General features: G+C 47.0%; 4 protein-coding genes across 4 annotated transcripts; all 4 read left to right on the top strand.

The window, feature by feature from the left end:
* Positions 1-27,598: 27,598 nt before the first annotated feature.
* HOXA13 (homeobox A13) lies at positions 27,599-29,135 on the top strand. Its single transcript, XM_053991408.1, has 2 exons — positions 27,599-28,271; positions 28,891-29,135. Exons 1-2 carry the CDS (start codon positions 27,599-27,601, stop codon positions 29,133-29,135), a joined length of 918 nt encoding a protein of 305 aa, XP_053847383.1.
* A 14,864-nt stretch (positions 29,136-43,999) lies between these two features.
* On the top strand, positions 44,000-46,398 carry HOXA11 (homeobox A11). The gene is made up of 2 exons (XM_053983798.1): positions 44,000-44,663; positions 46,166-46,398. Exons 1-2 carry the CDS (start codon positions 44,000-44,002, stop codon positions 46,396-46,398), a joined length of 897 nt encoding a protein of 298 aa, XP_053839773.1.
* Positions 46,399-55,973: 9,575 nt separating this feature from the next.
* HOXA10 (homeobox A10) lies at positions 55,974-58,498 on the top strand. Its single transcript, XM_053980568.1, has 2 exons — positions 55,974-56,793; positions 58,224-58,498. The coding sequence occupies exons 1-2, from the start codon at positions 55,974-55,976 to the stop codon at positions 58,496-58,498; spliced, it is 1,095 nt and encodes a 364-aa protein (XP_053836543.1).
* A 6,633-nt stretch (positions 58,499-65,131) lies between these two features.
* Positions 65,132-68,073, top strand: HOXA9 (homeobox A9). Its single transcript, XM_053979103.1, has 2 exons — positions 65,132-65,678; positions 66,800-68,073. Exons 1-2 carry the CDS (start codon positions 65,132-65,134, stop codon positions 67,036-67,038), a joined length of 786 nt encoding a protein of 261 aa, XP_053835078.1. The 3' UTR covers positions 67,039-68,073.
* The last annotated feature ends 2,480 nt before the right edge of the window (positions 68,074-70,553 follow it).

The raw sequence follows: 70,553 nt of genomic DNA, 5'->3' as shown, positions 1-70,553 counted from the left end.
CATCACAATTCTGCTGGGAGTAGGGGGCGTACCGATATTGTGTGGACACAAAAATCTGGCCATGTTCATGTCATTGCCTGTTATGTTGCCTGAGAACTGGCGTGAGAAAAAGATAACGTTAGAAGCGAAGCCCAAGTGTCCCGGCTTAGCTGTTTCCAAAAGAGGAAGCAAGCGCGTACTGGGAAGTCCCGGCAGAGAGAGGCAGAGGTTTGTTTGTCGTGCAGGACAGCAGTGCGCAGGGCACGGAGTAAGTACCGTGGAGGCTGCAGCAGGTAGCCATGGCACACACACGGGGCCAGCTGCTTGCTCACTCCAGGTCTCCCCTGCGCTGCCTGGCCCGCGCTCTGTGGCTCTGTTTCTCTGCCGGCTTATCGCACGCTCCTTTAGGAGCTGATCCCGAAGCCCCAGGCAAGTCTCATGGACAAAGACGACAAGAAGGGAACACGACACAGCCCTGGAGGAGTGGGAGTTCGGGGAAGGACGGCGTCCCTGCCTTCCCCGGTCGGCTCAGGCCTGAGCACGGCCTTCCGTTCCCGCCCGCGCTGCCGGCCGCATCCGTCCTCCCCGCAACGCCAGTCGCGGCATCTCCCCTCCCTCCCATCCTCCCAGACGGCGGTCCCTGGCTGTGATCACCGCGGCCCTACACTAACTGCTGTCTTCTTGCGCCCCCCACTGCTGATGGGCCGCAGAGATGAAAGGAGACGAGCTAGACCGCTCGCCCCATCGCCTCCGTTTTTTTTTTTTTTCTTCCTTTTTCTCCTTGTGCCAGGAATGATTAAATAAGAAGGAGCAAGAAGACCAAGCATCTCTTCCGACGGCTCCCGCCCGGGGTGCCGAGATACAGAAGGTTACCCTCGCCTTCCTCCCGCGGGCAGGGAGGAACCCACCGGAGCAGCGGCCTCCCAGGCGGCCGGGTGGCACCAGCACCGCCCCGCTCTTACCCTGCCGAGGGCACGGCTCCGCAGCCCACGGCTAATTCGCTGGTTCTTTCAGAAATTACGTCATCCTCCCCGAGCGTCCCTCGAGGTCAAGAACATTTTGCCCAGACTAACTTAAAACTCTCGGAAAACACGCCCAGGGAGAGAAACCGCTGCTGCAGGTATAACAGGCGAGGAACTCAAACAGGTCCTCCTAGGGAGGTGCCCGGGGAAATCGCAGCACATGGCAGCAGCTTGACCGGAGCAGCTTGGTACTCTGATGCTCTCGGAGGGTCCCCGGAAAACCAACCTTTGTCACAAGCGGTCAAGGGTTTAGATGTCTGGAGCCAGAATACAACGAAATAAATATGCCTCTTTGCTTTAATAGCGTTTGTTGACTTCTTCTTGGATATGATATGCTCTCCCCGTTTTAGATCCTTGGTGCGTGCCATATGGCACATCTTACCTCGTATGTACATACATAGATATACACCAACACGTATTTATAGCATGTCTGCTTCTGTTCTTCCTTCTCTTGTTCCTCCTTTGAAATCCAGTTTCGAAAAAACTGCTCAAATCCAGAAAGACTACATCTATGCGCCGGTATATACATGTATTTTACTATGGATACACGGTAACCTGTAGGGGTTTGTCATTCTCAGTCCACAAAACTCGTTTTGAATGCTTTTGGTCTTGCTGCCAACCGGCATTAAAAAAAGTAATTATCAAAGCATGTGGAAGAAATCCCATGGGCTGCTCCTTTCTCATTTAACGCATTTCTTGCAATATTTCTAGCCCCTTAGGAACACAAATGACTGCTGGATTAACATCCTTCCTTGGGCAACACTGTGACGGGATTATTCCGTAGGGAAAACTTTGAAACACCTTTATATTTGAGGGTTATTCTCAAATATAAAGGGGGTTATTCTCCCCCTGTGGCTCTTCCCTCTAAAAGAGGACCACGGGATTCAGCCCACATCCATGTTTAGGGAAAGTGAACGGCAAGCCCGGAGCCCTCAGGAAGTGGGACACTCCCCCGGGTGCTGGGGGTGAGGGCGGAAGGGCGATGGGACCCGCCGTCGACAAAACCCACCCCCAGGGGTGGGGGTTACATTTCAGGCACTGCAGTTCTTCAGCAAAAGCCCAGCCTGCCCTATGGAATCGGTGTTTTTCTCGAGAAAAGGGCAAAAAGGCAAAAAAGGCCAAAAAAAAGCAAAAAGGGCGAGAAGAAGAGGGAGACAGAGGGGGAGACGGAGTGGGAGAGGGAGACGGAGTGGGAGAGGGAGAGGGAGAGGGAGAGGGAGAGGGAGAGGGAGAGGGAGAGGGAGAGGAGAGGAGAGGAGAGGAGAGGAGAGGAAAACAAAGAAAAGAAAAGAAAAGAAAAAGAAAAGAAAAGAAAAGAAAAGGAAAAGAAAAGAAAAGAAAAGAAAAGAAAAGAAAAGAAAAGAAAAGAAAAGAAAAGAAAAGAAAAGAAAAGAAAAGAAAAGAAAAGAAAAGAAAAGAAAAGAAAAGAAAAGAAAAGAAAAGAAAAGAAAAGAAAAGAAAAGAAAAGAAAAGAAAAGAAAAGAAAAGAAAAGAAAGCCCTCACAACTCGGAGAGAAGAAGCAGAACAAAATGTTGCAAGGGAAACGTTTCCTGGCATCCAGGCTGGGTGCAGGAAAGTCACTGGAAAACGGATTAAAATCGAGAGTGTGTACTCCAAATCACCCCCCAGCGCGGGAAAGGAACATGCCTGGGGGCTACAGAGGGGAGAATGGACAGGTGGGAACTCGCAGTTTGCCCCTTTACGGGCGGTCTCATCCCATCGCGCATGGATTTGGACGAAGAGATCAAACTGCAGCTCCGTTGTGACCGAACAGCAGCGAGCTCCAGACAGAGTGGATTGAGCTCGCTGCTCGCGGTGCTGCGCAGGAAAACCTCTCTTCGAGCAGCGGGAAGGAGTCGCACGGCTTTGCGGGAGACGGGTTAATGTTAATTGCGTGGAGATTATTATTTACCCAGCAGAGACAACCAGATTGTTCGGATCTTGCCCCCGGCCCCGAAACTGGTGGGGTGTAGGCAGGAGGGTGCAATTAAGCCCCTGCCGTGCTTTTTCCCCCCGGGCTCCTCACGAAACGCCCTGGGAAAGCGACTCTGGCGGGCGAGGCGGGCTGAAGGCAGTGCTGCTGGCCCCGGCCAGGAAGGAGCGGATGAGGCCCAGAGCCCACAGCATCTCGTGGCCCTTTCCTCCCCGGCCTCGGGCACAGCGCTACGGGGGTGATCCATCCTCTTTGAACCCATCGCCTCATCCTCTATGCAAGGAGGGAAGCAAACCAACTTTGCAATGGCCTTTGGAATGGTAGGGAGAAATCTCTCTCCTCAGCCCTTGTCCCGCTGTCAGCCAGCTGTTTCTGGAGCTATTTCCTGCACCAGTCCCCCATCCTGGCATCCACGGGAGGATGTTCCTAGCTGCCCAGGGCCATATCTGCCCAGATAGCTAGTAGTCCCATTGTAGAAAAAAATATGCTGTTACAAAGAAGCCTATGAAGGTCCCATTCCCCTGAAGCTGTGGGAGAAGCTCTTGGTAGGTAGACAGGATTCAAAACCTTCCATCTCCCTTCGAAGAGATTCATGGCCTGTTTGGTTGGTCAGCAGCATCATCTTGGCCCAGGAACACCAAGGGCATTCATCCAAGGCCCAGGCTGTGCAGCTGGTCCCCGTAACCACTTGCCCAGAGTCTGGCCTATGTGGTCTCCATGGGATTTGGGTGTAGCAGCAGAAATTACTTCTCTCTCCCATAAGTCCTTCCCCAAATGCCAGAGACACCAAGCCAGAACTGTTTTTCTTTACATTACCCAAGCCATAGCTGATTTCCAGAACACTGGTGGGGCTGGAAAAATTTCTGCCCTTGGGTTGGTGTTCCCAAGCAGAGCACAGAGTGGAGGTACCAAATCATGTGTCTGAAGTGGCTGCCACACGCAGCACAGAGCAGAACCACCATCCTCCCATTTAATTTTTTTTTTTAAGACAACATCACCGTGTGTGCTTGTATAAATCCTCAGTGATTTCACAGCTCCCCGTGGTAATATCACCAGGCTGACTCTTATGATTTCCTCCACGCCTGCACAGTTTTAGATTTATTGGTCTCTTACATACTCATTCACAGAAATAAAAAGGGTGGGAGTGGAGAGGACTTGATTTCTGGCTGCTCTCTGAGGTTTCCATGCCAGATTCATGCAAGATCGAGGGCTTTGGAAATGTAGGTTTGTAAAACAACCCCTTAAATTACTGCATGCAGGTTAGAGGGTTAGGCGCACACACACACACACACTCACACACACTCACATGCACACATGCACATACAAAGTAATGTCTTATGAAGGGTTAAAATCTATTAAAGTAAATGCTGGGGGGAAAAAAGGGGAAAAAAAAAAAGACCCAAAGACCTTCAAAACCAAAAAAACTGAACACTCTTTAAAGAATCTTTGCATGGTAGATGCATTAATTCCATCTAATAACCACTCCAGAGCTTCATAGGTCAAAACTCTTCCAGGTCTAAGAAATTTGAATTTTGTGTAGATTAGGATGAAATCGAATGGGTATATCAGCATGAAAACTGGACAGTGGAAGAGCAGCTGCTGAAAGGACCAGAGTCTGATTTTCCAAAGGTTGGGTCCTAATGCAGCCATCAGGAACTGAAGGGATACCAAGGCATATCATGATGATGACAGAGAATCAGGAAGAAGTGCCCTCAATTTGATTGTTCTTTGAGTAGGGGCGAATCCTCAGCTCATCTCTTTCTACAGGAATGTTACTTACTCTCTCTACTCCTTATTTGTGTCTATGTCAAGTATTTTCCTGCTGATAGTACAACACTTAGAGATCACCTGTCTCTACCTCCCCCACAAGAAATGTCTCTGAAACAGATCTCCATGGGGTAAATGCCCCAAAAGGTATCAAGTGGGTCTTCCTCAGACCTCTCATAGATAAAGGGAGGTCTGCATGTGTCCCAATGAAAGCAATCTGGAACACAAGCCAGTTCCTCATTTCTGAGACTGAAGCATATGTATGAGATAGGGATGTTCCAAATGAAAATGTGGTATCTTCCAAGCCCTGTGGGGAGATGAGAGGCACCAATGTTACATGAATGGCAGATGCACTGTCCATAGGCTGTATTTTCCATGGCATCAAGTCTACACACCAGTAAAAGATTGTTACTAAAGCCCGGTAATCTCCTGTCAACACTGCAGAACCAGAGTTTCCCATGTGTAAGTACCAGATTTCAGATCCACTTTGAGCACATTAATTAAAGGATTAAGCCATCCTTCTTTCTTTGAATTCTGTCTAGAAGCTTTTGCACACCCTTAGTAGAGTAGATGTTAATGAAATCAATTCTCATTATTTGTATACCTCACAGTAAACACTGTGGGCATTTGTATTGGGCTAACAGAGGGCTTGCATATGTAATGACTCCAGAGCAAGCATTGGTTGTCAGGCGTCTGCCTAAGACAAAATAGAGAAGGTCAATCTGACCTATGAACCAGGCAGGTTCACAGAGTAATTTGTACTTTGAAATATGTGAAACTTGGTTGGCAGGGCTTCAGCATACAGACTGTTCTGGATGACTGGAGGGTAAAGACTTGTTCACACATGGAAATGCTTAAGAATGTCCACACAGGACTTGTTGTTTCACCTCAGATCCACACCCCATCTCAGCCCAAGGTGAATTTCCTGGTTAGACAAACCTGAGGTACCAGTGGAGATACGGAAGAACACAGAAACTTGTTCAGAGCAAGAATGTTCATGTTTGGAGATACTCTAGGAGAGCCATTGCATTTTACACTAAGATCCTGTCTTAATTTGCATCAGCTTTCAAGAGGAGATGCTCATTAGCACAGTGTGATCCTTTCAATAACTTCCTAGTTCAGTGTAAGTGTCTTCTGCTGGTTTGCACTAAATTAATCTAAATCCAAATCCAAATCTAAATCTAAATCTAAATCTAAACATAATCAAATGAAACTAAACTGAGCTTAGAGGGCTACCATAAGTCTACATGTAGATTCTCATCTCAAACCTCAACCCAGACCACTTCTGCACAAAGGTTGGATATAAAGAGATAAAACTAATTTATTTTGCAATCAAGGAGGCCTCACCAGAGCAGGAAAGAGCAAGTAACCCCCACTGTTCCTGACAGGAAGTTTCAGCAACGATGATGTGCTCAGCTGTAAGTTGCCATCTCTCAGCTGGGACAGCACAACTGATGGACACAGCACCTCTTGGTCCATTGCAATGAAATGGAAAATAAGATTATAGAAACCGCTGTTGGGACACACTAATTAGTGTCTCTAATTCCTGAGCTCTGACAGGCTTGCTGACAAGGCAGAAGAAGCTACCTTCAGCTGCTTCACTCACAGCTACTGTTATTAATTAACCTAATATGATTTCAGTTTAAATTGACCCACCAGGCTGAGGAATGGGCATCCCCTTTTTTTACAGCTGGAATGAAAACAGTGGTAACTTACTACAGCATGTACATCAGCTAAATCCGAGACGAATTATCAATCACATCCCTCAGTGAAATGCTGCATTTTGCGGATGCTCCTGCTTATGTACTCATGCCCACTTATGTATCTCATTTCTGTATGACTAGGTTTTTATTCATCTAGAGGATACTAAATATACTGGGTTTATAATGGCCCAACAGTGGGCATGTCGCATATTGTATAGTTGAACCAACCATTACTTGTCATTTTACCTATGAAGTTGGATGGGCAATACGTTAGTTGAAGCGACAGGGGGTTTTGCTTTAGTCAAGTCAGGGATCCCTTGATCCAAAATCCTCTTCCATATTGTTCGTGCTCTGGTAGCCCTTGTTCTCCCACTGTTTCTGATTTGCAAAGTCCCTCAGTGCAACTTTCCATGTATCCTGTTCTGGTTAGTTCAGAGAGTAGAGGCTGTGGCTGTGGCCACTCTCCTGTTGTATCCTGTTGTGCAGGGTGCTACAAAGCTGCACTAAAACATGCTAAATCACATTCCAGCAGTGCCTGATTTTGTGGAGAGTATTTTGGATGCAACTTCATTACATATTTTAACCATTTGAAAAACTGATATTTTTTATCTCGGTGAAAAATGTCATCAAAAAAGTTTTGATGACATTGGAGTGTGGACAATAAATTTAGGAGGTGAGTGGGAGCCAGGAAGTCTGGACTTTTCTTCCTGCCTGGCTGCTAGCTCTGTGACCTTGAGCAAGTCCTAATCTTTCTGATTCCACTTCCTAGCCTGTAAAATTGGGCTAATGTTAGTTACTTCATGGTGATGACTGCAGTAGTGATCAGTTATCAGATTTTTAACGGAAAAAACCCAACTTTGAATGTTATTGTCAGTAGTATTTTAAAGAACTATGTCTTTGTTATTCATATTGATATGTGAGGATTATAAGAACCACCCATCCCTTTATCCTGTTCATCAGGATTACATTACAGTATTCCTCCAAGAGTCTTCCCCTGGAAGAGGGACAAATCCAATTTGTAATCCAAATCATCTGCTTAGGGGCATCCCAGGCTTTATAGAGCTGCTGTTCAACATCTGAAGTGAAAACAACGCAATCGTCATTACAGCAAATTTTAACTGGAAGAACAAATTATTATTTAATGGCAAGCTTCATATTTTTCTCTTGCACTTCTATTTTGTAACAATTTCTTTTTCTCCCCTGTTTTGCTTTGGTTGAAGCTTCTTCTTTCTTCCTCTCAGGAAATCAAAATCGAAATCCCAAAACATCGCAGCTTAAACATCTATTTGAGACTTTCTTATGGAAAAGTTTTGCTGTCAGCTCTGTTCCAAGTCATCTGTGCCCTCAAGCAGATGCTGCTCAGGTAAACTACTCTCTTGTGTTTCCAAGTATTTCAGTGTTAACCTAGCTCTTCTTTTCCTACATGCAACTGGAAAACTCTCAGGGCAGAGGGCATCTTGGTGTTCTCTGCTTTATCCACACTCCACATAGTTCTGTTTACAGTACCTAAGGAGCAATAGCAATAATAAAGATGAAAAGATATGATTAAGTGATCATTAGCCCTAATAATCCTCAACATTGGAGGAGTGACTGGAAGACTCCAACTATCAGCCTGCACAAAAAAAAAAGTCTGATTTGCCTGATCCATATGGAGGATCAGGTCCATTCTGGAACAGGATCAGTGCAGGCGTTCCTGACCACCCTACTTCTGGTATTTTGTACAGCTGGGTGGGAATCTGAATCAAAGGGCTCAGCCATAGTTCTGATTCTAGAGGCAGTAAATATTTTCTGTCTGCAACACCACTGCTTGGCTCTGTAACACAAAGTGAATCTAAAATATAACCCAAACTCTCTATAAAGTAATGTAAACCTTCTAGATCTATAACCAATGCTTTGCACTTTCTAATGTTCTGTGGTATATTTTATTGCAAGAAAATGTCTTTCAAAGAAAGCCATTTACCTACACCCACATCCTGGGTAGGACAGTGCTGTCTGACAAGTGTCTGTATGGAGGAAGCCACAGCAAAGCCATCATAACCAACATTTTGTGGAAAACTGTCTTTCTTACTAATTCTGTAGTCTCTGGTTACTCCCATTCAGTTTTCCTGATTCCAGGCCTTCCCTGTCATTGCTGCCATGGTGCCCCTCTGCACGAGCCAAGAGGCTGTAACAGAGCTTGTATATCTCATGTAACAAGAAACTTCATGGCAAGGAATGACACAGTCAAAGTCTTTGTCTAGCTTTCCCACAGAACTCCTGATACTGGTTTCACAGTACCACAAGCATGGAAGGTCTGACCCTGCAATGCCCAGCCAAAAAACATCCCATTTTACATAAATGCAATCTGATCACTGCGGAGGGACTGGCTTGGAAGGCAACAAATAACTTATTTGCAAAACGCATTGCAATGTTGGGATGTGATGCACTGATATGTCTCTACCAGCGGGGAAAAGGAACCCTTCCAGGGACAGGAGATGGGTACAGAAAGGTGTTCGAGCCTTTGGCCGTGACCCAGCTGATGTTACAGGCTGTGGGCAAACATGCAATTCATCCATCATCTCTATGGCTTTGGCTGATCAGGGTTGCTGGGTTTGTGTTTTTAACAAGGCACACACATAAGCTGAATATAAAATTGAGACAGGAGAAGAGACAAGCAGCTGCTGGAGCCGATGACCACTGATCCTTTCCATGTGAGGGGGTAACCTTTGGTAACCTTGGCCCCATGTCATGTGACAGGGCCAGGAAATAAACCCTGGGCTCTTACCAGCACTCCTGTGCATTACACCTTTATTGCAGTGATGACAGGTTGATGGCTACACTGAAAGGTTCTTTTCCTTTGGGGAGTCCTGTCCAATGTTCAGCTTTATCCGTCCATAAATGCTAAGTAGTGTAGGGTCGTTGGGAAAGGTTCCTGCTCTCCCTTAAACCCCCGCATCTGAAGACTGTGACTGGGAAAGAGGCCCCTCACCTGCCTGTCAAAAGCCACTAATTCACTGTCATCATGGCTGGTTTTCTCTTCCCTGGAAGTGTAGAGGACTTACCTCTGTGGAAGTCTTTCAGAAGGATCTTCCTTCTCTCTCTCCCTTTCATACCTTATCCCAACCCAATGTAGTAAAATACCAGTTAATTTTTGTGGGATTTCCTTGGATGACAGGATATGGCACAGATGCTTTCATTTTAAAGTACTCCTCTGGCAGAGGAGAATACTGTAAGAGTTTCTCTCCACAACAGTTTTGATAATTACATTAATAAGGGCTCTCAAAATGCTGCAGGGCAGGGTTACAGACAGAGCTGATGCCAAGGCATTGCAAACGAAGGAAATCAGGAGTTAACTGAAGAAAAAAATAAACTAGGAAGAATGCTAATCACAACTTGTGAGCTCACTTTTTTTTTTGAATGTTATTATCCCTTCTTTTACTCCACCCCACACAGCCCCTAGCTCTCTTTTAATTACCATTCGTGGGAAAGGTAAGCTGACCGGTTTGATAATTCTCAGCACCACAACAAGTGGTACAAACGAGTTTAAACTGGAGATCCTAAAAGCTTTCTCTTTGCATAAGACAAATTTATAGCTTGGAAACTAAATATTTGTTCAAAGAACTGTTGAAGGTGTTTGAGCACACAGGAGAGATGAAATGGCAGATTAAATATTTCATTTACATGCGATATGCATAACATTAAGTCCTATCTTAATTCTTCACCTGTTTTCTGAAATCCTTTGACAAACACAAGACATTTCACCCCACTCTTTTTATTTTGAGTGACTTTCATGATGGTTTAACTATTTGGTGTGCTGTGTGGAAGTATCCTAGGAGGGTTCAGACTCCAGTCCCTAATAGAAGTGCCACAGGCTGAGGAAGGTTGATTCCTTCTTTAGCAGACATTTCCAACATACTACTACTGAATAAGGATGCAACTTCACCCAGGAAACCAGATCTGACTCCAGCGGGCATACAGATGCTCTTTGGATAAGCTCTATAGGAATGTTTATAAATAGAACAAACAAGCAAACAAACAAGCCAATGGCCCTCCTTACCATAGAAACTCAACAAAATTTCTTTGGTAGGAAATGAGTTCAGCAATTTTGGGGCTTCTAGGTGTTCAGTGCAGCGTTTACTTTTGCACAGCAAGCCATATGACACAGGCTTTATCAGAGCCATTTCCATCTCCGGGTTTTTTTTGGTTTTGGGGTTTTTCTTTTGGCAGCTTGCTGAGCTACCATGCAACTGTGATCTACAGCTCACTCAACCAAAGCTGCACAACAGGGTGGCAGAAATCCCTCTTGTACACACACTTGTGCACACAGACACACACATGCACACTGTTTGCCCTTTCTCCTTCCCATCAGTACTGTAGAAGGGGAGAGAACACTTCTGTGGGGATGGTGGTCTGATGATCTCCCACAGTCTGCTTTCAGGAGAAATACATATATTTATCCATAGGTTCAGATGATGACTTTGGCATACAAACTACTTGTAAACATGCAAATTTATATTTCATCCATAGTTTATTAGAACAAAAGATATTCCTTACTTGTACTTCTAATAGAAAAAATTAAAACAGTACCAAATGTAAGCATTAGTGACTTTCAAATGGGGTTTTTATCCTTTATCCTCTAGATGACTAAACTTAACATTTTGACGTAGCACACAAGCTGTGATCATAAAATGAATTTTACTGGGAAGACATGTTTTCTTCTTGTGTATCAGACTTACTTTAATTCCATTCTGGGTATGTTCCAAGCACTGTGTTAGAGATTAAAGGCAACTGTGCACCCCAATTAGCAGCCAGCTCTAAGTAAAAATATTTCTGAGGGGCGAGATGAAAGTGGAATAATTTCTGTTCATTAGCAGTAAGAGAGCTGGGACGGGTTTTTTTCACTAAACGGTTATACCTTGATTTTGAACATCTCAAGATTTAAAACGAGTGACCACGTAAAAATGAAACCCAGTGCAAAAATACCCCTCCAGGAATCCCTTTCGATAAAGCAGTGGAGCTGTGCAGTAAAAAGCATACTGACTAGTAAAACGTCGCGACTGTTCACGACTCCAAGCTCTCCGACAGAAAACCTAGCTCTGGGGCACTAATCTCTCCTTTTTTTCATGCAAAACTTTTCAGCTGTAGTCGCGGTGCAGGCCGTAAAAACTATTGCTTCCCTTGAACCAAGGCAGCAGAAAATTCACGCTGTTCTAGGGGGACAGTCGGCCGCGAGGCTGAAAAAAGTCGCGTTCATAAGGATTTTACCACCTCTTTCAGAGTACGGTTCCTCTGCGCGAGTGCAAATCCTGCCTTGTGTGCTCTGTAAGAGAGAGAAGCTTTTTCCCTTTGGAGTAATATGGAGTTTACCAACTAAAAATTGAGCAAATAAATCTCGAAACTGTATTTCAGGGGTGTGTTTTACACCTAAAAGACTTGTTTTAATTTTCACATTTTCACAGAAGCCTATAAATCTTACTTTTCACCTGCTTAACCTTCTGAGGAAACACACACACACACACACACAAATTAAAAAAGGAAAGAAAGAAAATAAAAGAAAAGAAAAGAGCAGCGACAGCCACAGTTAAACAGCCGGGTGAACACAGCCCGCCCTGGCCTGACGCGGTGGCGATGGGCCGGGAGAGCCCCGCGGTGCTGCCCGTGCTCCGAGCGGGCAGGAGCGGGCAGGACGCTGCCAGGAGCGGTGCCCACGGGCACTCCGGCCACCCGTAGCCTCGCTTGCCACACGGTTCTCCTAGAACTAGAGCTCTCCCCGGTGCCTCGGCCTTGCCCATCGTATTCCCCTTCCGCCACCTCGGGATAAATGGCCGGCGCCTCCTATTAACTTTCTAACGAGCAGGATCGGGGAAGGAGAGTCACCCACTCCGGTTAAATCACCCCAGGATCCCGAGAGGGACCCCGACAACTGATTTATTCGCTGCCATTGTTTTACTGGACAACATTCGCTTCTCGAGAAACCGAGCGTCTCGGCTTCATACTGTTTGGAAGTATCTTTGAAAATACCCCATCTGCCCCTCGTTTCGCCAATCGTAACACCTCTTTGATTTGAAGGAGAGAAAGCTTAGATCCTGCTTTTTATTGAAACCAGCGGAGGACCTTGGGAGGAGGGAGGAGAAAATGGGAGGGGGAGCAGGGCTGGGGGTAGCCGTCGGTCTGCATTAATCACACATCCACTTTGTCAGGAGACAGTGCCGATGCGTGCGGCACACATGTTTCGGCGGCCGCGGTCCCCGCATCACCTGCGGCCGGCAGCAGGGCCCTGCGCGGCGAGCGGCAGAGCTGCCGGCACCTGAGCGGTTCCGCGTCCCGCCCGTCGCCAGAGTCGAGTAACACAAGGAATTACAGACTAGGATGAGCCTGTAGATGCAGGTTTACCTCCTGCTCCCCGGGGCGGTTCCTTGCTCGGGCAGCCAAGGGAAAGTACAGGGATGCAGACTGGTTTCTAGGCGGAAAGCCTCGCTTGTAGAGTTGAAACTTCAACATTTCCCTGGAAGCACTTCTTCATAAGACATCTTTTCAAAGACGCACAGAGCCCCTGTCACCTACAAACACATCTGTGGGTGTATAGACGTGTTGGCTTGTACACGTAAAATTGATAATATGCACATCTCTTCCTCGTGTAAGTGAACTTCCTGCTACCAGATTTCCCTTGTTCAGTTTGCCCTTCTCCTTGATATGCCAGGCTCTGCCTTTAAATATCATCCACGACAGAGTTTTTTGGGGCGAACTCCACGGGAGACGAATTTATTAATCTGAAGTAGTCCCTGCCCTCTGCACTGGAAATAACACAACGTAATAATTGCAGGACTGTGGCTTCATCACAAATCCGAGCTCAGAGCACAGCCCACATCCTGGTCCCTATTCCGGTGCCCCGTGAATCGGGCGTTTGTGTTGGCCTATGTGAGTGCTAGTTATTCCGGGCTGGACAAAAGTCTCCATCAGCTCCTGAAGGCGTAGCGCTGGTGGGAGCAATGAAAACGCTTCCTTGTGGGCTCCCTCGCTACTAGCATGAAGGGTAAATTGTCTGCCGTGGCTAGTCGCCTTTGCCGGGAAAGGGACAGAGAGACGGGAAAGATGGGCAGGAGACACGGGAACAAGGATCGTGGTGGGACCCCGCGCAGCGGATATCTTGCTGCTCCTTATGGGTGCACAAACGCAAATGGTGCGCGCTGCAGTGCCCGCTCTCAGGACCTAGGCGAGGGATACCATCGTGGTCGGCCGGCGGGGTTCCCCTCGCCAACCCAGGCCGGTGCTCAGCGGGATGAGTGCATCTCCCTGCCAGCCAGGCTTTGCCCGGCCCCGCTTCCCCACCTCAAGGGTGCACCTAAAGTGGGAGAGGGAAAACAGGAGGTCCCACCACTCGATACAGCTAGCATGGAAACTAGCCGGTACATATATATATATATGTATTTCTTCCAGGGGTGTTGGGATGAGGCAGAAATGTTTGGATCTTAAATTTTCCGAGCTTTCTCTTTTTTCAATACTCTGTCCGTGACGGTGTAATCTGTCTTACCCTGATATAGAGAAAATAACATTAAATTGTCTCTCTTTTCATAGCTTTTCAAATATCTGTCCTTCTTGCAGATTAAACGAGCGGCTGCTGGAAACGGAAAAAAAAAAATCCCAACACTGTGAAAGGAATAAAACTCTTAAGTCCATAAAGATGAAACGTAACAAGTATGTTGAATACATAACGCTGCTATATAACAGTTTCAATTAGTTGAGTTAGTCCTCTGTAACGTCTTGTAAAGGTGTAAGGACACATTTACAGTAAAAGCAACATAATGTTCTCAACTGTACGAGTTAATTATTTCCAGATCCTTTTTTTTTTTTTTTAGAAGTGAGTTTCACAAGTAAAGGCTCTGTCCGGGTATAAAACAAGTGATGTATTTTTCCAGCACTAAACATCTTGAGTTCATAATGAGAAGCGGAGGAGAGAACGGACAGTTAAATAATTAGACTCAGGGATTTCAGAGACGGGAAAAAAAAAAAAAGAAAAAAAAAAAAAAGAAAAAACCAAAATAACAGCCTTTTGTCTTCCGGGGAGCCGCGATTATGGCGACAGCGTTTCCTTCCCTCCTTTTTATCTCTATTCAATAGCAACAATACATAAGGCAATAACGCTACCTAGCACGGCCAGTCACGAAAGGCAGCTGTCTACAATTCACGAAATCCCGAGAAGATTTGCGAAAATGCTCATCTCGAACTCAAAGCGTTCAAACTTCTGGAAATAGCCAGGGTGAAGTCTCAGGAGTGTCGCAAGGTCCATGCACGACCCTAGATCTCTGTGCCCGCAGCCTTGGCCGTCTCCACCCCTCGACGCTCCCCGTTCCTCCCGCGGGGAGCCGTGGGGAGAGTAGCACCCTCCACCGTCACAGGGCTGGGACAGACCCCGGGAGGAAAATGTCGGTACCCTGTTCGGTTCCCTCCTGCCGCTCCTGCAGTGTGACTGTCTGTTCACCCTCATGTTTTTTATGCTATAAATGTCGGGACTACTTTGTTCATGAGGAATTGAACTTGCTCCGGCTCCCGAGTGGAGCCGAAATCTCACTTATTCCCCCTTGAGACTCTGCTCCCTAGTTGGACTCGTGTGTTTCTAAACAACCCCGTCAAAACCAACTGCACGAACCCACCTCCCTCCTGCTAGTTTTCCCTTAAAATTTACCTCATATTTAACCATATTTTAATTTTCCTAGGTGTGGGTGTAAAGTCTCAGCCGGTCAAAGCGGGCATGAAAGAGAATAACAAAGGCAGACGGGATTTCCCAAGCTTAGGCCTTTCCTGTGACCGAGTTCAGGACCTAAAACTCCATGTGAAAGGCTTGGCTTTAGGTCCCTGTGCTCCACAGCTTCCAAGACTAAGATGAGGTTGACCAGGGATCCCTTGGTAAAAATCAAGGTGAAATTTAGTTGTCACGAATTTTTATTAGCAATTTAAAGGCCCACAAATTCCTCTCTTTTGTACGTGTTCACTCAAATGTATCTGATTTAAAACCAGGTGCTAGTAGCAAACAAAATAAAGCATCCCGGATTTCTCTTGAAGGTACATAATTTGTTAGAATATTTTGTTCTCAATTAACGAAACTCAGTTTGGGTTCTCACACTGCACCAAGACCAAAGAAAAAAAATCTGCAGATTACTTTAATGTTTTTAAAGCAATCTATTACAGCATCACAGTTTGCAGAAAGGGAACATACGCACAAACATATGTATATATAAAACTTGTCTACGTTTCTGTATAGCACATTATGCTCACACATATTCCAGGAGAGGTGAAGAGGTGCTTAACAGCAAGGAACATTTTCTCAGTCCTATGGGAAGTCTGGAGGTGCCCAATAGAACTAGAATCCCAGGAGACTTGATTTTGGTGTCTGGTTTTCAATTTTTTTTTTTTTTTTTTAATAAGGTAGCAGGAGAGACGAAATTCTGATATCTGTAGGTAAAGTATATTTGCTCTTCTAAGGATGAGAAAACTAGAAACGTCTCTGTGACCTACGACTGGGATCACAGAACATACTGTTCTAAAGCAGAAATGTCAAAATAAAGTAATTTACCACCTGGATGTCCTTGACTTGGGATGATTAAAGTTCAATCCGAGGTGTGTGCACAGTTTTACCGTGTTATTTAAACGCATCAAAGGTCATAAAAGGATTCCAATAACATGAGTCGCAGACCAGAGAGCTTCCTCTGTGGAGAAATCCGTATTTTTTTCTAGCCAAAACTCCAGCACACTCTTGAAAGAAAAAAAAAGAAACAAAGAGAAGGAAAAAAACTCGGGATGGTAGCGGGGGAAAGGGATTTAATTTCTCAAGGGGTTGGCAGACTTGATAGAGGCTGGAGGGTCGGGCTCTGGGGGATACACCCGGGAAAGAACAGAGCTTTCGCCTATCATTAGCTGTGCAGACATCTAGTGGGAAAGCCTCGCCATTGCAGCCCGACCCCTCCTCCCCGCGGGAAGGAGCTTAACCCGGCTCCTCGGACTCACCGCTGCCCTCCTGTCCTCTCCGCTCTGTCCTCGGGCCGCCGCGGAGCGCTGCTGCCGCGTTCCCGCCGTGCCGTCCGCCGGGCCGCCGCACCGGAGCGCCGAGTGGCGATGGCGGCGCCCCGCGGCGCGGCCCCCCTCGCCCCTATTGGAGGCTCCCAGTGCCAGTCCAGCCCCGCCCGAGTTCTGCTCCGGTGAGACCGGCCCCCGACCGATTTCAGTCCCACAGGGGCGACCCCACAACCTGCCGTGCTGCTCCGCCCGGTGCCTCGCTCCCTTTGGCACGGGAAACTCAAGCAATGATACCCACACCCCGCAGCCTCTGGGGCTCTGTTTACACTTGCAAATCCCTGATGGTTATCGTCAGCAGGGGACTGGAGCCTGCCCCGGCCGCCGGCGGGGCCACCCGAACAAGCCGGGACACGCGGGGCACTGGGACTCGCGGCTCCGGCGGGACGGCGGGCACCCGAGCTTACCCGAAACACTTTCTGCTCCTTTCTGGGTCACACATCTCAGCAGGAAAAGGCAGAAAAGACAGGAGGAGAGATGGGTAAAGCACACGTAGAGCTCGGCTCCAACCTTCCCCAATGCCACGGCAGAAATTCATGTTTTCATTTAGTTCTCGGGAAGAGGACGGAGTATCCGGGGAAGGTGGAGGAGGCGAGGGAGAGGCGTTGACCTTGAGTTTTAAAACATGTACCGGTACTACAGCGACCGATCATCCTGTGACCGGGCGTCCCAGGCTGTCCCTGCCTAACAAACAGGTGGCTTCTCTTTGGGCACGACCAGGCGCATCCAAGCTACAGCGAGATTTAGTGCCAGGATTGCTTCTATTTTGCGGAACGTTGGGTGGGTATTTTCTTAAATGGGGTATTCTCCTTCCCTTCCACATTCTCTCCTTTTCTAAGGAGTTCAGATCACTCCAACATCATAGTTGCTACCTAATCACCTAATCATAGTTGCAGCTGAGATGCGGGACGCCTCATCCTCTGCCCAAATGATGAGGATGCTCGGAGATCTCCGACTTGCGAATGCTTAAACTATTGTTCTTTCAGGCCACACGTTTTTCTTTCACCAGATAAAGTTTTTCTTGTTTTGTTCCTTTAGTGACCATAGATGCCACACTTATAATTCCACACTAGGTATCAGAAATTTCTTCTGATCCTAAAAAAGCCACCATCTGCCATAACCTTATTTTCTATTCTTTCCTTGACCCTTTCTGCTCCTCAAGTTGCCAGTCACCTGTCGTTCCCAAAGACTTCTCTGACTTGCAGGAATGCTCCTCACCTCGGAAGCAAAACTATCTCTTTGGATACCCAGCAAAGCAAAGAGACATCTTGCAATGTGCACACAGGTTTGAATTATTAGGCTGTAAATTTCGTACCGTGATAAAAGCTTCAGCTGTGTTGTTCAATATTAAAGCTTTTGGCAATAGCATCACTTGGGTTTTTTACTTCCTTCAACCCCCGCCTCAGACCTACATTCCCCTCTCACAGATTTCTGAGAAAATCTTTCATGTTTTGTTTTAATATCGCATATATACGTTTCAGGTTTCTTAGCTGATATACAAATAAGAACGGACATATGGCAAGAACATTTGATGTCTGAAAACGGGCAGAAGATACTTGCTAACCGATTTCCGCTGTGGAGTTATATGGGATTCTCTTTTTATATACAGGCAACTTTTATGTCAGCTAGGATATTCTTGCTCACAGTTTTTAAGGTTTCGATCCTGTGGTTATTGTTTAAAAAATAGTACAATCGATAACACACACAACTCCCCAATAAATGCAATTTAATCTTAATTCTCCGATTGGAATACTTGTATACATAATTTCGTTTTTCTATCTGAGGGGGATTTGTTTTTCCATTTGGCACGGTCGTGCCATTTACAGAAAATGAGACTTTGATTGAAAGCTAATTATGAATTTACAATTACTCGATTAGCTAGGCATTGCCCAAACTTCGTAGGAACCTCAGCATAAACTTCTGACCTCTCTTTTAGCGACTCCCAGAGTAGATACAGACCTGGAACCCCACTCTCTCCAGAGTCACGCTAAAATTCATAGGTAAAAAAGCTCCCTCTCCTTTATTTGCCAAATATTTACATCACACAAAGTGGTGATGACGTGTCTGTTCATGCCTTCATCAGCTCACAGTGACATTTTTCCCGTGGTAAAACTTCTGATGGATTTGGGATCTGGAGTGGAGTTTTCCCCCAGCAGCAGGTAGGCTGCCGGGCCGGGGCAGTGAGATGTGCCCTCGTCCCTCCGGTGCCTATACCAACGGTCTGATCTGCTCAACCTGTCCGGCTTCTCATGTCCGGGCACACAGGTTTCAGATAGGATCCACGTCCACACGGCATGATGGACTTTTCGAGGGAGAGTCCTGGGCTGAGAATTTGTTGACCTGGCAACAGCAAGAAGCAGCATTCAGCGGATATAGATACTTCAGTGAGCAAAGGCGCACCAGCCTTTATGTTTCCTTTGCAACACGACCTATGATATGTAGCTTGATGTTACATCCAGCTGTTTGAGGGGACGGAGGGGTCGGGTTCTCCTTCTCTATTTTTTTTTTTTTTTCTTTTTTCTTTTTCTTTTTAGGAGGGCGATGTGGTAGCGGGCCGCACTGGGACATTACAGAAGATTTTACATAGTCCCCACACGCATCAAGAGAAATTGCAAAGAAATACGGTCTTGTGAAAGTGGATGACAATTGGTAATTGCTGGCAGGCAGCGAGTATCTTCCCCACAATAGGAAGGAAGCGGCTCCGAGCGAGGATATTGGCTCACTGGCAACAGGGCAGCTACATCTGCAGGAAAATGGCCCCGGGTTGCGTGCGAGGGGACAGGGGAAATTCTTCCTTTAGGTATCTGCTCTAGAAGACCAGAGGGCATGCTTGGCTAGAGACGAACCTTTATTGTTCAGCCGCTCGTTATTTTGCATGTCAGAGGAGATGCTATGAAACTACTCCCTTTTCTCTGTGCCATTATTGGACTAAATATACTTTGGCTCCCGGGACTTTGCGAATTGTCTTTGGAGTGTGAAAATCTTGGCGTGTGCCCTCAGCTCCCCTCCAGTCCCTTGGCACCAGCCTGGCTCCCTCTCCCCGGGTATCTCTGCAGAGGCTCCCAGGACTGCAATAGGGTTGCTTTCGCTGGCTTGAAACCATCCCTGCTCTTCCCCCGTCCCTCTGTCCATGGCGAGGGTGGAAGAGTTTATTCCCCCACATCCACGCGTGGGAGTGGATGTGGGGGCACAGGGTGTCAATGCCAGATGGTGCCGGTGGTCCGGCTAGTGGTCATCCTCAAGGGCTCCAAGCCAGCGTGCTCAGGCAGAAGAAGTTTGAACCCCAGATGAGAAGATCTAAGTCCAGGCGTGGGCAGATGTGAACTGCTGGAGTCCTCTGTGTGCGGGTTAATTAGGGTCTGACTCCACTCCCGCCTTTCCTGGTGAGCCACGACTCTCAGTTTTTAGCTGGTTCCAGAGTAAATAACATCATGGAAGTACAGTCAGCTGTCGTGTATGTAAGAATGGGATTTAGCCTTCAACAGAGTCACATATGTAACTGCTTATCTAAAGAAGACATAAAATACAATAAGCTTTGGAAAAATTCATGATTCAGCAAAAAGGGAGTAATATGCTTACACAGAGATGCAAGTTATCGACTACTCTGCGTTTGGCTGGTGTTATGTTTAAAGGAAAACACTGTAGAATTCCTATTTAGAAAATGTGTTCACGGTATGGATAGAAAGACATTAGTTCCATCTAACATGAAGAGCAGCAAATGTCTCTCGTCATGAAAGACAGCACGTATTATATATACCTGAGAAATGTACTCTAGGCACTAGAACGCATTTTCTAGACCCCGGGTTTACTAGGATTTTACCAAATACACTTTTAGCAAAAATGCGTGTGCTTGGTGAAATGTAAAGCTAATCAGAGAAGACGGGATCACATCACGGTATCGAGTAGCGCTCTGCTGGTAGGTGGTTGGTTGGTACTGGGAGTACCCAAGGCATGGACGAAGGTCATTTAATGCTGAGGACTCAGCCGAGTCCAGCTGCCTTTTCCTGCTCGAAAGTGACCACAGATCCATGCAGATGGTGCGTTGCTTTTTGTGAAACGTGTCCCCAGGGCTATCCTCTGCGGGGTCCCACCCACACAAGAAGGCGGCTCTAGCTAAGCCAGAGGTGGGATACGCTTAGGGGCTGGAGAGGACGCCCCGCTCCCCTCCTTGCTCTAGCAGAGGGATGAGCATAGGGCGCGACAAGGCGAGAGTCACGAGTGCGGTCACACAGACGCATCAGCCAGGGCAAGGGGACACAGCAGTGGTTTCAGGTGTGCGCGCCTGCTGCCCGTGGGTGCGCGATTCCCCACGGCGCTGACGGCCGCGCACCCCCCTCCTCACCCACTGCCGGCAGAAGCCGCTCCATGCGCCCACAGAGCAGAGAAATACCAATTGCCAAAACCCATCCCCGTCCGTGCTCGAGGGGGTGGAAGGAGCCATGAAGAGGTGCCGAGGCGGGACCGCGGAGCTGCCCAGGGGCAGGAGGCGGCAGCGCGGCCGGGTGGCCGGGCGCAGGTGCGAGTGTGCCTCTGGGCGGCCGCCGAGCTCGGCCCAGCGCCGGCGGCTGTGGAGAGCCGGCACGGGCCTTCCCTGTGGGCCACGGGCTGAGGGCAGGGCGAGCCCCGAGGCGGTCCTGCATCCACCCGGCCTGCTGGAGGAGCCGGAGGGAAATGGGATGGCAGCCACGGGACTTCTCCAGCGCCCGCTCCCGCCCCTTTCCACCACATTTGACAAGAGTTGCAGGGGCTTGCCAGATCCAGTGTGTTTTGGTTGTTGGTGTTGGGTTTTTTTTTTTTCCCCTCTCCGCGGGCAAGATTTCCACTCGTGGCTCAGGTACCTTCCAGCTAGATCCATCCTCCCCTCCCGCCAGTGGGGTGAGTCCCCGTACCTCTTAAGATATTTCTTAAGACAGCCGCGGATACAGCCCCGAGTATGTACAGTCTCAACGGAGCAAAGAGCTGAAAAAGAGAGGAAAAAGAGTTGTTAGACAGAGCTAGACATTAGAGATAAACTGCCTCCATCAAGTCAATGTTTTAATCACTCAAACCACTTCTGAAAAGGGAACCAAAAAACCCTCTTGAAGAATGTACTCAAACAGCTGTCTTCCAGTAAAGGCAAACATGTCCAATGTTTCCTGTATGATTTTTTTTTTTCTCTCTCTCCCTCTTTTTTTTTTTTTTTTTTTCTAGATACCGCGCACGGACGTCTTTAACACTGAGAGCCTCATTGTTTCCCTCCCTAGGTGAAGATACGACTTTAGGCTCAGCGTAAAAAAAAAAAAAAAAAAAAAAAAAAAAGACTGTGCAACTTCTTGCAGAGAGCAGCAGCGTCCACTTCTGCCCCTAAGCCCCCCTGGTCGGATGTAATGTGTAAATGTCACGCTATTACAAGAAAGTTATGGTGAGAAGGGGTTTTTGGAAACGCTTTCTCTCCCACTGTAAAGGAAAGAGAGACTTCGGCTTCTCTCCGACAGCTTTTCAAAGGGAAATAAAACAGCACAAAGTGGGCCTGAAGCTCAGGAAGAACTTTTTTTCCTTCCTCTAATGAAAAAGGTGGAGGGATAAGTTTAATTGTAATCAGGCTGCAACAATACACCATGTGATCATGTGGTAGCAATTATTACAAGCTCACAGCAGAAATAGAGAGGATATTGTAGCTTACTGTACCTCTTTTCTTTTCTTTTCTTTTCTTTTCACAAAAATGTGACCTACTGGTAGATAAGGTGAGAAATTGGTTTACTCCCAAAAATGCTAAATCTCGAAAATTGGAGGATAAACCAAAGAATATCAAGGGAGAGTAACTTGAATATAATTTTGTCATCTGTTGCTATTACACGTTCAGAACATTTCAACTAGATGATGGAATTGACCAGATAAACTACTGCACGGCCAGCCAGGCCTCCTCCTTATCAGAATTTGCTAAGGGAAAAAGAAAAACTTTTTCGGCACCCTTGGTGCGAAAGAACAGACCTGATGGCAAATAAATCCGTCTCAGTTGGCATGGCAAAATTCATTGAAATTACAAGGGGGTGCTTTATCACTATATTCAAACAGCCTGTGGCTGATAGAGAGCCGGCAAAGGCTTCTCCTCATCACTGCATTTACACGGCAGTTTATGTAAAATATTTTCTGTGGGCTACTAACATCTAATGCCAGACTTCAACTGCTTTCACCCGCCACATATAAGCAGAAAGCTATCGCACACCCCCTCTCTCCCCGAAAATACTACGGAAAAAATGTAAAGCAAAGTAAAACAAAACAGAAAAGAGACCTCGCCTGTGAGACAGATCTCAGCATCACTCCCATTTTAATTTCTAATCACATTAAATACCTCCAGCGTGTTTTCTGAAGCTGAAATACGAAAAAAAAAAATCCGAAACAAAACACCAAACCCAAAAAAAACCTGCTGAGTGAAACGATCTTCTGAGACCTGGCTGCATAAAGATTAGACCGTGTCCCACACATCGTGTGAAAGCGGTGACATTGTTTTCCAGCACACCTTTTTCATAGGTGGTGCCGTTTGAATGTTTGGGTCGACTGAAATAGATAGGTTCGTATCTAGTGTGCGCCTGAGAATTGTTAGGGCGCCTTCACAAATTTTCCCGAGCTCTTCCCCTTTTGCATTTGCTGTTACAAATTCTTCTTATTTTGTAATTATCACAGCACCCCCCTTAGCACGCAGTGGGAGGGAGAGAGTTAAGATGTCCTGCGAAACCCGCTCGTAAAGCTGCTTACTTCCATTAGAAACACATGAATATCCTGAAAGACACAGTATATTTAAAACGGATTCAGGAATGTTTATCTCAATCCCTGATGCTTTAGAAATTGTGGAAGAAAACAGCCGTGACAGTACTGCTCCAAATTACCCTTCTGGCAGGTAAATTTCATTTGCTCATGAAAATCAAATTCGATTAAGGCTCTTGGTCCTGCTACCATTTTACTCCCGCTTCTTCCAAGAATCCTGAACTCTGCAGGATGATTATTATTAGTGAACTAAGATCACCGTCTAGCTCCTCCATTATCAGCTGAGATATTTTAGCGGGTTTAGGGGGATTTAACTCCGTGACAAACATACATTTTCAGCAATCAGACGCGATTTTTTTCCTTCATGCTTATTAATTAGCTCTAAGCAGTGCATGAAAAAATAAGAGTGAATTTCTTTGGGCAACAGTTTGGGGTTGGGTTGGATTTTTTTTTTTTTTTTTTTCTTTTTTTTTTTTTTCTGTATTCGTAGATCGTGATTAACCTACAAGAAATCAGTGTTCTCCTCAGCCAGGCATTCCCGCTGCAGGGCTGCGGAGGGTGCATGTGTGTTATCACACAAAGACGGGTCTGGGAGGGGAAAAAAAGGCTTTTTAGATATTGAGCCGTCAAACTCCGCATTTTCAAAATTCGTCTTTCAACTGAAAGGACTTCTGGTTTCTCTAAGAGAAAGCTTAGGGCCTCTTTAAGTGCATGAATGGCCATATTCCTATCACATAAGAAGGTTTAAAAATAGTTTATGTTTTCACGTTTAAGGCCATATTGCTGCAGTCCTCACTGGCAAGACTATTCTTAGCTTCATGGCGTCAGGAACGCACACAGTGACCTGTTTTAAAGCACTTGTAAGGGCCAAATTCCACTCTCGCTTACACCTGCGAAGTGGGTGAAATGCTTTTGACCACTCTCGATGCAACGAGGTTAAAAAATGCCACTTAAGCATTTTATAATACCTGAGATGAGCATGCAGTGTACCGCGATGGGTGACCACCATCAGTTAGAAATTGCCTGCCTATGAAAAGATTCAGGACCTTTTAAAATCCTCCTCAACTTGATCATGGTTGTTCATAGTCCAGCTCCCCCAGGAATTAATACTCGTTTTAGAGGGAACGATTCAACAGATGCATTTCTCTCCAAGTTGTTTCACACTCAATATAAATGCAAAGCAGTTCGGAGGTTTGCATTAGTTCTCCTGGAAATCTCTATGGTTCTACCATGCGCTTGCATGTGCTGTATTCTAACATTATTTCACAAGAAAAAGACCCCAAAAAATTGGAATAAGCTTTGATTAGTCTGTCGGTTGCATGTATGGAAGCATTTAATTATCAATTAACTTTTCCAAAGACGCTCAAATCAAGCAGTAGCTTCAAGTAAACTCCTTAGTTTTGGTCAACTTATCCAGCTCATCCCAAGACTTACATTGTGAAAAGCAAAAGCTCTTCCACAAGTGGTAGGGAATGGTATACGTTCAAGGCTAGGGGGAAAGGCTCGGGAGTGTTTTTATCCTTGGTGTTCATTACAAGGTCCGCGATTTTCGAAGAACATCTGTTCTGCCCGATGCCTTCAGTCCTCACGGTTCCTTTCTAACATTTAATGGCAAATACCCATTAAGCTAGGAAGAAATGATAGCCGAGGAATTAAAATTTGGAATTGCGGGCATCAAAAATATCTGATGAGGCTTTTCTGCTCTCTCGGTGTCAATAATTTATTAAAAGTCATCTAAATGAAGAAAGCAAAACAAAGCATGGAGTCCCGTGTCTGACAACACTATTTTTCTTATGGTGCATACGCAGATGTCATTTTTACCTATTTTGAGGAAACGGTCCCGTTCCCGAAATCCTCCTCACATCATGGCAAACCGGGAAAGAGGACTGTTGTATTACTGCTCTTATCATCAGTGAAAAGCATGGCCTTCTTCCATAATTATTAAATAGATCTCTAGAGTGAGTAAGAGATGCAGAGAAGGGAGAAAAGTTAGCTCTCTAATCTAATCTCCCTTCTTCTTCTAGCACACAGGGCTGGAACAGCCCCAGGAGGGTAAACAAAACAAAATAACAACCACCAAAAGTCAGCAGACCGGATGCTCCCCCTTGTCCCCCGCTCTGACACCCCACACACACTCCTCGTACAGTTTGCACCGGGGCTGAAAGCTACGGTTCCACATGACTTCTCCCTCCTTGTAGAAAGGAGCTTGAAAAGTAGAGGCAGATAAGCGAGAAACTCTCTGCGGCTGAGGGGAGTTTGGAGATTGGGGGGGGGGGGGGGGGCTGGAGAGGGGGGTAGAGGGGAGCTGGAGAGATTAGTGTTCTCATGGCTACCCGCTTTTTAACAAATCAGACAGATCTTCGGGCTCTGAATGACAGTTCTCACATTGGCTAGACTGCAACTTTCAACTTGACCTTGGCCTCTAGCCGTGTCTAACTCGTATGTAAAACAGCGCTGCCCCATAGAGCTGCCTCCCCTTCCCACTTCTCCTCCCTCGTCCTGCAAAGCGATTTTCAGGAGCAGCCTCGAGAAAACCGGGGGAAACAAACCGAACCAACTCATGGCAGTCAAGCAACGTTTGGCCGGGGGAATCCTCAGGTTTCAAAACTGGAGCCTGGAAGAAAAGGGAAAATATGCGTGGAATAAATATTTGCTTTTGGCCATGAGGAAAAATGAGGAAAAGAGTGTGCAAAATTAAAGTGAGAATATTTTACTGGCTACAATGAAGGAAAAAAGCGGCTAAATGCTGCCAAATTAGCAGGGGGATGGCAGAGACTTCAGGTATCCCAACTCAGGGCACGGAAAAAGCACCTTGAAAAAATATCCTTGGGCGCCAAAGAGCTATTTCTCATGGCTGGCAGCTCTGCGCTAGGCAAGGAAAAGCCTGCTCGGTAACAATGTACGTCCCGGGATTGCTCTGCGCTTGTAGCCATGAGGGCAAAACAATGCTACAACGTCAATGGAAAGCACAATAGGATAATAAATACGCCGAGCTGTCAGACTCAAAACAAAGCAACACGCAATTGGGGGAAAAAAATTAGTTTTCAGGATGGGAGTATTTGTGACTGTTTTGTGCACACGCGTGAGGGCTGAAAGCTGTTAACGATGAGGCGAACGCTGCTTTAGGTCAAGTTTATTGATAGCTCAGTGATGGAGGGTTCTGGGTTCAAGGCTGTGCGCTAAAAGCCTAGGGGAGAACAGCATCCGCGCCGGTGGGAAGTGGAAGGATATTAAAAATTGAAATTCTTTCACCCTATGAAAAATTCATCCCGAAAAAATAACGGAGTTGTTGGGGTTTTTTCCTAGCATTCACTTGCAAAGTGGTACGGCCTTCAAAAAAAACCCTATTTTTCAGTCGATAATCCGTTTTGTTTTCCCAGCACACACATACACACAAAAAACGCCGTGAGTCCGTGCACACACCATGCAAGCCGACGTGATATTTTACAGCCGAAAAAGATTCAAGTCGAATCGTAGGCCCAGGGTTTTATTATTACGGCAACAAATAATACAGCTGTATCGCGATGAATATCCAGTTAACTCTCCCGCTCCCCAAGACCTTCCTAAAAGATAATAATAAATAAAATGGGGATTTCCCGGTCAGTTCCTCTTATCTGACTTCTGAGACTTTGTGGCGAGAGGAGCGAGATGGGTCTTGGGCTTTCGACGGGCGGGAAGGAAGGAGGAAAACACCCAGAAAAGACCCCGAGAGGCTCCGTTTCGACAGCTTTATGTGTCCCAGCGTTGCGCGCGAGGAACGATTCTCCTCCCTCAGCTCGCGGTGGGCTCTCCGCGTCACCCGGACGGGGCCCGCCAGCGCTCCCCGGGGAGAGGCGGCGGCTCAGACCGGCGGAGGAAGGGGGTAGAAGGGGTGCGGCTCATCTTCCCCCCGAGACGAGGGGAGGCCTCCGGGCTTTCCGCGGCGCTCGGAGCGGGGAGGGCTCAAGGAAAGCTGCGCAGGGAGAAATCAGGCGGGGTGCCAAGGGGAGCCCCGCACCTCGGGGGGTGCGCCGCGGCAACAACGGGGCCAAAAAGCTGACGCCTCGGTGGCGAGGGAGGGCCAGAGGGAGGAAGGGAGGGAAGGAGAAGGGACGGGCGGCCCCCCCCCCCCCCCCGGCGCTCTCGTCCCGCGCGGCGGCGGGACCGCGCCCGCACCCGTGCCCGCGCCCCGGGCCGGGACCCGGCCCCGCGCGCTGATTGCGTTATTTAATTATCTCCACTTTATTCCCTCAGATGTTTATCAGCTGCTTTGCATATCACGTGGGGGCGGGCGGGCCAATGAGGGCCGGCCTGGCGCGACGCTGGCGCGTCAGCCCTGGTCAAGTCCCGGAGATTGAGTATCTCTTTTTTCAGTCTTTGGGGCTTTTAAAAAAGAGCCACTAGTCTCAATGCGGAGCGGGCTATGACAGCCTCCGTGCTCCTCCACCCCCGCTGGATCGAGCCCGTCATGTTCCTCTACGACAACAGCCTGGATGAGATCAATAAGAACATGGACGGGTTTCATGCCGGCAGCAACTTCGCGGCGGCGGCGGCGGCCAACCCCTGCCGCAACCTGATGGCTCACCCTGCGCCCCTGGCCGCCCCCAGCGCCGCCGCCTACACCTCCAGCGAGGCCCCCGCCGCCGGCATGGCCGAGCCCACTGTCAAGCAGTGCAGCCCCTGCTCCGCCGCCGTGCAGAGCTCCTCCGGCGCCGCGCTGCCCTACGGCTACTTCGGCAGCGGCTACTACCCCTGTCGCATGACCCACCACAACGCCATCAAGTCCTGCGCCCAGCCCGCCTCCACCTTCGCCGACAAGTACATGGACACCTCGGTCTCCGGCGAGGAGTTCACGTCGCGGGCCAAGGAGTTCGCCTTCTACCAGGGCTACGCCGCCGGGCCCTACCAGCCGGTGCCCGGTTATCTGGATATGCCCGTGGTGCCCGCCATCGGCGGCCCCGGCGAGCCGCGCCACGACCCTCTTCTCCCCATGGACAGCTACCAGCCTTGGGCCATCACGAACGGGTGGAACGGGCAAGTGTACTGCCCCAAGGAGCAGAGCCAGCCGCCTCACCTCTGGAAATCCACTCTCCCGGGTAATACACCTGCATGGCTCCCCCTGTCTCTTCTTTTCATCCTGCCCCGCTCGGCTCTCCCGGCTATCCCGCCGGCAGGGCTCCGTGATAACCCTCCCGGGCCGACCTTTCGCCGTCCCGCCCGCCGTCCCCGGTCCCATCCCGCCCCGGTCCACACATGCCCCAGTGCCGCTGGAACGGCACCGGTGCCGCCCCCTGCCCCCCGCCGGCGCACGGCACATCCCGCCTCGCCTGGCCGGCCCCGGCGCCGGCCCCGGGAGAGGAAACAGCTGAAAAGGGCCGCGGGAAGGTCTGTGGTATTATTTTCCATAGACCATGAAGTAAGCGAGCTGTGTAAATCTCTGTAGCCTCTCTCGGTCCTTCCCAGAGTCCCTGGCCGGGCTACATGGGGTTTGTTACTGTTTGTCTGTCTGACAGAAAAAGTGCCTTTCGCTGCCTGAAAGCTGTCTGCGGCGGCCAGGACAGAGGAGTCCCCAGTGCTGAGCCGGGCTTTAGTAGCTAAATCGGAGCGGGGCAGGCGGAGGAGTGCGCTCTAACCCTAACCCTTGTACCTCCTGAAGATGTCCTAACCGGTTCGAGCGATTTTCTAACGCTTCCCTGCATGGTTTTTCTGTTCCAGACGTCGTTTCTCATCCCTCGGATGCGAACTCATACAGACGTGGAAGAAAGAAACGAGTGCCTTACACAAAGGTCCAGTTAAAAGAACTCGAAAGGGAATATGCTACAAATAAATTCATAACCAAGGACAAGAGGAGGAGGATATCGGCGACTACAAATCTATCAGAGAGACAGGTCACAATCTGGTTCCAAAACAGAAGGGTCAAAGAGAAAAAAGTGATCAACAAATTGAAGACTACCAGTTAATGGATTAAAAATGGAGAAGCAGCAATTCAAGAGTTTCAGAACTTTTTTTTTGTGTGTGTGTTCAGATTAAAGTAATTATTAATAATAATTAAAAAGAGAAAAGACAATGAACCTCTTATTTCAGAACAAGAGATCTGTATCTTTGGAATTATAGCCTTTCTTTCTTTTTTTTTTTTCTTTTTTTTTTTTTTTTAATATTGCTGTAGCAAAATGGTGAAAACTGACAGCTCTCCTGAAATCCCAAACAGCCAGCAAGTATCACTGACAGACTTTACAGCCCACAAGGCCAGCTCCGAGCAATACACTTTCAATTAGACACAATTTTCTGAGAAACTTGTAAATACTTCTAAGACCCTACTATTTGAAAGAAGACCCTTCGTGGCCACGATGCGAGAGCTGGTTAACGTGAGGAGGTCGATGTGGACACATGATCTGGTTTTCTTCCATTGCAATCCAAACTGTATGTTGAATGACTGCTCAGGTAAACCATAGTGAAACAATTACAATTACTGTATGTTTTAAAGCAATGCATTTATTGTCAAAAAGTAATAATAAACCTCGAAGGTACTGAATAAGGATTTCAGAGACATCAGTAATGAAGGAAGTTCTGTGGAGGATCTATCTTGATAGTAAAGCTAAACATCGCAAATTAGTGAGGATAGAAAGGAAAATATTTGCTTGGAGATGTCTTTCGGTTTTATTCTTTATTTTCCACAGATGAATTCTTGTCATCTAAACTGGGAGTTTTTATTTGTTTGGGTTTTTTTTTTTTTTTTCTCCTGCAGACCACACAATAGATACATCTTAAAGGACTCTGCCTATTTTAAACCTGAAATAATCTTCAAGAATTAATATTCTAAGTCCCCGGAAATTTTTAATATTTGAATATTGGCATTTCTTTACAGTAGAAAAAAAATGGCCTGGGAAAAAATACACAAGAACTTTGAACTGAAATACATTTTTTTTCCCAGAAGTATTTTGATTTATGTAATCTATATTTGATCTATAAGTAATTAGTCGTTTCTCCTTGTTTATTGTCTGTTATGAGGCCGCAGTAGAATGTTTAGGGATTCTTTTTACAGCACCTTTTAATCCAATCAGTTATTTCAACCAGCACATTATTTTGTTTTTATTCACTATAAGAAGCTATCTTGTAAATAAAAAAAAATCAGCGCACTGTGAAAATGTACTTATGCACCCTTTTTTTTATATATTTCTACTGAAAAAAATGAAAACCCATGACGTGTAGAAGTATAGTAGTAGTAATACTGTTAATAAAATAGTCACTGTAATAAAACCTGAAAGAAATGCTCTTTATTTTTTTTCCATTCCTTCACGCATTTAATAGCAAAATATAACGTATCTGTCTTATAATTGTAGTACTGTTGTCTTTCAGTATGTATCTTGTGTATATATGGTGGATTTTGTTTTATTTTTCTTGGCGGTGTTTATCTGCGGGCAGGCACGCCTGATAACCAGCGTTCCTAAACTATAAATGTTTCGGTAATGTTAAACAGTGGTTTTGCAGCCGCGCTGGGAGACCGGGGTTGGAAGACCGGGATGATACCAGCGCAACGCTGCGGCCCTCGCCGGGAAATGGAGGCCGGCGGCCGACCCCTGGGATGGGGGCGCGCTGCCCAGCCTACCGATGCCTCGACGGGGAGGTGGGGGGGCTGCGTGGCGATGACAGGACGGGGAAGGCCCGAAACCTTGACCTTGAGGGGAAAAAAAGCCGATTTGTGACCTTGACTTTTGACAGCTCCTGGCGCCGGCAGCATCTGCGGGCCGACAGCGCCACCTCGTGGCCAGCGCAGGGTGGCGTCCGCACCTGGCCGCGCCCGCGCAGCATCCTGGCCACGGCCCGCGCCGGGACCGCCGCACTGCCCGGAACGCGCGCATTTGTATAAAACGCCTCTGGACGTGCAAGGCAGAGCGCGGAGCAGGTTGTACTTCGCGTGCTCTCTCTGTCTCTGGCGGTGACAGGGCAGCAGCGGCGGCGCTGAGCGGGGCTGACACGGCGCTCAGCCGGTGCCCGGCTGAGGGATGCCTGGTGCCGTGCGAGGAGCCGCAGCCCGGCCGGGATCGTGAGTGAAGGGCGACTTCGGTCGGGCACAAAGAGAAGTTGGCTTTAGCCGCCTGTCTCCTGCGGTGGTCTGTAGCTCTAATTAGAGCTATTGGGGAACCTTTACGGTACATTTAGAGGGTATCATATACCGCGCTCGCTGTCCGCTTCTAGCCTTACATTTCTGAAATTCAAAAGGACCTACCTCTGCAGGGATCAGCGCAGAGCGATTTCCGTCCCTCAGATCTGACTGTAACCCATTCGTGCAATAACTGACGTGAAAACAACCTGCAGGAGCGGGATTTATTTTCCAGGAGGCTTTCGTGTCGGGGGCTTTGCCCTACATTCGAGATTTTAGCCTTCCCGCCGTGTGCGGCCGCGCAGTGGCTGTGAACCGCTGTGGTTTCTTGGGCTGCGAAGCCCTGTGGTTTCTCAGGCCGCGGGAAACCCGCGGCCGCGGAGCGTGGGAATTTTGGATGCATCCCTTCTGAGGCCGGTCAGGGAATTTCTGAGTGAGAAATCCCATCCTGCTGCGAAAATAGCCTAGGAGTGTCACATTATTGGCAGGCGGTTCCCAGACCATGCAGTTCGGTTGTGCTTTGGGGTGACAGGGTGTCGGCCCCCTGTGACAAGCACCCGGCCTTCCAGTGGCCTGCGACACCGTGCGAGGGACCACAGGTAAAGATCCACGGGCGCAACCACACCCGTCCACGGCGGGCAGGGCCTTGGGCTGCCCACGGGCATGGGGAACCACTGGGGAGCCAGTAGTCTCCAGGACCTCCGCGGTAGTCCAACAGGCTGATATTTTCAGCGGAGCTGGAGCAGGCAGAAAACTCCGCGCTGGAGCTGTTCTAGCTGCGGGAAGCCCTGTTACCCTGCTCGAAGGTCTGGGGCTGTGGACTGGCGCCGGGGACCTGTCTCCCACCGCCTGTACCTGCTGCCCACGGGCTGTGTGCCTCGGCTGCAGGCAGCGGACAGCCGCCTTTCCGCCGTCTACTTGCCGCATTTTCTGCTGAAGGAGAGAAATTGCCTGAAGAAGGCCACTAGTGAATTACACTTGTTCTTCCTCTGAATGAATAATTTTGTTTGTTTCGTTATATTTCCTAACCTGTGTCATTTCGCAGCCTGTGTAATTATTGCATGAGACTCCGCAAATAATATTTACTTCAGGTCAGAGTTGGGAGTGATACAGAGGATTGAATCCTGCTTACCTTAGTCAGAATCTTCTATTTTCAGACCTTGCCCCGGAGAGATACAATTCAGGGACGCCTTGAAAGAAGCCCACAATGAGAACATGGCCGACATAAGTATAATTGCAGTTTTTGGTTTTTTTGTTTGTTTGTGGGGTTTTTTAAATTTTGTTTGGGGTTTTTTGTTTGTTTTGTTTTGTTTTTTTAAAGTAACTTTTAATTGGAGCTAGCGTTTGAAGATTATGTTTTCACACTGAACTACCTACCGTTCAAATTTGCTAAGCATTTCAAGACTGACTGTGGATTAGCGAATTTAAATTCCCACTACTGTTCAAATAGCTCAGCCGCGTATATATTTCACAGAGTAAAAAGGGGAGCGTTTGACTCGCGATCGCTGGCAGGAGTAAGGTAACATTTTGGATCCGACCCCTGTTACCATGTAAGTCAGCATCGAGGCTCGAGGCTCTCGTAGACTCTAGCAGGACGAGCAGGTCGTGTTTCCCGGGCCCGCAGCGCAGAGTCCCAGTCAGGGAAGCAGGACCCCAGGCCAGCGACGGAGCCTCCCCAATCCCACTGGGGTGTCTCCCCCAAAGCCTGGGGCGTGCGGCGGCCGCGGCAGAGGCTTCGCGCCCGGTCCCGCGGGGAGGCCGCTTCGAGCCGAGCCGCTGCCTTTTCGTCGGGCCGGGCTCGAGGCGCCTCTGGAGAGATATCCCACGGTGCGAGTGGCTGGATCAGGTGAGCAAAGACAGAGAGCTCCGTGCCTTGCTCTCCAGGGCACCGAGAAGAGGGAACTGAGGGGAGCGGAGGTGGCCGGGGAGCACTCCGCGGCCGTGCGGCGACTCAGTCACCAAGCCGGTGATGTCTGCGGTTTTCTGAGTCACGAAAGATTCACTCTCCACGGGCCTTGCGTGCACTCCTGCTCCCGCTTCGGTCGTCCCCCGTGTCTGCCTACCCACTGCTGCACCCACGCAGCTCCCTGCGCCTCCATCCCTCCATCTCCCTCCGTCCCTTTGCCGGGTAGATGCGGCCTCGGAGCGTGGGTGGGAGCGGGCATGTAGGTGTGTGTGTGTTCATGTTATTTATTACCTTCATTTACCGTCCAAAAGCTGTTGGCACATACATTTTCAAGTACAAATTGCTGTTGTACTACATATTCCCCTCTCAGCAATCTGCCGCCAGAGTCCTAAAACATATCCCTAATACGTTTTACAAGTTAATATTATCACCAACGAAAATAATTAAGCAACATGATACATTAATTCACGACGTTCATCCTTGCACACGATTCGAAGATGATTGTTATTTATATTCCCCGCGTTACAGAGAATGTTTTAAAATGGTGGTAGGGAACTTACTGTGCCTGGATTGCTGTGTAGAGTTACGTGTGCAAGGAGTTTTATTTGCAAACGTTAAGAAAATATGCCGGAATAAGGATTTGGAAGGAAAAGAAACACAAAATTGAGAACCAAAACGTACGTAAACGTAGTACAGTCTTTATTTTCTCAGCTTCCCTTGAATCAAGAATGTTAGCTAGAATATTTTAGCAGATGTGGAAAGAGATGCAAGGGACAGAGGGAGCGAGCTATTGCTATTACTGTATATTTAGTGTATTTGTTGGAGCACTACTATCAGAGCACCATTTCATTCCTAGCGCAAAGCGCACAATATAATTAAAGACAAAAAAAAAAAGTTCAGTTTCACTTCAATCTCCACGTAGTTCACTTTCAGTCTTGGATTCAGAGACATTCATTTTAATTCCAGTGTCTGGAAATGTTACTTTATAATCGCCTGATTCTTGGCGTCGTGGGTCCCTCAGTTTTCCCATGGGCAGAAAATATCCTTATGTCTTTGACGCGGACAGACAGGTATAACAAATGCTACACTTTTTCCCACCCAGCGAATAATCTGGTATTTAATCTATCCCCGCCTAGAGCACTTGGCAGTAGCAAAGGTGGTTTGCTATGGGAAATAAACCTTGACAGGAGCATATTTCCGAAAAAGAATAACTCTAAATCTATTTTTTTTTTCGACTGCCTTTTGCTCAGAAGGATTCCCGTTTAAATACCCCGGAATGTTATCCTCAATATTGAAATGTTAGGAAAGTCGCCTGTTACTTCCAGGAAAACGAGGTGTTTTTTATATATATATATATATATATATATATATATATATATATATATATGTATGTCTGAGAGAACGAGTAAGAATCTCGGCCTCTAGCCTATACATTAAAAATATCTACGGCGTAAATAAAATCCCATTTCTAGTGCATTTCAGCATTCTCCGTGGGCAGCATTAGCAATAAAATCAAGACAGCGTTTAATACAAAAAAAATATTGGCAGGCGCTAAAAGGCCGTTTGTCTCCATTCATAACATTTAGATGCGTTTCAATGCACTTTCATGAGGATTTGAAGAGATGTCCTTGCGCACTCTCGGCCCTTAAAGGAGTCCAAAACGAATAGGAGGAGGGAACTAGGGGGTGGCTTTTCCACACGGGCCGGGGGGAATGTGGGGTGGTGGGTGCCGGGACGGGCCCGTGTGCCCCGGCCGCGTCTGTAGGGGTCCGGCCGCGGGGGTTCTGGCCACGCCGTGAGCCTTTCCCTGCCCCCTGGGCCCCCTCCCCCTTGAATGTAGTTGATTCATGAACTAGGGTACGAAATGCTAATGTTCATTAAGTCTATCCTCCTCCCTCCTCCCTTCGGCCTCCTTCCCAACCCCGCACCCCCAAAAAGAATATTTTTTTCCTCCAGTGAATAGCTTCAACATGGCGTACCGCAAGGCAGAAGCTTTGCCCGTTTCTAGATCTGAACTGTGATTAAACATCCCCAAAGAGAGCATCTCTCTTCCTCCCACCGCTTCCCCCTCCCTTCCCTCCCCTTAGCGTAAAGCGCCCTCTTCTACGTAGGAAAGGTCAAGTCCTACAACGCACAACCCACGGTCATTACTGTACTGTGACCCGGGGTGTACTGGGGAGGAACGGCCGGGTGTCTCGTGATCAAAAACACTGGGACTTTTTTTTTTTTTTTTTATTTCTCCTACTCTTGCGATGGGAATCCATGGAATTAGACAGCATTTTAGCCTCCTGCAACCACCTTGTGTGCAAATCGCCATCGGAAATCCTAAGGGACCAAGAGAGAAACAGAGAGAGAGGGAGAGAGAGAGGGGGCAGAGGGGAAGAGAGGGTGGGGGGGAAATAGCTATAATAGTAGTAGTAATAATAATAGCAATAATCGTCATTAGTCTGTGATATCTCTGCATTTTCCTGAAGCTGGCAGGAAGGACGATGTGCCCCCGTGGCTAGATTTCTCTCCATCTAAAGGCAAACCAACAACAACTAGAACAAAAAAAAAAATATATAAACCCCCACATCAACAGCAACCCAAGACATTGAAAAATCGAGAAGGAATGTTTGGTGGACCGTGTATATTTAATCTGTAAGAGAGGAATCCAAAAGATATACAATCCATCCTCACTGAACTGGAGATCTACAGCCCAGCGCGGGATCCTAACTGTCAGTCTCCGTGGGGATATATTTTTGCACAGGCGAGAGACTTCTGGATGCTGGGGTAAGATTTTCGTGCTCTTCCTGGAGGCGACTCAATGTTTCTCCTCTCTCCCTGCTCGGTGGTGAACTAAGCAAACAAGCCAACAGCAAATACCCACCCGGTCCTCTCGCAAAAAGCCCCCTGCATGACTGGAGCAAAGTCATTCGGGAGGCCTTTGTAGAGAGTTTCCCAGGCCCCTGCTCTCCCCCCCAGCCCACCCACCCGCCCCACTCCGTTTCTCCCACGGTGTATGAGGCCGAAGTGCCGCTTCTCCTGCGGGGACCTGGGGGCAGGCGGCTGCCTGAGCTAATGCTAATAGAGCCGAAGAGCCAGTAGAGAAAAATAAGACTTTCTCCTAGCTTGGGTGCCGGCTCCACCTTCCCCAGGGATGCTGCTTTCCTCTCTAGCATAGGTGGGAAGCAAAGAGGTCTCTTGGCAGGAAAGTGCGCCAGGAGAGGCTGGGGTCAGAGCCCAGGACGAAAGCAGACTCGCAGATAGAGCTGCTGGTTGTTTGGCTTTGTGCAGTGCCGTGTTGTACTGCAGAGCTGGGTCAGACTGCATGGAAAAGCATCTCCTGGTTTTTATCCCCGGTTGTTTTATTCCCGTGTACTTGCCTCTGAAATTATTTCAATCATTCAAGTGCCGGGGAGGAGGGTGGACGGCTGTGTGTGGAAGAAATATGGGGAAGGATGTTTAACCGGTCTGCTTTTCGCCATTGTTTGTGTGTATCTAGAGAGAAAAATGCCAGCCGGGCATTGTAACCTGTCAGTTTTAATTAATCTGAATTTCGTCGTAATCGCCTTGATTTGAACGCACTAAGCAAATTGCTTTCATTTATTCCTGATCGTATAAAACGACCTGTATGGTCGGCTTGGGCGAAGGGTAATGGAAAAGCGGTTTATTTCCATCCTGGCTTCGAAATGCCTTCGGGTAGGCAAAAAAAAAAAAAAAAAAAAAAAAAAAAAGGAAAAATGTGGGTTTTGACACAAAGCAATCTTGCATGGACTTCGTCTCCAGATAGTGGCTGGTTTACATTTAAATATGTGAGGATTTCTAAATACTGTGCTGTAGGAACACTTGATGGGAAAATAAAATCGAAAGAGAAAGAACAATTAACATCCACACTTCGCCTGGTCCAATTCTGGATGTTTTGCCCAAATTCACCCAGGCTCTGCAATGTGCATCTGTCATGCTTTGAGACCTGATTTCTGAAAGGACTGATATTAATATCATCATTTGTTGAAAAGTCGGGAAAGAGAAACAAACGGGACACTGAGCGGGCTTCCACCCGGGCATAGGCAAGAGCAGCCATATTAGGCTTAGGGGAAGAGCTGTTTTTATGGGTATCTTTGCTTTACATATGACAGAAGAGAAAAGAAACGATTCTTACGAGCTGGCTGAGTTGTACATGGGCATATGTTTGCATCCTAAATTGCAGCACGTACTTTAAGCTCGTGTTATACAAATAGCTTCCTATAAATATACACAAGTACAGATACCTTAATTATAATACAATTCTGAGAGTCTATCAAAATATGAAGTTGGAGCTTTGAAGTCGTTGATCTGATAGTCCTGGTATAGCAATACTTCCTGTACCCGCCCCCTAAAGCAAGCATTGATGAAGAAATGTCTTTAGTTCGGTGGGTTTCATGATATGTGAATAAGGCTCTCCTATAAAGTTAGCAGTGGTACAGTAAAATCTGATGTGTTTCTTGGCGAGTTGGGCAAAATAATTAAATAAAAAATTGAAATACCTTTATAAATCATTGTTAAAATTTAATGTGCATTAGAGAGAACCTTATATCCTATAAAATTCAATTTAGGTTAGAATTCCAGTCAATTACCTTGACGTGAATTTCTGTAGCATAGTGTGGATCTCGGCATCTCAGAAACAGTCTAGCTACGACAGGCTGGTCTCGGCGTTGAGGCATTTCATTTTCTGTAGCTTTCTCAATTTAATCTAGAGGACACATTATACATCCCATAACTCTTGTGCGTTGTTTATATCCTGAATTGGTAGGCAGAAAATGCCCTTTTGCCAGAGGCAACGCGATGGCATTATTTTTTCCTCTCAATGAATATATTTCCTGGATTAACAAATCTAAGGTCAAGTTCAAGGCATCGATTCTAGCAATACTTTTAAATGTAAGTCGACACGGGAATGTTTTGGCGGACTTTTTTTTTTTTTCCTTTATTTTTTTCTTTTTTTTTTTTTCTTTTTTTTTTTTTTTCTTTTTTTTTTTTTCTTTTTTTTTTTTTTTTTTTTTTTTTTTTTTCTTTTTAATGCGTAGAGTAAAGCGGCACTCTCGGTTGCGGGTTAATTTTGCATGGGAACATCGCCTGGGATATGGCCGTCCGCAGGGATAACTGTCGATTACTAGCACCTCACTTTCAAGGGATCACTGGGAATGTTTCCCTAAACCGCTCTGCTTAATTCTTCATAAAATGCATTGACACGAAAGGGAACTGGTACCTGCTTACTACAAACGGTGCTAAGGACACGGCGCTTTGTGGCTCTGGGTGGCAGTGGGTGGAAAGTGCCTGCTCTTCTGTACCGGCTCATTATAACCAAGGAAATTTGCTTTCGCACCAGTTTAGATCCCGCCGCTGGCTCTAGACACCCCTCTCCCGCCGACTAAGTTTGCTGGAAGTCTCTTGCACCTGTATCTGGATAGACGGAGGGGAAAATAAGTGACTGCATGTATGTTTTCTTGTGCTGGGAAAGCCTCCGAGAGTGTTCAAGGGGAGAAAAAGAGATATTTATAGAATCATCGTCAGTCAATCAATTTCTGACATACTAGCTGGTCTGAGAAAACCCCTTCTTGTGTCCGTCTTACTGCCAAACCCGACAGCATTGTCTTTCAAGACTAGGCTCCGAGCAGTAAATGTAGACATTTTAGAGGTGTTCAGAGCCCCGGGATCCTGGAGCTCTGGGCTGGGCAACCGGGGGGTGAGGAGACACGACACTGTGAGAGACTCCCCGCGCGTTGGGAAGGCGCCGGGAGACTGTCAGAACAGCAAATCGTTTGTCTGCTGGTAAGCAAGATAATAGCTGCCGAAACATGAAGTTTTCTATCTAGAAGTAGCTTCCTCTCCTGAAAAAAAAAAAAAGCCCGCAATATTTCAGCTACTTGCAGTTATCAGAGTCAGAGAGACCTCAGATGTTCATCAGATCGAAGGGATGCAAAATATCATGATAGGTCGCCAACAAAGAGCGTAGGTCCGTAGTCGTTTAATCCTGAAATTAAAACTAGACGGGACGCTTGCTTGGAAAAAAAAAAAAATCGCCCTCTTCGTTTCAGCAACTTAAAAATATACAGGGGGTGACGGAGGAAAGGAAAGGATTTTGCTAATTTATATTAAAAATTAATCTGAAGTATTCTAACCCAGATGAGTACAGCCTTTTGGGGGGTTCAAGCCTCTGAAACAACGTAATGTGGTAAAAAAAAAAAAAAAAAAAAAAAAAGTCGTCAAAATTACATTGAATCCTGTTTACATCTGCTTGTTCTCTTTACACGTATTCTGCAGTTTCCTAGCAAAATCACAATCATGCCGCCTCACGTTTTGGAAAATAAATAGCCATGTCACAGTACGGGGCTTCCATCTCATCAGTATATACACATATACAAATACATACAAGAATTCACCTATCATTTAAATTATTTAGCTGGCTATTGAAGCACTTCATTCTATTGCAATCTTACGGAGACATATTTAGTTGGGGGGGGGAAGTATACGTATAACTTCTTTCCATAACAGACAAAACGGCAAACAGAAAATAAACGCCTTTTAAGAACTTCTAAGCCCGAGATATTTAAAATACAAATAATCAGCAGGTTTTTCTGAAGCTGCATTCCTGGCAAATTTTGCGACGAATTATCGCCTTGTGCCCCTGTTTGCATTGGTAAAGGTGGAAAGACGGTGAGCTTTTTTTGTTGGCAGCAACATTTCAAATTCCCTAATGCTACGCTTTTCTAATAAGCCTTTGTAGACTGTAATCAACCCTCAGTTTTACAAAACACTGTCCTAACTCCTTAGATATTTTCTCCTGCTCGAGTCATAATACCCCTCACCCTCCCTGTACGAGAGAACAGCAGAGATTGAAGCCAGCGATCCTGTAATATTTTAATTAGCTCCTCTTGGCGCAAATTCCTTCTAGCACACGTTCCTCCTCTTAATTAGAGGCACCCACCCTTCTGGCAAGGTAAATGGTCGGCTTCAAATATTTTCCAAGCAAAGCCCGGTACAAAATTACAACAATTTAGATACAATAGAACTTGACCTTTTGGAGAAGCAGTAGTGAGTTAAACAGTTCCCTTTGCACACCATCTGTATATGTAAAAGCTAGACTATCGAGGCGACCTAGTTCTGTTTATATTCCTCCAAAGAAGAGATGTAGCTTTTTTCTCCTCCCTTTGTTTAGCTTAGCTATGGGTAACAGTCTCCCCACCTCTCGGCCACGCTTCTCCTTTGCAAAACCGTCCTGCAGCAGAGGTTCCAAATTCAGAGCGGTTTTACCCTCTCTAATCCAGTCGAAATACATGGGAAGGCGTAACGAATGCATTTTGCTTCTCCAAACGAAATGCCTGCCTTTGTTTATGTTGTTCTCAGTGAGGTTAGCGAGGGGAAGGCTCGGTTTTCCCCCTTCCTCAACGCGGAAGTCCCAATTACTGTATTAAAAGAGCAATTCAGCATTAGACCAAATAATCAACATTGATAATTGTGCTGAACACAGCAACTTAACAGCAGGCTCCCTGCAATTACCCACACATTCCGGGACTTTAAGCGTACATTATCTCTTGTTTCACTTAACAGCAAATAAAGCAGAGACCAGCCTGTGCCTTGGGTGTCTACTCGCTCCCAGACGAGCTGTGCCCCCCTCGGTTTTCCCCATCACCCTTCCCGCTTGTTGTGCAGGCGGCACCCAGAGGCATTTTGGGTTCCCCCTGCGTTACAAACCCGCTTGAAGAGAAATAGGCTGTTTGGTTTGGAGAGGTGGGGGAGAGAGCTCGAGCGATTCAAAAGCAGGCATCGGGGCTGCACGTGTGCATGCTGTGCAAGCACATATATGCCCAGACACACGCACACCCACGCACACACACTCCTATTTCCAGTTGCCTTCTCGCCCTTCTTGCCTTAATTTCCCTTTGTTTCCCAGAGGCAGCCCCGACCTCTGGCACGGCGAAGCCTCGCACGGCGCCGCAGCCCCCGCTGTAGAGAGGAGCGGCAAAGAGCCCCATACAAACCTGTGCCAGCTCTGCTCCCCATTTCTAGCCCCAAGGTTTGAAATTTATTGAAATGCAAGAGGGCAGCTGCAGTGAGTCCGAGGAGGTGGCGTCCCGCGATTAAGTGTTGGGCAGTTCTGTCATGTCTGCTCTGACACAAGCTGAAGTTGACTGCCAAAGTGCTATAAAACCACAGGTCAGTCTAGAACTGTTTTCGGTTCCCCTAGACGCGCCGTGTTCAATTATAGCCTTAAAAGCCCTAATACAAGTGCAAGAATTTGTTTGCCATCACAGAGAGGCGGGGCGAGGCTCGGCAATGGTGGCGCCTTTGTTATCTCAAAGTCACTGAAATCCTTATACATTCCTTTTTGCTCGAAGGGAGGAGTGTCTGCGAGTATGCAGGGTGTGGGGAGAGGTTTTCATCGACGGAATTGAACGGTGCGGGTGTACAGGGAAAATAACCAATGTTCGGACACCAGAAGAGGGCTTCCGACCCCCCAGTCCACTCCACCCACCACCCCATCACGACCACTCCCCGCAAAAAACTAGGAGGAAAGTAAATGCGAGCAAAATTACAGCGTTAAGGGAAAAGCCAGCCACAGCTCTGGCACACCCCTCCCCACCTCAAGTTAAAAAAAAAAAAAAATTAAGAGGGAGAGAGAGGGAAAGCCCTCAAACCTTTTTACAATCCCTAAACGACGTTGCAGTCTTCTGCTAGCGGTTTTGACGACATGCAATCTCTTTCCATCCACTTTCTAGCAAATATGTCAAGCTGGAAGATTAATTCATTAATTTCAAGTTCAGCTCACAGACGTGCAGTAAGCATAAGAAGTTCTTGCAGCAAACCAAAATAAAGAGTTCATTACAGGGATACGTCCAGAGCATTTGATTTGTGAACGGTAACCCTTGTAAAATAAGAAAAAGGCATATAAACATTAATGCTAATAAATTAGTTTACTCCACTACAAAGTAATTACTTGATAATCTTGAATTTACAGCTTGAATTCAAACGCAATAGTTAGCTATAATGTAGGGGAAATACATAATGAGAATATTTTCTCTCTGCATAACATGATTAGATTTGTTATTGAGTCTGTTACGATAAGCTAAGCAATAAATAAACAAATCGATGTTGACATTTAAATACCGAGGATCTCCAGAATTTACTAGAGAACTTTCTCCGGATATATAAATACTTCCACAGCACTGCAGAGAAAGGGGGGGGGGGGAATCCAAATATTATTTCCCTAACATTTTCGTTTCCCTTCCACTAGCCTCCCAAGTCCACGGGAGCATGGATCTTGAACTACGTCTGATTTCCTAAGAGTACCAACTTCACAATAGCCTTTTGCTACCCTGTTTTTCTATTTTGATAAAATCCAGCCGGAACTCAAATATTTCTTTTCTGAAATCGAGCATCAAAAGAGCAAAAAAATACTTTTTCCGAGAGCTGAGGGATGTCCGTGCCTCAAAAGGTGCTGTATTCTTTGGCGTATTTCTGTGTTTTCTTTGGCTCTGCTCATTCGGAGGGGTGTGCATTTTTATTGGCAGAAAAGTACTTTTTAGTCTCTGCCCTGTACAATCCGCTTTCTATATCATCCCTTTCATGCAACAATAGTAAAAGTTTAACCAGGTTTTTAAAATAGGTCTCCCTGGGTGTCAGCCTTCAGCGACGACACAAAGCTAAAAGGAAAGTATCTCGGTACGGCGAGTTTGCTCCTACGGGTTAACAGTATGTCAAATAATTTTAACTAGGCTTCTGGCAATTAAACTCGGAGTATTTGTCAAGTTGGGGTAGCCCAATATCCACTGGTTTTCCAAGCATTTAGTTGCAGAGTTGAAGTAGAGAGATCAGCAAACAGTCTTTAGCTCCGTGGTCTGCAATTTCAAGGGCTTGCTGGCTTTCTGGCGTTGCGACTGAGGCAAGGGATGATTTGGAGAGGGTGAAGAGGGGAAACCCGCGTCCTGGGGACCCGACATTGTTAACTGCCTCCAGTAAAGCTTTGCTGAAGCCGCGCGGGGTATTTGAGGTTAATATGTAAGTAAGGGAAGGAAGACACTATGCGCTTCGGAAGTGAACATGAATGCAAGCATGTAATCTATTCACCATGAAAATCAGTAAAGACTTGACCCTGGCACATTCTTCCTAGTAAGGTTTCCAGAAAAACCCTGAGGAGTAAGGGCTTTTTTCTTTTTTTAGGCGGGGGGGGGGGGGGGGAGGGAAAGCTCAAACTGATCCCCCCACCAAAAAAAAAAAAAAAAAAAAAAAAAAAAAAAAAAAAAAAAAAGAGAGAGAGGAAATAAAAAACGTTTTCTTCAGGAGCGTTTTCCTCCTCCTCAGAAGCAGCTTTCCACAAGAAAGCGTGCGTGCATCTCCACGGTGCCCTCCTTCTCGGAGCCTGCCAGCGAGCCGCCGAACGCCCCAGCAAGCCCACAAACAAACAGAAAGGTCTCACCTAACCCTGGGGGGAATTGATAAGCCTCTCTGCTCCAGAGCCAGAGGGTGCCAGGGACCGGGCGGCTAAGTCTGGGGCAGTGGCAGGGCGGCTGTGTGTCCCCCTGGGCTCCCCCCCGGCCAACCTGCGCTCGGCTCGCCCCTGGGCGCTGGCGACGAGCTGTTGCTTTCCCCCGCGACGGCCACAAAGGGAGCGGGGCCCGGGCCCGCCGCTCGTCAATGTCAACGTCGGGCCACGTGACCGCACCTCCCTGCCGCCGCCGGGAGAGCTCTCCACGTCAGCCTACGTCTCCCCATCTCTTACTTCACGGATCCGCTTCAAAGGGGCAGCTGCGTTAGAGAATCATGTTAAGCTCAGCTAATGCGGAGAAGCCGAGGTAGCCCTAATGATGGATTTTGATGAGCGTGTTCCTTGTTCCTCTAACATGTATTTGCCAAGTTGTACTTACTACGTCTCGGGTCCTGATTTTTCCAGCCTCCCTTCTTTTTTGCCCCAAACCCCGTCTTCTCGCCCTATGACATACTCCTACTCCTCCAACCTACCCCAGGTCCAACCTGTGAGAGAAGTTACCTTCAGGGAATATGCCATTGATCCCTCCAGTAAATGGCACCCCAGGAACAATCTGCCCCACTGCTACTCCGCAGAGGAGATCATGCACAGAGACTGCCTGCCTGCCACCAACACTGCTAGCATGGGCGAGATGTTCGGCAAAAACACAGCTAACGTCTACCACCCCAGCACCAACGTCTCCTCCAATTTCTATAGCACGGTGGGCAGGAACGGGGTCCTGCCCCAGGCTTTTGACCAATTTTTCGAGACGGCTTATGGCACGGCGGAAAACCTGGCATCGGCGGACTACCCGGTAGACAAGAGTGGCGAGAAGGCGCCCGCGGCCGCCGGGGCGGCGGCGGCGGCAACTTCAAGTTCGGAGGGCGGCTGCGGCAGGGCGGCGGCGACGGCGGCGGAGAAGGAGAGGAGGAGGCGGCCGGAGAGCAGCAGCAGCCCCGAGTCGTCTTCCGGCAACAATGAGGAGAAATCCGGCAGTTCCAGTACGTATAAAGGCAGCGCCGGAGCGCTTTTAGGAAAGGCAGCTTGAAATCTAGCGCACCGCCGCTGTTAAATTTTTATATGCTGTTTTATAAGCATATAAGGTTTATGAAGGGCCTTTAGATTTCCCCCAACAAAACTTTGTTATAAAAGGCGAGATCACGTGTTTAGTGCTGAAATTGGCCGTGAAATACCCACCGGGCAATGGATGCCTAGATTTTTTTTTTCATTTTTCTTCTCATTTTTAAAATTTTTTTTCGGCTTTTTTAAAAATAATAATAATAAAAAAAAAACAGTTCCGTGGTCAGCTCTTGAAAATATAATAACGTTAGTTCTGTGCCTGTAAATTCGGCAAAAAAAAGGAGATCCTGACTCCTTTGATATCAGTGTAATCCAGTGATTTTATAAAAGCCATGTGTTGCACCAGAAGTCTAGTTAGGAGCTGAATTCAAAGCCTTCGCCGTTTTAACGATTGCGCTAGAATAGCGTTTAACAGATAAAGTAGCCGCCTGAACTGTAGCAATATATTAAAAGAAGCAAATTAACCTAAAGCTGGCCTTTTTGTCTAAAGGAAGCCATTTTACTAAGGCACTGTGGCAATTACGTGTTGCCTTCTGTCCAACAGTTTGTTACTTACAATTGTTATTCAATCTGTCAAAGTCTGATTTTTTTATGTGGGCTTTTTAAAAGGCAAAGCTAGTATACGGCCGGAGGAAAAAATACCTCGACAATGAACTGTACCAGAAAAGGAAGTTTTTAAAGGGATAGCAGCTACGTTTAAAGTAAAGAGCTCCTGAACCTTGAAACCTTTTATATTCTGCTTAATGAACTTTAAAACCGTAATGGCTAATCGAGAGGAGAATACCTCGATCCGGTGGAGAAAGTGTTTGAAAATAGCCGGCTAGGGAGAGAAGGAGACGCCTCAGCCTTGGGCTCAGGGGTTTTTCCTCTGCTCGGGACGTAAAGACGTGATTAGGCCAGGGAACGAGGGCGAGATGCAAGCGGGTACGGGCTCGGGGAGGGTTGGGCGCGGGCCCCCCCGCCCGCTGCAGCGCTGCCCGCTGCAGGCAGCCAGGTGATGGCTACTCCCTGGGCAGCTCCGCGTGCGTGGTGGCGCCCGGCGGAGCAGCCTACAAAGGCTTTCCTCCGGCTCGTGAAATCCGCAAGAACCCCCCGCCACCACTCTTTCCTCCAGCTGCCCTCCCCGCGGAGGAAGCGAGGCCAGATCCCCGCGGCTCGGCGGGGGTTTCGCCCTACACGCTGCCCGGGGCCGCTGCGCTGCGGGAGCCGGGGTGTGCCGGCGGGTCCCGGGCCCGGCTGCACGCACCCGCCAAGGCGGAGGGCTGGCGCCAAGCCCCGGACCCACCAACTCCTACCGCGGAGCGGGCAAAAAGCGTCTTTTCCACGTTAACGTGCTTTCCCTGAGAGTACCCCCGTCCCCTCTCAGCCCCCGCCGCCGGCAACCGCCGGGTCTCAAATGTTTCTGCCTTTTTTCGCTCCACAGGTGGACAACGTACGCGTAAAAAGAGATGCCCATACACCAAATACCAGATTAGAGAGTTAGAAAGGGAATTCTTCTTCAGTGTCTACATAAACAAAGAGAAACGCCTCCAGCTCTCCCGAATGCTCAATCTGACCGATCGTCAAGTCAAAATATGGTTTCAGAACAGAAGAATGAAAGAAAAAAAAATTAACAGAGACCGATTACAATATTACTCAGCTAATCCACTACTTTAAAACTCATAGCGTTTTTCAGGACGAGATTAAATTCAGATTTCGCCCTTGACAAGGTCAAGCCACGGGGTTACGTGGAGGAAGGAGGTGTGTATCTGACGCGACTAGAAGAATCTAAGGTTTTACACACATGTAAACCTACTCTGGAACTGCGATTATGATTTTTTTATATATATATTTACATATCAACTGGAATCGATTTGGTTTTGACACACATGGGATCCATTTCTAAACGTGCACGTCACCTCTGAGTGCAAATTCCATACCTCTTACCTTTCCAGGCACTGCGGCTCACCCTGCCACCGCTTTCGGCAGGCACGGGTGGGGACGGTCCTTCTCCATCCCCGGACTCGCCCATCCTCGGCCCTTTCTTGCCCCTGTGCTGCTGCGGAACAGCTGTCGGGAGATTGCCAGGTCGGGCTCACCCAAGCAGGACCACTGCAGAATATAAACTCTGAGAAACAATCTTTCGTTCTTCCTTAGGAAAATATCTGGGTTAGAGGCAGTGTTCCATTGCTCATGGGTTTGAAATAAGAATTGAAGGACGGACGGACACACACAAACACACACACACACACACAAACACACACACACACACACACACACACAGAAGTAAAGAAAGGGGGGGATGTCATGTCCACACCTTCCTGGGGCCAACCGCGTGTAGTTGTAATATGGATGTAGTGATGGTTATAGTAGTGTTTCCTTTGGGGGTGTGGGGAGGGATGGGGGCGAGGGAAAAAAGACCAAAATGAAAAAATTAATTATTTACTTTTAAAAATCAGGTATAAATTCGCCATATGTCGTAAAGAAACAATCACTAAAAATAAAATTAGAAAAATTTAATTAGCTCTTGTTTTATTTATGACAACAGACTATGCGTTGCCATCTTTTTGGAGACAAATCATATACAAATACTAAAAAGAAATCGGCAAAAAAGTGTGAATTTCAGCATTTTAAAAGAAACAACTCCTTAAAGGAAACTAACCTTCTGGCTTCTGGCTCACAAATTTTGTTCAGGAAATACCTGTGGAGAACGACAGTTTAGCAAATACCACACAACACTTAATTGAAACTTGGAGTTGTGCAATGCACTAACATTGGATGATTAAAATAAGTCTATTGCATGTGCGTTTAAAGGTGACTAGTGAGGAGTTTAAACAGAAGCCAAACAATGTAAATATGGTAATTTTGTTGTTGTCTACTTTAAATGTCATGAGCTCTACTTTGTCGCCCAGTCGACGTATGCAAAGAATGGAGAGTTGTTTGAACTTATTTTAAATATCTATAAATATATATATTTCCCTGCAGGAACCAAAGTGTGAAAAATTGCATTTTAAAAACAAACAAAAAAAAAAAAAAAAAAAAAAAGAGAAAAAAAGGAAAATATTTAAAATTCTATATCAGTTTACAAATGATACCATGCTCTATCATTGAGGTAATTTGCTGTCGAGAATATCTGAATGTATATTTCATACAGGAACAGTGTTTTACAAGACTTGTAAATAATAAAAAAAAAGAACCCATAACCTATTTTGTTCAAATGCCCTTTTTTTTCCCCCTGGTTGTTTTTTGGTTGGTGTTTTTTTGGTTTTTTTTTTTATTGTTCCTTTGGGGCTAAAGGGTGTGGGATTTCTTTACATGTGCAACAAAGTGGTGATAAGAATGTTTTTGATCAATAAATTTTACCAAATGGATGTAATTTCTTTGTCACAATTCACAACACGCAATATCTTTATATGACGTCACTGTTTTCAATATGTATCATCTATATGTATATACAGTTTTCTTTTAATATGCGCAAGTATTTGGTTGCATGTATACAGTGGAACAGCGCACAAGGAAAATAAAAAAAATGGAAACTTTATATTTTTACTCTGGTGTTATGTTACTGCATGTTCTTTTATCTGATGTAACTCTGGGACCCGAAATTCCTCATGACCTTCTTCGGTCATTTGGGGCGAATTACTCTTCTTTTGTGAACTTCATCGTTAAATCTTCTACTCTGGAGTTAACAAGTGAACCTAGGCTTGTTTGAGCATACTTTCAGCGGGTCACAGGAAAAGGAAAATTAAGTGTGTTCATAGCTCGATACATGTTAGGCCTTCTCCTTCTCCTGCCAGCACCGGCGGGGCAAGGTCCTATGCTCGAGGGTTGGATGCGCCATTGGTGTTTGCTTGCCACCACATGTGTCCAGGAGAAATGTTTGTCAGTAGCATTTGGGACACATTTTATAAGCTGGCACCAAAGGGAAGTTTCAAGCCAGCTGATGGATGTGGTCAGAATTTGAGAGCCCTAAGAAAATTGTTGTCTTTGGGGAAAAGAATCCGCATAGCAGTGTAGTGGAAATTGACTGTTTGAAATTGTCCTTGATCTCCAAGGCAGGGAGGGGGTGGACTGAGGCGGGTAGTGGGGGGAGGACGGCTAGAGAGAGAAAGTTGGAGAGGGTAGGGGGAGAAAACCACAAACACCAAACAATAGCTGAGATAGGGATGTGTTTTGAGGAGAGTATTTGATTCTTTAATGTTGACCTTAATCCTAATCAGAAGAAAGTGGATTCTGGTTTTGCATTGTTTACTGGCTTTGAACTTCTATATTGCTTGGACATCACCCATAACCTTGAGGTGAAGGAATTACTGACTTTGGGCCTTTGTTGACCACCGCCACCCAGCCAGACAACGTTTACCTAAAGGGAATGTTGAAAAGTGAGGGGGAGAAGAGGGGACTTTGCTTGTTTGTTTGCCTAGTATGCAAGGGGAAATGCCAGTTAAAAGGAGACAGACAGATGGATGGACAGACGGTGAGACAGGCATAGAGGGATGGATGGAGAGCTGAATGGCAATGAAAGTTAAGCCTGCAAGCTTCCTTTCCTGGTTAAAAATTAACTGGTATTCAGAGCCAATCCCAAAGACAGTAAAAACATGGAGTTTCTGTGGTCGGGGTTTGGATTTCCTAGCCCAATAAAATCGCATCCTCTGCATTGCTGTGACATTGCAGCCATAAAAACTGTCCGTGACTTGTCCGTTCGCCTGTACCAAATGCATCACTATAAAGGCAGCGGAGGTTCGCCCAGAGGTTTTTTCACCGGGAGGTGAGGGACCACTGCTGTCCGCCGCCGTCTGTCCGTCCCCCCGCCCTCCCGCCGTCCTGCCGCGGGGCCCCGGCGGGCGGGCGGGCGGACGGACGGACGTCGGCCGCGGTTTAGGGGCTGCTTTGCCACAAGATGGCGATCTTCAGATCAATGTCAAAGCCGCCCGGGGCAGGGGGAGCAGCCCTGCAAAGGGGAAAAAAAAAAAAAAAAAAAAAAAAATCTTGGCCTTTGTTCACTTTGCATCCCTGGAGCCACACGGGTAATTATTGCACTTACCGGGCTCCGCTGTACAAAAAGCCGCTCGGGATGCCGGGGGAGGGGGGAAGACGCTGGGGCTTCTCGGTGGAGTTAAAGCCTCTGGGCTTTGGGTTAGGAAATGCGCGAAGGTAAGTGTTTTATACATCTATCCGGCGTGGAGAACGGCGAGGAGTGTGCGGTAACCGGAATGGTACCCTGAGATGTGGGGTGGCCCTTGCCCTGACCACTGAGCACCGTGGAAAATAACTGTAGGGAGGGGAAGGGGTGAAAAAAATTGTGATTAGGATGTGAAATAATATAGAAGAGACTTTCTAAGTTGCAGTTGACCTTTTATTTTCTCTTCGTTTTGGCCAGCCGCGTGGAAAAGCCACATTATCTGGAAATATTTTTTCAGGGTAACTTGTGGCTTTCCTCCACTCACTAAAAAAAAAAAAAAAAAAAAAAAAAAAGAAAAAAAAAAGAAAAAATAAGTGTAGCATTGGAAATATTATGAAACTTGACATTTATGTGTGGAACAGTAGGTGTCTTCAATCAAATAGATCTATGGCAACACAGTCTGCAAATGACAGACAATTCTGACGATCTTATTAGTCTTGAACTATAGTTTAGTTAGGGTCGTTTGGTAACTTTAAAGAGTAGTCTGCTTCCTTGCAGCTGGACACAGACTGTGGTAAACAACTTTTGACATACTTATGCTAAAAACTGTTCATGTGATTGCATATTAAGTCAATGTTCGTGCAAGACCACATTTAGATTGCCTTTCTTTCTTTCTTTCTTTCTTTCTTTCTTTCTTTCTTTCTTTCTTTCTTTTCTTTTCTTTCTTAATCAGCACATGTGCTGTAAACAAACAATAGTCACTCATTCTCATGTGCTCAGGGCTGCTCTGGATTGTAGCTTTGAAACTCTATCCTCTCTACGAGTACCCCTAACTCCAGGTTACTTTTCATGCCCATAAAATTTTCACATGTTTTTCTTATGTCTCCATTTGAGAAGGGTGGGCTGGAAGGTGGTATTGAATGAAGAAGATACTGGTTTGGCTACATATACGTGTTTCTTAGGGCAGAGTTTAAAATATCTGTCCGAAAAAAATAGAAATATTATTTTACCCTTTCTCTTCTATGTATATAATGCCTGTTGCCTGCAGTATTTTTTAAATTGTGCTTCCAGGGAACTGTTGCAAGTGTAGTTAAAAGCACATGCTCAGTCGACAGAGAGCAGTTTCAGATGATTATTGGAACTTATCGATTTCATCAAAGATGCTCCATTAAAAGCTCGGGGATGTTGATCCCTTTTGACTTCCCCTCAGTAATGCCAGGATGCAAGAAGCCACGTGAGAAGCAGGGAGATTTGAGGGTCCCTTTGCAACATTTCATTTTACACCAGTCAAGTTAAACTCCGCATATTTGATCAAATATTTATTTTTCCCCTTGTTGTTTCCCTGTCCCATTCAATACTTGGCTGAATAAATCAAAGGGACCCCAGCAGCAGTTAAAGCGCCCTCTGGTTACGAATTGTTTACTGACGGCCGCGGTCATAGGATAATATTTAAAAAAAACAAGCTTGTTTCTTACAATAACTGTTTATTATTTCACATTATTTGGGTTTGCATGTTTTGGAGGGAAGAGGGGAAGCCAACTCAGTGTCTACACTGTGTTTAATTAATCGTGTACTCAACTTCAGCTCACATACCACATCCAAACCCCTGGGAGGCTTTTTCATAAGCTCATTGGGTTTGTGTTTTGTTGTCTATATTTTTTTTTTTTTTTTTTTTGTCACAATCTTTTCATTAAATGCTCTGAAATCGAAACTTCTGGCCAACGTGTGTGTCTGACAGCTAAGCTATACCACAACCAAAAAAAAAAAAAAAAAAAAAAAATTTATATGCATTCAGACCTTCTTTAAAGGCAAGACAGCTACAAAAAGGGAGAAAGGCTACAGTTTCAAATGCTTAATAGAGCTGTGCGGCGCATCTCTCGCAATACAAGGGGCACACTTAAAAGCCAGACTTGGGCATGCAATATTTTCCCCACACATATATAATCCGATACCGTTGTTGCTTCTGCATGGTATTTGGGGCTCTCTGGACAATAGAAAGCCCCGTTGTTGTCGTCAGTGCCAGAAAATGGCAAGGAAATAAAGCCCTAATGCATTGGTTTGGGCGTATTTTGTCCTGCCGCACACTAGCATTTGAAACTCGTCAGAATTACTTGCAAAATATGTTCCTAATCCAAATAAGTAAAACGATACACGTATAATATAAAACATAGTTAGGCGAGCAAGCTTCCGGATGGCTGGAATAATATTAAATCGCAGCCTAATTTTTAACAAGATAATCCACAAAAACAAGCCAACCTCCCCAGCACCACCACCAGCGTGAAAGAATTTCTAGTAAAGATAAAATTAGTGGGGCCGTCATTTGTCACCTAACTTGGCACAGGCGCTGTTCCTAAACCTCCTGTCTGAAATCCGCCTTCTTTGGAGCAAATCCAGGGAAAAAAAAAAAAAAAAAAAAAGGAAAAAAGAAAATAAGAAAAAAGAGGAATCTGGCACACACACACGTTCCAGGGAGCTGACAGTTCCAATATTAAATAACTATAGTCTGATTGCATTAATTTTTTGAGCTGTATAAAATGTAGTCCACGGCTGTATTCTCAGATAGGCGGCGCATGCACTCCTGCACAGACTGCAAGGCCGTTTACGTTTTCACAAAGTGCAGCTTGCCTGTGTCTACAAATAAAAGCATATTTTAATTATCTGCAAAATGCGTCTCTGGATTAACAGCGCTGATCTTTTGGGTTATACGGGCCAATAATAAAAAGATAAATCACGGCTTAACACGATACATTTTGAGATTTCCAGTCAGAGTTTGCTTAGGTTGAGCTGTCGGTTTTTATTTATTCCCGTTTTGTTTTTAATTTTAGTTCAACCAATAAAACGGCTTAACGATGCTATTAATGCATCTATTATATTTTTCTTAGATCAATAAAATTTTATTTTGATAGTACTGTCTATGTACGCCATGAATTTAGATCCTCCACGAAAACACCTTCTCGCTGGCTTTGATATTTATCAGAATTTTATTTGCTCGGTTTTATAGACCCTCAGATAGCTTTACTTACAGAAGTAGAATTAAAAAGAAAGTAATTCTCGTCCCCTGGCGTCCACAATATTCTTTAAAATTTCTTTTAAATAGGGGTTAACTTCCAAGGGACACATTGTTAAGCGCTGGTAATGCAGTAGCTGCACTCAGCGCATGCCAAATTAGCTCAGTTTAGTCAGAATTGACCATTATCTTTTATAGTTACGAATCAAGTGAACATTATTAGTTTTACTTCACTGGGTTTGATGACGCTGGTTACTATTTGCCTTGGCCTTGTTAGCGATTAAAGAAAGGGGAGATAATGCAACGCCGAGCTGAGTTCATGATCTAGACGGAGTCGGTGCCTTGACCATCAAACAGGCACCGTTTACTGCGGTCAACATAACACCCCACGGCAGCTCCCGCGGGACCTGACACGGGGGGTGGGGTAACCCACTGCTACAAAACCTAAACGATGAGGCTAAAGAACACCTTCAAAAATTCTCACCGGCCTCTGTGCCTTTTGTCTGATTCGCCTGCATTAGATCGCAGAGGGAGGAGAAGCCAACTCGCGTCTCATCGATGCACTTCCAGTCATTCCGGCTGACGAGGATTGCAGCATACTTTTTATAGTACTTTCCTTCACTTTAATCCAATTTTTAAAAGGGAGCTGCTTATTTTAAAAACAGCTTTGGAAGGATTTCAAGCGTTTCTCCCCGGTTCCGTATGGCTTTTAGATTTGCAATCCGTTTCTATTTAATTTGGCAAATGCAAAATAAACATACCGCAAGAGCGGACTTCCCCAGAGTAATTTTTATACCTGACTTGTGTAGAGAAATGTATTTGGAAGGCGGCGCTGGGGCTCACGTTTCTTTTTATTTAGATCTGTATTTATGAAGTTAAGCCTATTGATAATAGCCTTCCTGTATACCAGCCAATAAACCAGTTCCTTATGTGGTATTAATTTTGTTAGCAATGATACAGCCCTCATAGGAATCTGACAAGGGTTCGTCCATCGCACATTAACACATCCGAAGTTAGTCGGGTTGGGAAATCACAAACAATGTTACAGGAGGAAATGCGGGAAGGAAAAAAACCTCGAAGGATTTCTATAGGCTGGGAGATCTACCTCTGTCACCGCATCCCACGGGCCGGTCAGAAGGAAATCGCGTTGTGATGCTCGCCCCACCACGCTGGAAAAATCAGGCACCTTTCCACAGAGATTTTATGGGTGTTTCAAAGTTGTAGCATCCCCTGCCTGCCCTGGTGCTTCCTGGAGGCGCGGAGGGACGCTGGGGAGAGCCCCGCGGGAAGGGACACTGCCCTCCTGCCTCAAGGAGGGTTTCCTCCAGGGGAATGTCACGCTGTGGAAAAAAAGCTTTTCCCCGTGGCAGGCAAATATTACGGGACAAGCCCCACGTGGGGCTTGACAGATCCGTGGGGCGAGGGGGAAGAAGTGCTCCCTGGGGGTTTTGAAGGCCGAGGGTAAGGGCCGAGGAATTCGGGGCGCCGCGCCCGCGCCTGCTCCGGCACCACCCCTCTCCGCAGGCAGCGGCCCCATCACGGCCGCCAGTGCCTTCCTGGACAGGGCAGCCGGGTGCTCGGCAGCGGCTCTCGTCCCGGGCAGTGGTGACGCCCGGTCGGCGGCCGCTCTCACCCGCCCGACCTGCTGGAAGCGGAAACCGGCCGACGGCTGCTTCTCCAGGCGGAGTGCGGGAGAGAGGAGCGAGTGATGCTCCTCAGGGATGGGCAGCGAGAACTGGGCAGCCTCAGGCTCCCCTTGAACTCAAGTGCCCTTAGTTCCGCGGGCCAGGCAGTGAGGCGACTTTAAAATGGCATAAGCGAGAGATGATGGAAGTGAAAGCAAGTCACCATTAAGCATTTCATTACGAAATCTATCTGTCTCTCCTCCTGCGTCCCTGTCTGTCTGCTATCTGTCTGCTACCTCCGCCACAATTACATATTGACTGGACTGGGCTGTCTAGTATCTCGGTATTTATCTAGCTACTCTTATTTCTATTATTTAGTATGTTGCTTAACGGAGAGGATGCTTTTGAAGAGGCGAAAAGTGAAAAGACCCAAATGGAGCGGGAGGGAGGGGAGATATAAAAATGATCGTCCAAATATAAACACATCAATAAACACGGTGCTCAGCATCCTGCGAGGATCCATTTGAACTACTCGCGTCTGGATTCTTTCTGTGACATATGTCTGGCTTTATATTTTAAATGGTAATCAGACCTCGGGAAGAATCCAGCGTTAACTAAAGCATTAGAAGCTGCAACCGCATAATCAATCCTCCCAGAGTGGCATTGCTCCCTAAGAGATTCCTCAGCGCAGCGGCGAGCATTTTATCTCCAGGAAAATTAAGCCCAGCCTGGCGTCGTGGCGGTGATGTTAGGCTGCAAGCAGCCCCCTTCCTCGGTATGTTAACGCGGGAGGCACCAGGCCCCTTTATGGTTTCCAATGATCCGTGATAAACAATAACACGTCTTTTATTTCTTAAAAAAACGAGACAATCAAATAAAATGAGCAGAGGCTGAGCATAAAACACCGGGCAAGCCGTGGCTTTATTAATTTCGTGTGACACATAGGCTGCGCAGGGAGGTGAGCAGGCATTGCTGCTGGAAAGCCCAACCACGGGGAGAGAGGAACGATAGTAAAAGCTTCATCTGGACATGGCTTCAGACTAGGTATAATAAACATCAGGACCGCCGGGCTATTTTATAGCAGTGTGTGTGATAAGAGGGGAGCAAAACTTGGAGCCAGTACCAGCACAGCCCTCTCTTTCCCCTTCCCCTTCCCCTTCCCCTTCCCTTTCCCCTTCCCCTTCCCCTTCCCCTTCCCCTTCCCCTTCCCCTTCCCCTTCCCCTTCCCCCTTCCCTTTCCCCTTCCCGGGAGCACGGCTCCTGCCTGGGCACAGGCGGTCGCCCATATGGTGGAAGTGCGCGCGCCTGTGTGTATGGAAATCCATATTACACATTAATATACATCTATCTTCCAAATTCAGAGGTCGACCTGAGAGCAGCTCTGTGCATACGAAACCAGACGGGGAGGGGTTGCTGGGGAGGCCCGGGCTTCCATTGGCTGCGGGCGCCTGCCGTGGTGCGGGGGTATCTCTCATCATATTCAGCATGTTTTGCACAAGAAATGTCAGCCAGAAAGGGCTATCTGCTCCCTTCGCCAAATTATTCCACAACAATGTCATGCTCCGAGAGCCCGGCTGCAAACTCTTTTTTGGTAGACTCCCTGATCAGCTCGGGCAGAGGGGAAGCGGCGGGAGCAGGAGGCGGAGGCGGAGGCGGAGGCGGCTACTATCCCAACAGTGGTATCTACCTGCCACAGGCGTCCGATCTGTCCTACGGGCTGCAAAGCTGCGGACTTTTCCCCGTTTTGGGCAAACGCAATGAAGGTACTTCTCAAAACATGGTCCCCAACTCGCACTCCTACGTGTCAGGGATGGAAGTGTGGCTAGATCCTCCCCGGTCCTGTCGCATGGAAGAGCCGGAGAGCCAGCAGGCCACCTCGTGCTCCTTCGCTACAAGCATTAAAGAGGAGAGCTCCTACTGCCTCTATGACTCAGAGAAATGCCCCAAGGGCTCGGCCGCCACAGACCTCGCTCCCTTCCCCCGGCTGAGTGCCGAGGTCAGCCCAGCCAGCAGCGGCGGCGGGGTCCCCGTCCCGGGCTACTTCCGCCTCTCCCAGGCTTATGGCACTTCCAAGAACTACGGCGCGGGGCCAGCCGGGGCTGCCCCTTTCCCTCCGCAGCCCCCCGGCCGCTTCCAGACGCCTCCATCTTTGCCTCCCGTCCCGGACCCGGGGAGGAAGGAGGATGAGGAACGCTCCCCAAGCCCCTTGGCGTGCGTCTCCCAGAGGGAGGACGAGACTCAGGCTTCATCTTCCACCGCAGAGGAGCTCTCTCCAGCTCCGTCAGAGAGTAGCAAAGCTTCTCCAGAGAAAGAGCCTGTAGGTAAGCGAATTATGATGGTGATGGTGGTAGTGATGATTAAAGAGAAAGGAAAAAAAAAATAAAGAAAGAAATAAAGAAAGAAAAAAAAATAGTCGTTGAGGATCATAGTGGCATTGAAATGCGAAAGGAGGATCCCAGCTGCCCCGCGGGGCTGCCAAGAAGCGCTGCTCAGACTGACCTTCTGAACTTTGTAATATTCGGGCATGGGGTTGCCGTAAAAATTAATGTCCATCCTATAGTTTTAAACCCTTAGAGTCTCCGCTATGGGCAACTTTAGCCTGCATGCTGCTAAAACATATAGAAAAACAAGATCAATCTCTCCCCCGTGATGTGAAGGTGCCTACCAGATAACATAGATGTTTGTAAAGCATCCAAAATAAGCAATAGGCAGTGCCAATAAATAAACCTATTAACGCGGTAAGTAATATTTTACGATCCAGAATGCTTTTCGGAATAACAACCGCGCTGAAATGTGCCATCTATGAGCTGCTATCAAATTAGACTGACGAATGCACGGCGAATATCCTTCAGCATCTACACTAGATAACAGAGCTGTTATTTATACATTTCCTTATTTATTTCCCTTTCGTGTCCCCATGGCAAAAAATAACTCCCCTTCCCCGGACGGCAGACTTTGCAGGAGCTTCTCTCTGTCCGCCTTTCGGACGCCCTTTTATTCCTTTCAGGAGACCCGTTGGAAAGTAACATTTAAAGAAAAGAAAAAAAAAAAGAAGGGTCAGCGAAAAGCTGTTAGAGGGCCAACCCCAAACCACTAACCACTCAGCCATCAAGGGATTGGTGTTACCTCTTTCCCAGTCAGTTCCACTGATAGAAATCACGTCAAAACATTTTTATTATTGTTATTACTGTATTTTTTCGTCCCCGAAATGGTTGGAAATGGGAAGGCCATGGCGAAGCTCTCCGGAAAGGCGGGGGCTGAAGGCAGGGAGGCTCCGGCTCCCCAGTTCACCTTGTTTTCCACCTCCGTAGCACACTTACAAAGTCCGGATCCAGAGGCTTTGTCTTTTTGGAAGCAGGTGCCTGGGGGGAAGGAAATAAGACTTCAGGCCCTTCACCAACTGCCCTCAGTACCAGAGGGCTCGGAATGGCCGACAGGGAGAGGGTAGGAGCTCGTTCGGAGGGTCGGAGATGTACTACAGTCTGGGGCACACTGCCCCACCAGAAGCTGTCCAGAGGTTTTTGAGCTGTGGCAGTTTTGACACGGACATATCCAAAACCTTTGGGAAACCATTTTGAAGTCCTCGGTTCCCTCAAAGACACCCCACATTCCAATTCTCCGCAGCTGGCGGAGTGAGCCCATCGCACACACAGACACAGACACACGCACAGACGCTCCTTCCACCCTCTCCCCCACAGCTCTTTGCCTCCTACCCGATGGTAACGTCCATTTTTTACTTTCTCAAAACTAGGCAATTCAAAAGGAGAAAATGCAGCAAACTGGCTCACGGCAAAAAGTGGCAGAAAGAAACGATGCCCCTATACCAAGCATCAAACTCTCGAGCTGGAAAAGGAGTTTCTATTCAATATGTACCTGACTCGTGAGCGTCGCCTAGAGATCAGCCGCACAGTCCACCTCACAGACAGACAAGTTAAAATCTGGTTTCAGAACCGCAGAATGAAACTGAAGAAAATGAACAGAGAGAATAGGATTCGGGAGCTCACAGCCAACTTTAATTTCTCTTGATGAACCTATAAATACATCTTTATGGTTTAAAGAGCCAGTATCATTTTCCTAGGCTGTATTCATCCGCACCTGTATGGATTAACGATTTTAGGCGCTCTCAATATGTCTTTAACCTCTTAAGAGATACTTTGGGGGGTGGGCGGACTAAAGTCACGCTAAAGCACAAAATGCCGTGTGTGAACCTCCCCTCTTCCTTCAGCCTTTCCCGGGGCCAATTTGTTCCTCTAAGCTTTGAAACACAAAAATACCATTTCAAGAGCTACAAATATGTTTCTCCCTATCTGTCTCTCTGAAAAGTAAACAATCCTAGTTGGTGCATTCTTTTAAAATATATGTGCTGTAACTTGGACTGTACGTAGCTACACAATGAACAATTTAAGCGTTGCCATATTTCTATATATTCGGAGCTTTCCCCTTCTCTGTTTGCTTTTTCTCCCCCTCCCCCTTTTTTCCTTTCCTTCGAAAAGCGGGACTTAAAATAATGAAATGCAGGCATCGTCTAAAAGGGTTTCACGGGAATAGGTGTTAGGAGTGATTTTTCTTTTTTTTTTTTTTTACACTTTACCTTAAAAGCCAATATTGCAGCTTTAAATTTGGCCAGGAAAATGAAATATCTTCTCTTTAAAGGTATAAAAGATTTCGTTTTATTCATGGACTAAATTATTATACTTACCTCTGAATTCCTCTCGCTGGTTGTAGATATTTCCTTAATGTAGTTTTGCTTAAATATGTGAATTTGGTGATTTTCTTTTGTGTCTATATATAACGTTACCATTGGTAACGCATGACAAGCACACAGAAATTCCCCCTTGAAAAGAAAATAGTCACTTTTTTCCTCACTAATTTCACTGAAAGTATATATCCTGAACATCAGATGGACTTTCTGAGCCAGAGTCTGAGATCGCGAGGGAGAATATGTTCGTCTTCCTTTATACTGTGAAGTTACATTCATTAAAGGGTCAAACATATAGGTGAAAAAACTTAAAAAAGATAAAAAAAAAAAAAAAAGAAAGAAGGGGGAAAGCTATAAATACAGATATGGATAAATGTCTATTATTATTAAAATGCCGATACTGTTTTAAGCAAATGCATTCTATCGTTATTATAAATGTTAGTTCTAGCTATATCTAGTTCTTACCTTAAATCGGAATAAATTAATATTGTAATGCTGCTGTGCGTGAAAAAGACGATGTTTATGTTCTCATAGAAGAATAAAAAAACCGTGGAATGAATTCTTTTAATTTTACCTCTTTTTGTGACTGTTTATCCTCAGGTTCTACTTTATGTCTTCGAGAACTTTTACAACAGGAATAGTTGCCTAAACCCCCTGCAATTACTTTAGGAATCTATTTAAATATTACCTAGACGGTCGTAATTTGTCTGGGCCATATAGCGATGGTGCTCTAAGGTTTGTCGGCTTTTGTTCAGTTTTATGACTTGCTAGTATATCTGGATTGTTGCTGTCTTGAACGAGTGGTTTCAGTTGACTGAGGAACTGCATAGACTGAGGAAGCAAATTACTATTTCTTGAGGGTAGGGAAACGATATATTTCTTCTCTCTTTTTTTTTTTTTTTCCCTTTTTGTTAATCGAACACCTACAAGTGTGCGGTGATCTTTAACTCCAGAGGACGATTCTAGCTTTATCTCAGGGCTGAGAAGAAATCATAAAGGTGAGATCATGGGGAGGGAGGGGGACCCCAGCCTCGCCTCCCTGCCAGCGGGCCCCTCCAGACAAGGCTATTCCCTACCTGCCTGCATGTGGAAGAGCTTGAAGAGCTTGCTGCTTTTTTTTTTTTTTTTTTTTTTTTTTTTTTTTCCCCTCATCCTCTCTTCTTTGCTGCATGTTTAGCTAACAGGGTCTTGCACAAAGGGAACGCAAAAGGAAGGCTGGATGAAAAGAGACAGCTAATGCTTCCTTGCAAGGGTATATGTGTGCCGGGAGGAGGGGGGCACAGATTTTGAACCCGGGCTTCTTGGGAGCCGTTAGCTTTTCGTGATGTAACATCGTTGTGCACGGCCCTTTTTTCCCCGATTACATCTGCATGGAAAGGCGAAAGCTGCCCGCGCGCGTGTGTGTGGGTGGTTGTTATTATATTTTACTCTTGTTTTCATTAACCCACCCGAGAATGGCCGGGGGGCGCGGAGGGGCGCCGGCGGGGTGGGCGGGAGGGCGAGAGGGATGTTTTAGTCACGTTTCTGGTTTTATTTTCGTAGCGGGATCCTTGCGTTAAGGACCACGGCAATGGGGAAAGTAATAATTAGCGCCTGAGAACTGCTCTGTGGTTTAGGTAGTTTCATGTTGTTGGGGCTCCACCTTTCTCTCTACAGCACGAAACTGCCTTAATTACTTCAGTTGATATCATCACCAGGTATGCTTGGTGCGAGGGTCCTTTCTACTCGAAGAAATCTTAGCGCTGAAGTGAACTGTAGGCGTCAAGTCCCAATGCCATTGTTTCCCATCTGCAGCGGAGCCTCCTTTGATTCCTCAGATAAACACGGCAGCCGAGGGGGGAAGCTTGACAAGTTCTTCAAGGTTAGCTAGCTCCTAAGCGAGTCCCTGCCTGCTTGCGGGTTTTTAATATATCTCGTTGGCTGCATTCAAGGTCAGGTGCGTTTTTGCATTCCGCTCGGCGTGGGTCGAGCTCGGGGGGCCGGGGGGAGGTGGGGAGCTGTTTAATTTCTCAATCTGGATTTCGTAAAAACCGAGATGCCTGAAAGCATGGCTGGAGGAGGGGGTGGGGAGAGATCAAATCTGCCTGCCCCACTCCAGGCGTCATCAAAAACAAGGGCCCGGAGCGCAGCACCCACGGCCGGGTGGACCCTCCGGCAGCGGCGGGAGTGCCCGGCCCCGCCGGCGTCTCTCGGCCCCCGTGGTGGGGTGGCTGGTGCCGCCGCAGCCTGGCGCACGGCTCCGCCGGCTTCGTGCCTCCGCCGTCGGGCCCGCTACCCCGGGGCTGCCCGGGGGCGCCGGCTGCCCCGCGGCCCGCAAGGCCTCGGTTACGATCACGATTGCAGTGCGGGCTCTCCGCGGCGGCGGAACGGGCAACAGCGACCTCTCCGGGCCCGCTGCCGTCGCCGCCACGGCCGCCTTTTGTGTTCGCAGCGCGACCGCGGGCAATGGGCGGGCTCCCGCCGGGCCCTCCGCCAGCAGCCAGCGCCGCCGCGGCCGCGGAGCGGGGCACCCTTCGAGGAGGAAAGGAGGGCGGGGAAAAGGACAGAAAACTCAATCGTTGCTCATTTATTTCTATTTATTTTTTAGCGGTCGTGATTATGTTTGCCTTTAAAAAATAACAATAGTAAAACCTTTGAAACTTTTTCAAAACTTCAGGCTGGGCTGCAGGAGCTCAGATGAGTTTGAATAGCGGAATTCAGCCGTACTCAGAAATACAGTCGTCCCCGGCCGGGGCAGGAGCAGAGCTCTGCATTGCAGTCAAATTTAAGTGCTCGTGTTTGCCTCTCCACACAAGGTCTGACGGGCTATCTGCAGTATCTGTGTACATTTCGGGGGGTGTATTTACAGTGCCTGTGTCTGTGTGTGCCTGTATGGCGTCTTTTGACTCTGCCCTTTTGATTCCCAGTTGAATCGCCTCATCCTGATTTTGGACTGCTTCCTCTAAATTCTGAATCATTTTTTCTCTTCACTGTGCCAAAACCCCTCTGTGGCTTCGTACCACCACTGGTTCTGTGAGAGAGGTCTGCAGTGGCAGGAAACCCTGGGAAAGGCGATCCTGAACTTCCCGTTCAGGAGAGATCGCCAACGCCCGCGAATTCCTGCCCGGCGCCCGCGTTTGCTCAGCGCCTCCATGGTATGTGGCGAATGAAGCAGCGCCTGCAGATGCCCCCTCACCCCCGCTTAAAAACCGACGGGATCCTTCCTGATGCAGCCGGGTGTTGGAGCTAGCGGAATGGGAGCTCTGCTTGTTCGGTTATGTTGGGATGGAGGACAGGGAGTACTTTTATTCGGACAAGATCGCTCCAGCAGTGCTTCGTTCCTGGGAATTCTGGTTTCATATAGCATTTTAATGTCAACGTCTGTTTCTGCCTGCCCTGTTTGGGGTCTTTTGCCCCCGAAGGTGTAAGTCACCAAAACCTTAAGTAATTTGCAAAATAAATTGATGAAGCGAAGTCGCCTACATGGCTCGTATAAAAAAAATGTACTTTGGGTGAAAATGGACCTAAAACGGCGATAAAAGAATCGAACATCCCAGTGTAATTATTAGCAACGTGACCGCGTGAAAAATATCTAATTATTTGCTGTATTTCTCCTCTTACTTTCTGTACAACCACTCCTGTCTCTTGGATTCTGGCAGCGAACAAATGCGGAATTTTACAGGGGAAATAAAAATGCAGTCACGTTCTTTTAAGCGCTATTGTTATTGTTATTCATTTGCTATTAGTTTTGGTGAGGAACCAAAAAAATAAAACCCGCTGCTGAATTTGAGAACCCAAATTCGAATATAAACATCCAGGACTCCTGCAGCTAAGATTATTTTTTCTGAATGGAAAAAGGAAGTTCTACAATCACATTTCACCACAGCTGACTCTTAATAATAAATACAAATGACGTGGAGTTCCGTCTTTCCAGGAAAGAAATACAATTATTTTTTTCTATTACGGAGTGTCTATACAATGGGAGAAAAAAAAAAAAACAAAAAAACCAACAAAAACAAAAACGAGAGAGCTTTATTTGCATTTTAAAAATTGTTAGAAAATAACGGGCCCCTTGTTTATTGAGATGTTGCAACTGTTCCACGATTTTCGAACTCTAATGGGGGATAATAGTTTCATTATGAGCCTTTGTAATTTTGAATGTGGGAGAGAGCGGTGTTAAAATAGGACCTCTATAAGATTTCGGATTAAACTGTTGAGAAGACATGAAAAGAAAAAGAAAGAAGGAGAGTGAGAGAGAGAGGGAGAGAGACAGCCCACATAGCGATGTAAAACTAATTAGAACCACACTTTCGCATGCACAATATTTACACGCGATTTTAATCATTACTCAGTTGTCCCTACCATTTGCTGGGCTCTATTTTCAATATAAGATATTTCGAGTAAATTGAGCCTCTCACGGAGATTTTTTGTGCCCCCTGCATCTTAGTGACCGCGCTCCTTCGCCAGCCACGGGGATAAACAGCGTGAATGTCCGCCAGGGAGAAACCAGGGAGTCGCAGGCATGTTTGCCAAGAGCTCAGCCACTACTTTAATTCCTAACACTGGACTTGGATCTGGCCGCCTCTTACTTCCCCCCGCGCACCCTCCCCTCCTTCTGCTGAGGATTGTAACCCTCCGCTCGGCTTCCGATGCCGCTAGCGTGTGTCCTGCAGTCACAGGAGGTGCCAGCAAATAAATAACTATATTTGCACATAAATTTGATTCACCAGAATGCCGGACGGCCGACTGCGAACGCCCCTTTGATAGCCGCCTGGAGAAGCAGGGTGCCTTTCGGCAGAGGGGAGACGGGGCATTTTCTCCCCTTTCCCCCCGCTGCTTCCCTGCATAGTTGAAGAATTAATTGTGGTGATAAATACCGCCGCCCGGCTCTGCCCGCACTCCTTCCCTCCCGGCCAGGACGGCGGCTCCCCTCCGGCGGCCGCCGCCGCACCGCCGCCCAGCCCCGGCTCCTCTCCCCGGCCTGGCGAAGGGGTCCCCGGTCCAAGGGCAGGGGCAGCGGGGAGGACGAAGAGGGTGTTTCGGTCACTGCCGCGCCGTGCCCGGCGGGGTGGTGTGGTGAAGTGCAGTTTGGTGCGGGCCAGGCTAAATACCGAGCCAGTCCCTGCCCCTGTCCTTCTCCGGCCGGGCGGGGAGGGCCGGCTCTACGCCGGGATTTCGGAGAGGGGATACGTTGAATTTGACTTTCCGCTGCCAGCTCTGAGCCGAACGGAACGGTATTATTTACAGTGGGTTCCCAAACTAAACACAATAGTATAATTTAACCTTTCCAAGCACTCGTAAATTTTTACTGCTGTGAAACACAGCGATGCAAATGAGCGCGCTCATAGTTACTGACTTAATAACAACCCCGTGGCTCCCGAAACAATAACTCCTTATGAAATATAATAAATGTATATTTAAATACAGTATACCGCAACTACTATTTTGCTCTTTTTATTGCTTCAGTTATTGTATCATTTTATGTGAAGGTCTCCGATCACAAGGGTGGCGGGATTTTTTTTCCCGGAGAACACGACCCACTGATGGGATGATTAATTTTGATATAAAATAGTCCGCTTAAACGAAAAAAAGGAATAAAAAGAAAGAAAAAAAAGAGAGAGGAGAGAGAGAGAGGAAGAGAGAGAGAAAGAGGGGAGGGGGGCTGTAATACGGAATCTGATCTTTTAATCTCAGTTGGCCGCAATTAAAACAAACCCCGCCGTATAACTCAAATATCCCTTTGCATAAAAACATATGGCCTCGCTATAAAAATTATGGCTGGAAAACACTGACCCATTAATAGCCCGCGGACTGATTTATACTTTATTGTTCTGCTCCCCCGCCACGTGACAGGCGCAGCCAATGGGCGCCTGCGCTGCCCTCAACTTATTACTGACTCTACTTCTCCGCCAGCACCAAGTTGTTACGTGAAACCCGCAGCCCCGAACCGCGGCGGGTCCGCCGCCGCCCGCCCGCCCGCCATGTCGGCTCCCGGGACCCTCAGCAATTACTACGTGGACTCCTTCCTGGTGCCGGAGGGGGACGAGCTGGCGGCGCCCCGCTACGCCCCCGCCCCGCTGGGGCCGCCGCCGCGGCCGGCGGCGCTGGCCGAGCACCCCGAGCTGGCCCCCTGCAGCTTCCAGCCCAAGGCGCCCGTCTTCGGCCCCCCCTGGAGCCCCGCGCACCCCGCCGGCGCCAGCGGCGTCCCCGCCGTCTACCACCCCTACGCGCACCACCAGGCGCCCGTGGCACCGCCCGACGGCAGGTACATGCGTTCGTGGCTTGAGCCTGTGCCGGGCTCCTTGTCTTTCCCCGGGTTACCTACCAGCAGGCATTACGGCATTAAACCTGAACCGCTGGCGGCCAGGAGGGCTGACTGTACCACGTTTGACACTCACACTTTGTCTCTCTCTGATTATGCTTGTGGTTCTCCTCCAGTTGATAGGGATAAGCAAAGCCACGAAGGCGCATTCTCTGAAAGCAATGGAGAAAGTGAGGCAAACGGAGAGAAACCGCAGATCGATCCAAGTAAGTGGGACGGCAAGGGTAATGGACTTCAGGGCTCTGCGCCGGCCGCGGGGAGGTGTCGAGGCGCTGGGGCTAATTACGCGGCCGAGCACCGGCCGCTGCCGCCGCCGCTGCGCCAGCCGGCCGGGGTCTGCCATCTGCAGAAGCCAGCGCTGCCTTTCTCAGGTTCGAACGGGATCTAGGACGGCTCTGGCTTTCCAGGGTGAAAGGAAAACAAAAACCCACCCTACAACTGCAACTAAAGCAAACACTGAAAAAAAAATTAAAAAAAACAAAAGAGAGAGAGAAATGCAATAGCCGCCCATCCCCACTCCTGCCACCCCAGCAAACTCAGCAGGACGTGCTCACATCCTCCTGCCTCGCCGCGCTCCCAGGCGTGGGCAGACGCCGGGGAGAGGGGTGCCTAGAAAGCACTGGTTGTGAATCAGATCTTTTTTGAGACGGCTCTCAGGACAGGGCGGCTATTGCTGGGCTAAGAACAGAAACCTCGCCGTTGACTTGGTTCCTCCCCTCCCCCTTTCGTCTCCTCGGTGGAAAACCCCGGGCTGGACGCTCCCAGGACTACGAGACTGGTGGCAGAGCGCCTCGGGATTACTCTCGCGATTAACGCCGTGCGAATAAGGGTCCTAAGAGGGCGAGGGTTTAATTATACCAGCTGTAGATTAACTCGCCAGCTCCCTGGGTTTTGCCAGGGATGACACAGGAGAAGGTAGAGATTAAAAAGACAAACAATTTCGATGACATGTTGATCTGGCTGGTTATTCCCCGGCTGGGGAGTTTGAAGTGTGGGGAGGCCAAGAAGGAGAAAGGGAGAGAGTGAGGAAGAGAGAGGAAGAGAAAGTATTTAAAAAATTGTATTCTCTCCAAACAATAAAAAAGGCGAGGGGAGGCGGGGGCAACGGGGCTTTGCCGCGTGTGGTTGCGTGTGACCTCTCCATGTGTCTGTATTTTGGAGTCCATTGTGCCTCACGAGCCTCTGTGCCTGGGGAAATGAGAGCCACGTCCTAAACACGAATACCGGGACACCTGATGGGCTGTTTCTGCGTGGATTTCCCTCCCAGCCCCCTCCCTCCACCTCTCACCCTCCCCCTCAGCCTGAACTTCTGTTGTTTTCGTTGTAGATAATCCAGCTGCAAACTGGCTCCACGCAAGGTCCACCAGGAAAAAGCGATGCCCTTACACCAAGCATCAGACACTGGAACTGGAGAAGGAGTTTCTGTTCAATATGTATCTCACTAGGGACCGTAGATACGAGGTGGCCAGACTCCTCAATTTAACAGAGAGACAAGTGAAAATCTGGTTTCAGAACAGGAGGATGAAAATGAAGAAAATCAACAAAGATCGAGCGAAGGACGAGTGATGGTGACACGTGGGTTAAAATGAAAATGCGTAAAGTAAAAGAAAAAAAAAAAAAAAGAAAAAAGTTAAAACAAACAAACAAAAAAAATCATCCCCTCGAGCCCTGCCATGCAATGCGTCTGGGTCCAGGCCTCATTTTTCCCTTGGCAAATTCTGATTATGATTGTACAATGATAGTCACAGAGGCCAGACTGCCAGGAGAGGTACAGTAAGACTTTTAATTTTCTAATAGGAAAGAAAAAGGGGGCATTAGCACGAAAAGGCTGTTTAACTGGCTTGTATAAATCTACCTGTTTCTTCACTTATGGAAAAAAAAAAGAAAAAACTACCTTTTCATAATGCACAACTATTTACGGACTGTATAGTTTAGTCTACGTAGTTAATTTTATTCGCTTTTTGCGTGGCAGAGAGATCTCTGCTCTAATACTTGAACACTGTGTTTTATTGTGGTAATTATGTTTGTGACTCAATTTATGTGCTTGGGTGCTGTACCGGATGTAATGGTGTAAGCTAGAATTCAATTTGAACTCAGGTTGTTTATTATAAAAATTGCATAGAGTATAGCTCTGTAGTGTATTAAGTCTTTTCTGTATAATTAGACAGTTAACCTTTGATTGTAAAATATATATATTATATATATCCCAATGCAAGAAGAAAAAAAGAAAAAAAAAAGGTAGAAAAAACCGTTCGTTCTGGATGTCTAGGAATTACGGTTCTCAAAATATGAAGCAAGTCATTATAGTATGCACAGTTGATACATATATAGTACTGTCGTCGTCGGTTGTATATATAATCTATATATTAAAAAAAAGTAAATAAACAGACTAGCTTAAATATTGTTTTTGCACCAGTGAGCAGTTAGCAGATTTCGGAGCTATACGTATATGTGAAAAAGGTAACTACCTATGGTTTATGTTTGAATTTTAATCGAATGATTTGATGGTTATTGTAATGAAGGTTAATTTTATTGATAATAAATTATACATTATAAAAACCTACATTTGGTTATTGTAAATTTGTATCGATTTAAAAAAAAAAAAAAACAAAAACTGGGAAGTTATGTTAATGCAGAACGTACACTGTCTATTTTGAAACAGTTACCTCATGGCCTACTGACCAAATCGTTGTGTTGAAATGATATTTAACTTTTTGCCAAATAAAATATATTGATTCTTTTATATTTTGTGATGTTTTAAGATTATTGAGGAAAGGTTCTTCCACGGCACACCGAATCTCGGCAGCAGATGTGGCAGGGCTAGGGCAGCTGCAGAGGCGAGGTGAGGAGTGGTATTATTTTCAAGCCAAGGCAAACCCACGGGTGTATAAACACAGCCCGCAGGTGATATAAATTTGGTCTTATTTTTATCCCAAATGGACAGATACAGGTCCTAAATGCCATAGTTTCTCTGAGCGCAGGGATTTCTTCCCCCCTTCCGGGTGTGATTTGGTAAGCTGGTGCTTAGCAGTGTGCGGAGGGAGCCCCTTGGATGGCAGCGGGGCACGGTGCCGAGCTAACACCGTTTTAATAAAATTCACCGCCGAGACGGGGGAACTAGGACCAAACCAAAATGTCTGACGTTCTTTAGTGCGGACAATAATGTAAATCTGCTCAGACAGCGACATTTAAACTGAGATTGTTAATTAGCCTCCACCAGAAAATGTCCAGCACTAAGCGTGCTTCCACAGCCCCTGTGAGAAGGCTCGCCTTACCAGAGCGTTAATTTCAGATTCCCTGCCAGAGATAATTGCCCATGCAAAATATGTTATTTCAAACGTCATCCACTTTTTTCCTTCTCTTGCCCTCACTTCTGTATTTTTTTTCCTTTTAAATGTCCCGTGGCAAATAAATACAACCCGTTGCGTTTTACTAGCGCCTCAGATTATATATGTATTTATAGATAGATATAGAATCAGATAAAATTTTACTGACAATTATGGTAGAATTTATAGTGTCAATTTTAGTCGCTGATTTAGCCAAAGGAAAGCGGTGGGCTGGCAACAGTCTACAGCAGAGAACACGAAATTGTATTTATTTTTAAAAAGAGAAGGATGGTTTCTTTGGAGTGGAAAATTTCCATACACCCCCTCCCCATTGCACCTACCCCTCCCCCGCCGCCCCAAGCCAAACCAAGCTCAGCAACAAAAGAAAATAGCAAAGTCTATGAGCTTGCTGATATTTATCCTTGTTTTGGGCGGACATCTTACTGCTCGCAGTGGATATCCTCCATAACATGAATCGCAGCACCTCTCTACACCACACTGACCCTTGTTTGCAAATATGGCGAATAACAATAAAATCCTTCGTGTTTTATGAAGGTACCTTTACACATATATACATATATATATATATGTATATGTATTGAAAGCAAAATAGGGCGGAACACGCTTATGGTTTTGGCAGAAGTTGTTGTTAGGAAAATTCAGAGCCATACTACAGTGCAATAAAAGAAAATGACTGCTGTAACCGTTTATGGGGTGTAAAACGCTGCAGGGCTGAAGACAAAACTTAGGGAGCCGGCAAGAAGTTTACAGATGTGCAGAACTGCGGGAGGGAAAAAAAAAAAAAAAGCTTTCGACTTCACCTTAAAAAAAAAAAAAAAAAAAAAAAAAAAAATCCGAGGTAAGATTTGATGAGTTCTAATTAGCAAAAGGGAGGTCGTTCTGGCGTGCACACACACAAAAAAATCCCCTAATTGATCCCCGAGCCAGTATTTGGGGATGCTGGGACGCCCTCTGTTGTTGCAGACGGAGGCAACTTCAAAGAATCAGCATTAAGAGTGTGTAATAAATGACGGGTCTGCAAACTGTCTGGAATTCGGCTCTTAATGAGTTTACAACTGTCCAGCCACAATTAAGATTTTCTACAAAAGCCTTTTCATTTGTTTTGTCTGGCTGTTTTAGATAAAGCGGGAGAGCGGAAATAACAACCTTTTATTGGCCTTCCCGTGCTTAAATCCAGGCTGGGAGGTGGACATTTATCTTGCCGCGGGCTGGCGGGCAGAGGCGCGGGCTCCGGCGGGCCGGGCCGGGCGGCGGCGGCGCGGCCATGGCGGCCGAAGGGCGGCAGGTGGCGCTGTGAGCCCGCGAAACAGCGCCCGGCCGCCCTCCGCCATCAAGCGCTCGGCCGCCTCCCCGACAGCTCCTAAAATGTCGACTTTATGGGAGCATAACTGGGCTTGGAAGCGCTGAGATGGTTTTAACAAACGCCGATAGATTTGAGGGTGCTTTTCCCCCCCTTATCCCCGAATTTTTTCCCACCTTATCCCGCCGACCTGGCGCCGTCAGGGTGGAGTGTGCCGCCTGGCCGCGCTCAGTGCACTCGTGGCGAAAGTAAAGCTTGATCTGCACCAAGGACACACTGTGCATTTATTATTCTCAAAATACCGAGACATTTTCTATTATGTGATAGAGAAGGATTGAGCCCTGGCACCCAACTGCTAGCTCCTCTTTTTCTCCCTTGCCCCAAACCTTTGCTCTTTGCTTGAGCTCTGAGCCTGCAAACAGGGTATCCTGATT

Source organism: Vidua macroura, chromosome 1 (assembly GCF_024509145.1).
Source record: "Vidua macroura isolate BioBank_ID:100142 chromosome 1, ASM2450914v1, whole genome shotgun sequence".
Taxonomy (NCBI): Eukaryota; Metazoa; Chordata; class Aves; order Passeriformes; family Viduidae; genus Vidua; species Vidua macroura.
The sequence above is the reverse complement of the archived record's forward strand: the minus strand, read 5'-3'. Positions and strand labels throughout refer to the sequence as shown.

Coding starts and splice junctions, on each gene's coding strand:
- HOXA9 (XM_053979103.1), top strand. CDS start 65,132: ATGTCGGCTCCCGGGACCCTCAGCAATTACTACGTGGACTCCTTCCTG. Junction 65,679..66,799: donor GAAACCGCAGATCGATCCAA/GTAAGTGGGACG, acceptor TTTTCGTTGTAG/ATAATCCAGCTGCAAACTGG.
- HOXA13 (XM_053991408.1), top strand. CDS start 27,599: ATGACAGCCTCCGTGCTCCTCCACCCCCGCTGGATCGAGCCCGTCATG. Junction 28,272..28,890: donor CTGGAAATCCACTCTCCCGG/GTAATACACCTG, acceptor TTTCTGTTCCAG/ACGTCGTTTCTCATCCCTCG.
- HOXA11 (XM_053983798.1), top strand. CDS start 44,000: ATGATGGATTTTGATGAGCGTGTTCCTTGTTCCTCTAACATGTATTTG. Junction 44,664..46,165: donor GGAGAAATCCGGCAGTTCCA/GTACGTATAAAG, acceptor TTCGCTCCACAG/GTGGACAACGTACGCGTAAA.
- HOXA10 (XM_053980568.1), top strand. CDS start 55,974: ATGTCAGCCAGAAAGGGCTATCTGCTCCCTTCGCCAAATTATTCCACA. Junction 56,794..58,223: donor TCCAGAGAAAGAGCCTGTAG/GTAAGCGAATTA, acceptor TCTCAAAACTAG/GCAATTCAAAAGGAGAAAAT.